At 35.5% G+C, this 72,089-nt stretch overlaps 4 protein-coding genes across 7 annotated transcripts in view; 2 read left to right on the forward strand and 2 right to left on the reverse strand.

Annotated features, from left to right (window-relative positions):
* The window catches only part of LOC129253570 (low affinity immunoglobulin epsilon Fc receptor-like), a 9,843-nt gene extending 1,428 nt beyond the window's left edge, over positions 1–8,415 (reverse strand). Inside the window, exons 1-4 of the mRNA XM_054892001.2 lie at positions 8,217–8,415; positions 6,438–6,689; positions 1,936–2,052; positions 1–1,401 (exon numbers count right to left, since the gene is read on the reverse strand). The exon at positions 1–1,401 is cut by the window's left edge and continues 1,428 nt beyond it. Coding sequence (XP_054747976.2) covers positions 1,010–1,401; positions 1,936–2,052; positions 6,438–6,689; positions 8,217–8,316 — 861 coding nt within the window. The 5' untranslated portion in view covers positions 8,317–8,415 and the 3' untranslated portion in view covers positions 1–1,009. The remainder of the gene's footprint in view (positions 1,402–1,935; positions 2,053–6,437; positions 6,690–8,216) is intronic.
* A 1,782-nt stretch (positions 8,416–10,197) lies between these two features.
* Positions 10,198–20,551, forward strand: LOC129275849 (N-lysine methyltransferase setd6-like). 4 transcript variants are annotated; one of them, XR_010295634.1, is made up of 10 exons: positions 10,202–10,382; positions 13,847–13,997; positions 14,484–14,631; positions 15,167–15,295; positions 15,643–15,877; positions 16,200–16,298; positions 16,797–16,973; positions 17,300–17,381; positions 18,062–19,265; positions 19,380–20,551. XR_010295634.1 is itself a non-coding variant. In XM_064109083.1 (10 exons), the coding sequence occupies exons 1-9, from the start codon at positions 10,236–10,238 to the stop codon at positions 18,286–18,288; spliced, it is 1,395 nt and encodes a 464-aa protein (XP_063965153.1). In that variant the 5' UTR covers positions 10,221–10,235; the 3' UTR covers positions 18,289–18,312; positions 19,086–19,174. The 4 variants fall into 4 exon arrangements, 2 of the variants coding, with proteins under 2 accessions (XP_054768302.2, XP_063965153.1); XR_010295631.1 differs by having other exon boundaries at positions 19,413–20,551; XM_064109083.1 differs by lacking the exon at positions 19,380–20,551 and having other exon boundaries at positions 10,221–10,382; positions 18,062–18,312; positions 19,086–19,174.
* Positions 20,251–36,597, reverse strand: LOC129254845 (DNA repair and recombination protein RAD54B-like). The gene is made up of 19 exons (XM_064109062.1): positions 36,418–36,597; positions 35,691–35,932; positions 35,252–35,299; positions 34,773–34,854; positions 34,489–34,569; positions 32,161–32,310; positions 31,574–31,630; positions 30,697–30,751; positions 29,048–29,154; positions 28,202–28,274; positions 27,708–27,964; positions 26,805–26,969; positions 25,868–25,994; positions 25,135–25,241; positions 24,433–24,498; positions 23,885–24,001; positions 23,200–23,367; positions 22,885–22,953; positions 20,251–21,403 (listed from the first exon to the last, which is right to left on the reverse strand). Exons 1-19 carry the CDS (start codon positions 36,595–36,597, stop codon positions 21,326–21,328), a joined length of 2,229 nt encoding a protein of 742 aa, XP_063965132.1. The 3' UTR covers positions 20,251–21,325.
* Positions 36,598–41,687: 5,090 nt separating this feature from the next.
* Positions 41,688–49,856, forward strand: LOC129275838 (G-protein coupled receptor moody-like). Its single transcript, XM_064109088.1, has 3 exons — positions 41,688–43,180; positions 46,007–46,191; positions 46,982–49,856. Exons 2-3 carry the CDS (start codon positions 46,128–46,130, stop codon positions 48,154–48,156), a joined length of 1,239 nt encoding a protein of 412 aa, XP_063965158.1. The 5' UTR covers positions 41,688–43,180; positions 46,007–46,127; the 3' UTR covers positions 48,157–49,856.
* The last annotated feature ends 22,233 nt before the right edge of the window (positions 49,857–72,089 follow it).

The raw sequence follows: 72,089 nt of genomic DNA on the forward strand, positions 1-72,089 counted from the left end.
TATCATCGGTACTAGTATAAAAATTATTATCATTGTTATTACCACTGTCAGCATGATTGTCAGTGATGGCAAACCAGGTCGACGAGGCTATCGATAAAAATTATTCGTAAGATTGGTAACACCCCCCCCCCCCTCTCTCTCATTTTTCAAAATTATTTTTATGTACAGAATCCCGTGTCTATTGGACGTATGCATCTGTTAACAGGATATTCTATGCAGATACTGATACGGAATTTAAACCCATAGAGAAAACGATTCCCATGCACGATATGGTGGATTTTCCATTTGCAATTTCCACTTACAACTGTAGATTGTATTTTGTGGCTGGTGAACGGCACCTGTATGCAGTCAATGATGATGGCGACGATATCGTACTTCTAGAAGGGGAATTAGTTGAAAAGGTATATGGGAGCGATTTGCCTCGATATTATGCGGGACCGTTTCTCATGGATATGGAAATTGTCAATTGAGGCCAACTCAGTCTGTGACACGTTGTGAAATAGATAACACCTCTTATATTACCGTAGGCTATTTATGTTTAAAATTATTTTATTAGCTCGATTCGTGCAGTTACCGTCCGTTATTTTAAACAAGAAATAAGGAGCTGAAAAAGATGTTTTTGAGGCAGGACTTCTCTGTAAAATATTGTATAGGTCCTACTTTCTCGTAGAATCTATTTTTTTTTTGGGGGGGGGGGGGTTGGCGTCAAAGTCCCTCCCTATAATAGCTACCAAAATAGCTGCTTCTTTTTGAATAACTCAAAAAATATAATGTATTTTTTTTTTTGCACAAAATGCTAATATTTTTTGTGGAAAGAAAAAAAAAAAATTCACAGTATGATAAACGTGTTGTATTATTAGTTGTATCTGTGTTATATACATGAGATCACTTTTTAAGAAAATTGCTGACTACAAAACGGCTTGCCTGATTTTAACACCTTGGTTAACAGATACCAGAAGAAAAATAACCAACTCAAACTCATGTTTTATGCTTTTGTTGATAAAGTAATTCATGACAAGAAATACTCAAAATATTCACAATTATCTACTCTTTTGAAGTCTGAGCTGGACACTGTTCTAGTTGAGTTGTTAAGTTGACACGTTCCTTCATGCGAGTTAACATTCATTGATGAACAAGTTGGTAACCTGATGCAGCTGTCTAAGCAACGGATCAAAGATGATGATTGGATGTCTTTGATCACGTGACCAACTAGGCAATATCCTGGACGGGTTGAATCTTTTTGCATGTAGGCACTAGCAATTATTTGCTCTTCGTCGATCCCAGCCTTCTCGGTGGAGATCGCGCCATTGGTAGTGATCGGGCCTTCGGTAGTGATCGGGCACTCTGTAGTGACTGGGACTGTGGACATTGACTGTTCCGTTGTTGGTACAGGTAGATCATCTATATATCAATGCAAAGAACGAAAATAATTATCGATATTTCAGCGAAAAGTGCAAGCTTAATTATATATTATAGTAAAATGTTTATGCTGACTAAAATAAAGGTCCTCTAAATGAGGAAGCTAGCTTTGTAAGAATTTAGTGCAATTGTGGAAATAAAACACACTTTTCTGTCCCTTGAAATGTTCTTCTCATTATCATTAGGTTTATGTGTTTCATTTGTTTTGAAAACTGTCAATGCGTGTTGCGCGTGCAAAGGCAGTCCAACACATTAACGTGTACATTCATATTTTTGCCTAAGTGTTTATTATGGGTACAGTAGCTACCTGGAAGTCTGGAACATCTATTGGAATCCATCTGCTGGGGAAGGGGGGAAGAAGCAGGCCAAAGGAACATTTTTTTAAAGATGATTGGATCACATGCCCATTTTGATTGGACTCCCATTTCTATTTTATTCAAATGAAAATTGCTTAAGCTTTAGGTTGTGTTAACCAACTTTACCCCATAATAATTACTGAAATTTGTATAAACTTACTGTCCTTCTCGCAGACGACCGATTTCGGGATTGCGCAATTGGCATCGCTCCAAGACCCAGCTAGAAAATACACGCAGTCAAAAGCAGGTATACCGGATGGCTTTAAAGGGCCCCAAGCTGAAGAGAATGATCAGAAGAAGGAGAATAAGAAGCAATAGTGGGTAGTGTTAGATACAAATATAATTATAAAAAGCAAAGAAGAAGATTGTAAGTAGGAGAAGGGGGAAGGGGGTTAAGAAGAGTTAGAGAAAGAAAATGATACGGCCTGTATTTAATCCGAATTCAGAACACTGTATCTTATCTCGGGGGTGGGTCATAGAAGAAAACGAAAGCCCTTTCAATGGGTTATGCATTGAGCCAGGTGTGTAATATATATTTTGTCAGAAGGCTGGAATCCCTGTTAGAATTGTCATAATAGACCATCACAGATGTGACAGAGAAGACATGACTGTACAGTGCGTATAAAAAAGGGGACAGTTTTGAAAAGTCTATCAAAATTTTGTGTAAAATTATGTCTATATTTTGATATTAATAGATGCTCTGATGACTTATCTTTCAAATGCCATTTTGAAAAATGAGTTTTGTTCATGCTTGAGCGAGCACAAAAGTTTTTGTCAGGGGTTCAAAAAAAGGCTTGCGCCAAATGTCATCAAATTAGAAAATATTGATCATCAGACTTTTTCCTAGTTTTCATTCAACTTATTCTCATTTCTTAATTTCTGCATCAATTATGTTCCTACTTAGTAAATATGATCCTTGAGTAAAATACCACGTGCGTCCATTAGGATGATGAGGTTGAAGGTCATCTTGGGGTCAAAAGGACATAATGATATGTGGTCATGTCCATCGATTTTGTTCAACTTGCTCTCATTTCTTTATTTCTGCATCGATTATGTTCATACTTGGTAAATATGATCATTGGGTAATACCACATGTGTATTCATGAAGATGATGGGGGTCAAAGGTCATCTAGGGGTCAAACGATTATATTGCATAATTTTATTATCGGGAAATCAGGCGAGACTCGTGGTTCACAATATTAAACCACCTTGTTCCATTTAAATATTTTATCTCCGAGCATTGAATATTAAGAAAAAAAAAATTAATTCATGACCTTTTATTATTTGCAACCAGTGGCGTAACTACGGGGGGGGGCATGGGGGGGCACGTGCCCCCCCCAATCGGCTGGCAAAAAAAAAAAAAAACGGGAGAAAAGGGAGAAAAAGAGGGAGAAGAAAGAAACGTAGTGGGAAAGAAGAATTTATTGTACATTATAATGTTATATTATATTATATGTTGTGTTATATTACATAATAATGTTTTTTTTCATAACTTTATGAAACATAATGTGCTCAGGGCCTATTTGTTCATTATTCCTGGTACTAGCATTGTCTGTTTAAAGGTCAAGTCCACCCCAGGAAAATGATGATGTGAATAAATAGAGAAAATCAAACTAACATAGTGCTGAAACTTTCATCAAAATCGGATGTAAAATAAGAAAGTTATGACATTTTAAAGTTTCACTTATTTTTCACAAAACAGTGATATGCACAACTCAGTGACATGCAAATCAGACAGTCGATGATGTTCATCACTCACTATTTCTTTTGTTTTTTATTGTTTGAATTATACAATATTTCATTTTTTTATTGATTTGACAATAAGGACCAACTTGACTGAACCATATAGTATTAAACAGTGCTAATTCCACTTGTTCAGGGAGGAATTAATCGTTAATCACTTGACAATGAGGAGAAAATTTAAATATTTCATATTTCATATAATAAAATACAAAAGAAATAGTGAGTGGATGACGTCATACTCTCCTCATTTGCATACCAGCCAGGATGTGCATAGAACTGTTTTGTGAAATTAAGCGAAACTTTAAAATGTCATAACTTTCTTATTTTACATCCGATTTTGATGAAATTTTCAGTGTTATGCTTGTTGGATTTTTCTCTTTTTATTCAAATCAACTTTTTGTTGGAGTGGACTTGTCCTTTAACGAGATATACATGTACAATCATGTTGTACCAAAACGTCCTGTTTTCAAGTCAATATGCACCAAATATATATCATCGCACTTCGAGTTATTATTGTTTTATGTAGTGACATATGCTTCTTTTCATGACTACTTAAAGTGATAGCCCCATTTTTAGGTCTGTATATAAAAAAAATCCTTGTTCGTGTTCGTGCTTACGTTCGAATTAGTGGATTGATGAGATTTGTCTGCTCTTCATGAATTCCTGAAATCGGTCCTTAAAATGTCTCTTCTTCTAATGTAAATATCAAAAATTTTCAGCTCGCGCTTCGCGCTCGCATCATTTGTTTAGTGAAATACGTATGGTCATAGTAGATTCCTACAAACAAGCATTAGAATGCCCCTCTTCAGATCTGAATTTTCTATATTTTAAGCTCGCACTTTGTGCTACTGAGATGCGTATGATAATCATAATTACTATGACTACAAAAAGCTCTTCATGTGTTTGAATGTGATTCTAACAAAATCAGCAATCGCTTGGCACTCGCATTGGATGACTTAATGGTGAGATATGTATACTCTTAATGGATTCAAAAAAAGAAATAGTCCTTAAAATGTCCCTGTTTGGGGTCAATATATACAAAATTTTCAGCTCGCGCTTCGCGCTCGCATCATTTTGTACGTGAAGTACGTATGGTCTTCGTAAATTCCTACAAACAAGCCTTAGAATGCTTCTCTTCAGGTCTGAATTTCCTAAATTTATAGCTCGCGCTTCGCGCTCGCAATATTTGATTAGTGAGATGCGTATTTTAATCATGATTACAATGACTACAAAAGGTGTTTCATGTTTTCTAACAAAATCAGCAAGCGCTTGGCACTCAAGTTAGATGAGTATTTTTGATTTCTAAAAAATAGTCCTTAACTGTCTCTGTTTGGGGTCAATAAATACAAATATTTCAGCTCGCGCTTCGCGCTCGCATTGTTCGTTTAGCGAGACAGATACGTATTTTTTATTTAATAGCTTATTTTGATCCATTTAGGTATGAATTTCAAAAATTTTCAGCTCGCGCTTCGCGCTCGTATCATTTGATCAATGAGATACATTACATATCCGTTTAATGGCACAGTCCTTAAAATGTCTCTATATAGGGTCAATAGGCCTATACCTGGTAATTGAGCGCGCTTACTGAGCGACTCAAAATTTTTGCTGGTGCCCCCCCAATGCCGTGACCCACGGTACGCCACTGTTTGCAACAAAGGTTACGGTGCCTTGAAAAGACATGAATCCTATGTCAAGGAGACATTGACTACTTGAACAAGTTGAATTGTGTGCTTGACAGGGCAATGTTAATACAGAAGGATTAATATCTTTCAAAGGCACCATAGCCTTTTCAGCACATTATAAAAATATTTGATTAAATAACAAGTTCTCCTATTAGGAATGCGAATCTCCTTACTTGGGTCGAGTTTTTTTTAGCTTTTACTTATTTAAAAAAATCACTACTGAAAGATACCATATAAAAAAAACCCAGAACAATTCAAGTAAATGAATAGAATTCGAAAATTTGGGTACAGATAATGAAATGATGAAAAGGAGGTTTGCTGATTAGATTCAGATTTATTTCCAACAGAACATAATAAACAATTAGCAAATAGTCTGATGGTTATGCCATTTGGCGCAAGCCTTTTTTGAACCCCTGACAAAAACGTTTCGTGTTCGCTCAAGAATGAACGAAACTCAATTTTTAAAATGGCATTTGAAAAATAAGACATTAGAGCATCTTGTAACATCAAAATATAGACATCATAATTTGAAACAAAATTTTGATAGACTTTTCAAAACTGTCCCGTTTTTTTGATACGCACTGTATATGAATGTGGGTGTGGAAGATCGTTTGTGTGTAAAGAGAGAGAGAGAGAGAGAGAGGAATCATGATAAATGGCAATGGTGACACGCATATCGAATCTAGGCATACATGTCGTAAAACAGAGGGGAGAGTTTTTTATGCAAGTAAGGAACAAAATAATAGTAGATAACTTTGATCTTAATTACTTTCACAGACAAAACTTAAAGAAACATCTTACAAAATCAACGAATACATGATAATTATAATCATAACCATGAGCCTTTTATAATAGTGACGGGGTATAGATAGTCTTGAAAATGATGACATGATGATTTTGGATAGGGCTGTACATAATAGAGAAAATGAAAATTGTATTATTTTTTAAGCGTCATGCAAAGGTTATTCTTCTCCCCTACATGCATAAAGAATAACTATTATAATTATATATATGATTATAATGGCCTTCTTCAAAAGTTATTATTCCATGAGCCACGCTAGACACAGCACACAAGATAGACACATCACACAGCACTATGTTCCAATGAAAGGAGCAAACACTTTGTTGATCATGGTGCCATTTGGTTATTCACTGAGGCTTGATGAGCGCAGGTCATGAAATCTTAACTATTTACATCTCTAGTCTTGTCGAGTGCATTTTTATTATTATTTCTTACCTGTGTAAGTGACTGGATGGTCATCTTCTCCACATAGGTATTCCCCCTCTGTAACATCATCTCTGCAATTAAGCCATATAGACTGTCCGTTCGAGATGCTATTGACGTACGTGTTCTCCTCAGTGGATGTTATCTCAACTATCAAAGCTTCTTGATTTTGACATGTTGTAAACGATGTGTCCCAGCTCATGCTACCGGCATGAAAGTAGTAGCAACTGGACGAAAATTCACCCCATCCTTCAGGGCAATCAGCTAAATTGATAGACAAGATGAATAAGGAATGCCTAACTTTTTTGTGACGGTGTAATATTTGAAAAAATGTGTTTTGTAACTTATAGAGTTGATTGCCCAATACGACAGAAAAAAAAGTACATCACTTGTAACCGAAGACTCGCATTCATGTCTACTTAGCTGTTGGTGCCCTTACTTTGGATCGAACGAAAGCTTTTTACCCCCCCCCCCGCCTCTGTCAAATTTTGTTTAAAAAAAATGTTTAATTCGTTAACATCACTTTCTGCAGACGACACTATGTTACGTATTGTCAATAAACCACTATAGTATTTGAAAATACACTGAAAGAAGAACTGTCTTTAAATTGTAATCGGCATAAATAGCTTCTTTTTAATATTATAACTAAGTAAGTGTACCTTCCTGCTATGTCCGTTCAAAATCATTCAGTGGTAATGAAAAAAAAAAAAAAAAAGAATAAATGAAAATCAATGTTTTGGGATTTCGATATATACAAATATGTACGGCCTTCGATCGGAAGTTTGGTGAAACTATGGTCCCCTCAGTGACGCGAATGCGACAATTTTCCTTCGGGGCTGCGTCCCTCAGGAAAATAGTCGCAATTCTGCGTCACTTTGGGAACCATAAATAATCAAACCAACTCCTTTGGCGGCCATTCATAGGATACATGTATACACACACATACACACCCACACACATTTCAGGTAATCCCCGGACATTGATTATTGTTAATATTATTATGTATATTGTTAAGTTTCATTTGAGAGTTTGTTTTCACGTTATTATGTTGTGTATTCCTGGAAAATAAACAACAAATAGTATATCCCTTTTCTCACTGGTCTCTCCTTTATATACCGATGTGAATATAGGGACTTGTAAAAAAGTAGGACACTCATGCGTTACTTGAAAAATCAGAAATCTGGGTACATCAGTCAAAAGATATTCTTCTACCCAACTCTCAATCAACTACACAACTCTATAAATAAGTTGAAAATGTCTTTCTTTCACACCTTTTGTGACATTAAAGTGTACCACATAGTTTTGGTAGATTATATGCTATGCTAATTGATAACTTAGCAAACTTCTAAAAACAAAATTGTTTGATGACAGACGGATAACAATGTAGTTGAAAACTTCACCATGTTCTACAGTTGGATGCATTGAGCTCTTCATGAAATTTTATTCACGAACTTTGTATTGCCATATATTTTCATGAACGGTGTTTTTGTTATTATCAATCTATTTTTGTGAGCATTTTACTGCAGCTACTTATGTAGTTGTCCCATTTTACACAGGGATGCCCAAATCTATGATGATCATGACCTTGCTTGATGCGTTAATTTATATTATGTAAAAAAAGTTACCCTAGGAATATTTTCTGAGCATGCAAAAATTTCCCATTTCACGTCGGTCTCCCCCTGTTGAATTTTGCGTCCTATATACTATAGCTATGGTCCCGCTATGGTAAACACGGTAAAGCAGCAATTTTTGTGGAGAGAAGCATAGTTTAGGAATTAAGGATTTACTCACACAATACTTGGCTGAAACACATCATGAATGTCAGAATCACATCAACAGTAGTAACTTTCGACGAAACGAGTCCCGAAAAATAACTGTTACAAAAAGCCATCGTCCTATATTAGGCCACTTCTGTGTCCTGATCTGAACAATAAAGTAATGGCATCACTTGGTTCAGACGTGATGATTGTCATCTGATTCTATTCGTAAGGGACTCCCTTCATGTTTTAATAAAGGCATTTATTAGCCTACTTCCTTGATACAGGACTTCTGTTTGCGTAACAGAGGCGATAATTACCGTTAAAGAATTCATACGCTGCCAATATGCTCGTCTAACGTAGTAGCTCATGAAACAATTAATTTCGCTACAATAAAGAAAATTTAATTGTGTGATCAACATATTATTGTTCATTAGTAACCCATTGTTGGATTGTGTAGATAACACAACTGCTATTTGTTTGCTTATTAAACTTTTGTTTTCGTAAACATCGCTGTGTATTTAATGGGGGAAGGTCGAAGGGGGATCAAGAAGAAGAAGAAGAAGGAGGATGAGGAGGAGAAGAAGGAGGAGGGAGGAGAAGGAGGAGGAGGAGGAGAAGAAGAAGAAAAAAAAATATTAGAAGAGAAGAAAAAGTAGAACTAATTAAGAGAAGGGGAAGAAGAAAAAAATAAGAAAAGGAGGAAGAGAATAAAAAGAATAAAAACAAAGATTACGAAAGTATTAGAAGAGAAGAGTAGAAACAAAAAAAGAAGGGGAGAAGAAAACAAATATGGAGTAGAAATAGAGGAGAAAGAGAAGAATAATAAAAAGAAGATGATGAAGAGGATGAAAATATTAAAAGAAGAGAAGAAGAATGGAAACAGAAAAACAGGGGGAGAGGAACACATAAATAGAGAAGAAGAAGAGGAAGAGCAGAAAGATGATAAAGAAGAATAAGAGGAAGAAAAACAAGAGAAGAAGAAGAAAAAAAAGTTTGAAGAAGCAAAGGGAAAATTTAATGATATTAAGAAATAAAAATTATGATGATAATAGTCAAGAATGATAATGATGATGATGACGATGATAATGATGATGATAATGAATGCATGAAGATAATGATAACGCCGACGACGACGTTGGTGCTGTTGATGATAAATGATGATGATGATGATGATGTTGACGGATAGCGTCGCCCGCCTCATGAATGGATGTGTTTTTTGTGGAAAACTGAGGCGATCGAGACCTTTAAAAGATGATGATGATTATGCTCAGTTAATGAGTACGTAGAGTAACTGGAACTTGGTTCCAGATATTTTTGTGGAAAATTGAGGGAAGACTTTAAACAATATAGGATTATCACGGTTTTGGCGTTTCTTGGCCAATTATGCCCATGGCTTCCTCCTTTTTAAAATCCTACCTCGCCCCTGCCCCCAATGTGTACCTTTGACAGAATGAAACCTATTCGATCTGAATTATCGGATGGTATAATACCACTTGGTCTACTTATCAGTAAGTAAACCGATCTGACGCCGAAAAGAAGAAAACAAACACAAAAACTATCCTTAAATTTATTGACGTATGAATGTGTGGAGCTGGCAAGCCCGCCCGAATACTGCTATAGGCCTACAGCTAGGGCCCTGGGAAAGATTTATTTAACAGGGGGTGCCAGTTTGAATTTAAAGTAATCATTTCAATTTATTCTGATAAAAAAAAACTCATTTTGGTTCTTGAAAATGGATGAACACCGGGACTGAACATTGGGCTTATAAAATACCATCCCAAAAGTTTCAAAGTTCAAAGTATCATATCCACAGGAACAATTATAAAACCTTAGAGATGTAAACCAAAGTTTAAAAATAACTGGGGGTTGCATGGTTTCAATGACTATGTGTATACAGCGAATCTATGCAACACAACAGGTAAGTAAATAGAGGGGGGGGGGGGGGGGGGTGCTTCGGCACTCCCAGGCTAGGCCAGCGCCAGCACCCCGAATTCCAGGGCCATAGCCCCCGAGCATAACGTAGATGGCGCAAACTTTATAAATCGACAAGATGGCAGCGCCCATGAAAAGAAAATGTGACGAATCTGGAACAAATGTTTCACCGCCTAAAGAAGAATTCCTTGTCAAAAAACAAAGTACGGACTGTCAGATATTTTTATCATGGTGTGATAAAGAAGGAATCTTTAAAAATCCTAAGGTTTGTTGCCATTTGATTTAGATATCTATGTATGTAGAATAGAGTCGACTATGTTTGCACTGACTTTGCACGGGGCGGGCTACCTCGAGCGAAGTTCGTGCAGGCTCCACTAGTCACTCCTCTTCACTACCCCAGGGCCCTACCCGGGTAGGTGGAGTGTAGTGTAGCGGTAGTGAAGTGGAGCCTGCACGAACTTCGCTCGAGGCAGGGGCGGGCATGAGTCATGACGCCGGGCATGCTGGGTTTGCTACTAAGAGTCAAGTAAGTACGGTACGGTAGCTAGCCCAGGCGGCTTCTTCATGTTCTTGAGAGTAAAAATCATTTACTAACGTAGGCTTACTCTAGTCTAAACGAAGCCAGGCAGTCCTCCCTATTCATCTGCGTGTACCGCTAAAAACCCTGAAACTTTTGCCTCTGAGATTTCTACTTTCCTTCTAAAAAATCTAGCTCTAAATCATGTACATGGGATAACTTCTTTTCCGACATTTCTACGCTCTCGTTGTTATTTTTAAAACAAGAATTCATCAAAAAAATGAAAAAATATTGTGAAAAGACGGAAGAGACTTGCCCGATGTTTACGCCGCCATCTTGTTTCTTATTGTACTTCCCCAACGTTACGGACACGAGCGTCGCGTAACGTACTTCCCCAACGTTACGGACGCGAGCGTCGCGTAACGTACTTCCCCAACGTTACGCGACGCTCGCGTCCGTAACGTTGGGGAAGTACGTTACGCGACGCTCGCGTCCGTAACGTTGGGGAAGTACAATAAGAAACAAGATGGCGGCGTAAACATCGGGCAAGTCTCTTCCGTTTTTTCACAATATTTTTTCATTTTTTTGATGAATTCTTGTTTTAAAAATAACGAGAGCATAGAAATGTCGGAAAAGAAGTTTTATCGCATGTACATGATTTAGAGCTAGATTTTTTAGAAGGAAAGTAGAAATCTCGGGGGCGAAAGTTTCAGGGTTTTTTGCGGTACACGCAGATGAATAGGGAGGACTGCCTGGCTTCGTTTAGAGTAAGCCTACGTTAGTAAATAATTTTTACTCTCAAGAAGCCGCCTGGCTACCCAGGGAGCTCCGGTCGTGAAGCGGGTCGGAGCCCAGGACTCGTCCGTGTAATATTAGGCAGAGGGTACTCTCCAAAATGGGGTAGAATGAGGTCGCAATAGCACCCCAAATATGATGGTCTATCTTGAATCAGAATCCCAACATCAGACAGCATCAATGATTCGAGGCACAAACTCAAACTGGGCCCTCAAAAAAGGAAAAGTTATGTCTCGTTCGTTCTCCAACATTTAAAATTGAAAACAAAATGGCCGATTGATACCGAGAGAACGAACGCGACATAGAGGTCTAACTTTCCCTTTTTTTGAGGGTCCAGTTTGTGCCTCGATATAAGGATTCTGTGTCACGATACTCGATAGACCTTCATCCATATAATCGAGGTAGATCTAAGTGCCTAATTTATTTTTTCCCCTTTTATTTTGAGTGCTTTTGAGACCCCATTTTAGAGAGTACCAATGTCTGCCTATATAGTAATTACACAGAAAAGTCCTTGGCTCCGGCCTGCTTTGCGGGCCGGAGCTCCCTGTGTTACTAAGACGCATAACGTTAGAGACACTATTGCCACTCTCTCTGTGAGGTTCACTGGCAGAGCCATAGAGCTCCGGCCCGCGAAGCTGGCCGGATCCCTGAAGGTAACCATGGCATAGGTTGCCACAGGTAACAAATACTATGGGTACCTTCAAGGCCGGGTGGGTGTTTCATAAAGCTGTTCGTAAGTTAAGAGCGACTTTAAGAACGACTGGTGATCCTTTCTTGTGGTAAATGGTACATTTATTGGCGATGATTTAGCCCATAAGAAAGGATCACCAGTCGTTCTTAAAGTCGCTCTTAACTTACGAACAGCTTTATGAAACGGCCCCCAGGTTGGGGTACCAAAAACACTATAAAAAAAATTAAAAAAAAAAAATCTTGCACCCACATCAATCATGTCAATTCTAACCAACGGCAGAATCTGATGATCGAAGCAGTCGCCAGACCCTCAAAAAGGGGGGAAAAAGGCTGCGTTCGATCTCTCGCTTTCAAAATTGCAAACCATACTGGCCAATCTATATAATGATGGCATATGCGTCCTGGGTACTGGGAAGCTTATTTCGATCAGCCAGTTTTTTCCCGAATTTCGTGATCGGGAACTGCTCCAACATGAATAGATCTATTTCTGCTTGATCGCGTGTCACGACATCAGTGACAGTGTCAAGTTCTCATTCAGATATCACTTCGCTTGGCCTTGCTGTAGTTTTGATATGGACCAGGTGGGTGTTTCATAAAGCAGTTCGTAGGTTAAGAGCGACTTTAAGAACGACTGGTGATCCTTGTGGAAAATGGTACATTCATTGGCGATGGTTTAGCGTGTAAGAAAGATTCACCAGTCATTCTTAAAGTCGCTCTTAAATTACGAACAGCTTTATGAAACGGCCCTGAAGTTAGCCACCGAAAGATCTGCCTTCGGCAGCTCACCCATTTGTTCGCCCAGTCGCATGTTTGCATTTTGGTCTCTAAGTAGCTTCAGTCCATATCAAAATTATGGAGAGACCAAACAAAGTCATGAAAATTCAAATGAAGACGTCAAGATCGAAGCTGAAACTTTTGAAAGATAGCAGTTTCCAATCGTGATATTTGAAAAAGTTGTGGGCATATTGACCTTGAATTGAAAGTAGAAATGTGATTGATAGACTTATGACATTTGCGACCAATATGGAGAAATTTGCTTAGTCAGCCGGTGGGAGACTGCATTAAGTAGCGCCTCAACAATCACTTGCCGGTTAACCTTATGCTTACCTCAGGCGATGGTTCGTGTAGGCTCCACTACACTTCACTACCGCTAAACCTACCCGTACCATCGGGCGATAAAAACTCGCTCTCAAACACCAGTGACAAACTGTCACTTTTTGGTAAAAAAGGCAACACATTGCAGAAAAAAAAGACATTAGATCTAAGTGTACTCTACAGTGACTAAACTTACCATCGGACACAGACTCTCACCTTGCCCTTTCTTGTAAATGTCTCAAAATCGGTGATATGAAGCCGGTTCGCAGTTTCCCACATGTATTCACTCCAAAATGGTGAACGCGAATTGCGCAGCGCCATTTTGCAGTGAATTAATACGTGTAGGGAAGTTCAAATCATAAACATTGCCAGAGGCTTGCCAAAATAAAGCACCCCGTGATATTATACAACTGGATTTGAAGTATGTACGTATTATTTATTTTTACTAACGGGTTATAAGGAATACTTCATTTTCATTTTCCCAGGAAAGAATCGCCCATAAAACTAAATCATTAACAGTTTATTCCTCGCCAAATGTATGATTGAGTCTGGGAACAGTTTCAATGGATGACAAGATTCTCGTCAGCCATTCTTATGGCCTATATAAAATCTTGATGTGTTTCTTGATATAGGTAACAGTAAGACGACAAGGATCCTGTGCTCAGTGTGGTATGATAGCCCTGGATGATATCAGTAAGGGAGAGATCCTCTTTACCATTCCTAGGTCAGTCCTACTTCATCCAGGGACGTGTAGTCCAATCCTAGCACAACGACTTGAGCAAGGTATGTTTGTAAACATCAGTGCACATCATGCAACATAACGTAATTGAATCTTATAATGAGTTCTTTGATATTGAAATCACAATTGAGGATCATGCCAGTTGAATGTTTCATGTATGATATTGACACTTTGTGCTGCTTTCTTCTCTAAGATGTTGATTACCTGCATTCATTAATTCTCATAAGATTTCTTCATGGACCATACAGTTCCATTAGGCAATTTTTTTTTAAATACACGGTAGTAGTAGTAATAAGAAGTTGGGAAGTCCATTTCTAAGTGTTGATCTTTTTTGTTTAATTTGTTGTTACCCACAAAAAGCAAATGAAAATGCACTCTTTAGTGAAACATTGTTTTGTTTGTATTAAAATAAAATCTTTTGAAATTAATTCAAAATCTAATCCAATGCTCTCAAATTAGCTACAGACATGCGCTTGCCCTGCTATCAGGAATTATCTGGTGTTATTCAGTTTTCTTCTTTCTGCCCATAGATGCAGATAGTTTGGAAACAGACAGTGGATGGGTGCCTCTTATCCTAGCAGTGATGTATGAATACACCAACCCCAGCACAAAATGGCGGCCATATCTTGATCTCTTCCCAGACTATACTGAACTTGATCAACCAATGTTCTGGGACAGGTACAGAGAAAATAATATCTGCAAAGAATAATGCTCCATGCAATTGTTTTTGCATGGTATGCATTTACTTTTCTAAATTTATGCAAATGACAACTGTAAAAAGTATATCTTAGTATTGTAGTTGTTCTTATGAGGGTGTGTATGTTTGTGTTTGTCAACCCCTGTCTGGAACTATGATATTGATTCTTATGAACTTTGTGAAAGAAATTTAAGCTTCTGTGTGAGAAATTATTATGCACTGTGGCTCAACTTGTACAACAGCAGGCATACTGTAATTTGTTAATGTGGGTGGGGCCTGTGGCCTGTTGCAGAAAGATTTGCATGTAAACACATGTAAAAAAAAAAAATTGAGCACAAGTCTGATTAGTTGAAAGTCAAGTTGCGTATGATTTTTGGAGTTGCATTGGATTGCAACTCGTTCAGCAATGAGCCCCTGTATTACTAAGAGAAGCCTAAGACTAATACTATTGAACAACATTAATGTAATAATCCCTATGTATCTATTTTACCTTTATTCTTTCGTCCTTACAAGCAGAAGTTACATGGAACAGGAATTGAGAGGGACTGGTATACCTGAAGCAGTGCAAAGAGATCTCGGGAACATTGATAGTGACTACCGTGATACTGCTCTACCATTCATCAAGAAAAATACAGATTTGTTCAGGTAATCAGCATGTAACATTGATCTAGGGAATATTTCACGATAAGTATTGTAAGTGATTTTATAATCTACAAAAAATCCTTGCATCTGATTTGGCAAGAGAAAATTAGGCAATGAATATCACTAATACAATGAAATGCCCCCTAGTTGGGAATGACGCAATGAAGTCCTTATTTTTGTATTCCTGTTTTAGATCTTCTGTTCATTTTAGTGGAGTTGTTTACTGCTGTTTATTTTCCTTTGTGAAAGAAAAGACAATTTCAGAGTGACCTTTCGAAGAAATCTAAATGAGGATTAAGAGCAATTGTTTTCCTTCACCTGCTACTATTACCTTTTTCATTTGAATACAGTGAGGAGAAACACAACCTTGATCTCTACAAACGAACGGTATCATTCATCATGGCCTATAGCTTTCATGAATCATCAGACTATGATGAGGATGATGATGACAGTGATGATGACGATGATTATCCACCCATGATGGTTCCCTTAGCTGATGCCCTGAATCACATCGCCAAGAACAATGCGCATCTCAAGTTTGGCAAAGAAAGTCTTAGGATGGTGGCTATCAAAGACATCAAAAAGGTATTAATTAATAACAGTAATTTAATTTTTCAATATTAAATAATTGCCTGTGGTATCTTGATCTGATGGTTATAGCAATTGTTTCAGTGACACATCTAAAATAATTCATTTTGATTTGGGTTTTAATCAAGTTAACCATATTCATTGTGGAGTTTCCTCGCAGACATAATAAAGGTGCAACTAACATAGGGTAAAGATTACTTCTTGAATTTTTAAAGAGGAAAGGGAGAAAAAGACCAAACCTGGTTATAGTTTGAATGCCAATTTTTGCTGTTCATTTCTTAACTCTACTTTTCCCTCAACTTTATTTTCTCTGTATTAGGGGAATGAAGTTTTCAACACCTATGGACAAACAGCCAATTGGCAGCTTCTTCACATGTATGGCTTTGCTGAGCAGTACCCAGAGAATGTCTATGATACGGTCAGTCTATCTGAAGTTTCTTATACTTCTTTCTAGTAACATTACAGCATGTGTGTATTAAAACTTTTATCATTTGTCTATCAGTATTGTAGTAATTTCAAAGTCATTAACTGTTTTTCTTTGAAGTTTGACCAAAGGATTTTTTCTTTTCTCGTATTTTTGTATTACTACAATAAAAGAGAAGGCTAAGTCACAAATTGCTTAATTTATTTTTCTGTAACAACACAAGACCTCCTTTAAGATGAACATCTAGATCTAGATAGCAACATTCTCCCTGATTTTAAGATCCGATGCAGTTGAAGTACTATGTTAAAATTACGTGACCAGAGTTTTAAACCAAGTTGAATGTGCCAGGGACTTTTCATACTTCACTAGGTCCCTTGAAGAGATTTAGAGTCATTACTCCTCTGGTTGGTAACTGGCACCTATGCTCTCCTTATAGCAGCCAGATGGAACCAACCAATGAGTCATTTCTATTGTGTTTCCCATACATCTTAGGTGGATATTCCGCACAGATATCTGCTAGAAGAAGCTCAATCACATGAAGCATTCAGTGCCACTCTGGACAAGAGATGGGAGTTCTTGAAAGGAGTGGAAGCGGTGTCTGACGATGGAGCATTTGTGGTTAGCGTGGATGGAGTTTTGACAGATGAAGAAATATTTCTGGCACTTACGGTAAGTCTCTACAACTTTCCTTTGTACCACATTGACTCTAAAATTCTGAAATCCATCTTGTATATACATGTATTAATTTTTGTCATGTTCTCATTGCGCTTGAGTTGCTTCTTCAAAGGCATAAAATTGTCTTACTTTATTCTATATATTACATAACAAACTTGTTTTGGACTCCAGTTAAAACAATACTGACAAGGACTAGGACTGAAATAAGTGAATTTTCTCTGAATACAAACAATCTTCTATCCTTCCCTTCTCTCTACCTTTCTCTCCATCTCCCCACCATTTTCCACTTCTTTATTCCTTATCTCTTATTTCTTGTGCAGATTCTAACCCTTGACCAGGATACTTTTGATAATCTTGGACCAGATGACTGTCCTAGTGCTGTCGATGATTCCTTTACAAATGGTAATAACAATTTCTCTTAGTTGTCTTTCATGTGAATGGATATGGATTTTTTTTAATATTTCTGACAAGTGCTTTACTATTTGTTATTTTGCATAATTTTGTGTAAATGAGGATGTTGGCAATTTGTTTTTCTCCAAAATAAGTTGATCTACATTAATTGTATTAACATTTTATTTCCTGCAGATTTCTAACTTTGTGGTGTTCCCTTTGTTTTTAATTCAAATTTAAGGATTTTTTTTGTGAGAATAATAAAGTTTGAACCACAGGGTAAGAATTATCACAATATTAAGAAGTAATTTAGATTTGGAGAGTGAATAAGCTGGTCATTTCACCCTTTTTCCAGTTTTTCTCTTCATGTTAGAATTTTCTATTAATCAAAATTTGCCCCTTGAATATGGCGTAAAATAACATATTCTAATCTGTTGAGTGAATGCTTCCTTTGCGATAGGCATAATACATAGATTATCCATGGGTGAGGCGATGGCCATTCAAATCCAAATAAAAATTAATTTTAATCAAATCAAAATCAATTTTTGTGTTAATTTTGATTGTTTATGAGCCTAAAATATGATTGTAATGGTTGATGAATCAGTCTTCTGGGTCAGCCATTGGGTTTTGAGAAATGGATGAATTTCCCACTGTATCCAGGTCATTACTTTATATTTGCGTTTCATTTGCAGCCGAGCTTTGTAATTTGCCAGAGACTTGGAGAAGACTACTAACAGGTGCTGCGAATCGAACCTTGAAAGCTTTCAATGATCATCATGCAAAGGATACTAGCTCAGAATTGCCAGAGCCAGAGGAGTTAGCCAAGCTGAGTACAAGAGCACGCTATTCTCTATTTGTTAGGATTGGACAGAGAAAGATCCTTGAAAGACTGGTAGATTTCTGTCGGATTACCTGGTGAAGGATAGGAGAGTCTGCTAAGGAGGTAAAGCAAAAAAACTGAAAAGCTTCATCCCAGAGGAATTCGCATAACCAAATCTAAGGGTATGCCATTTTCTATTAGGATTGTGAGGAAAAGACTGGTTTTGGTTTTTGGAGGATTGCCTAGTTAGAATGGGGATAGATAAAACAATATATGAAAGACTAAGCTAAGTCTTAAGTGCACAGTATTCTCTGTTTATTAATATAGAACAGAGAAAGAACCTTGAAAGATTGCTTCATTTCTGTTAGAGTACTCAGTGAATGAAAGGAGAGATAGAGAAGGAAAAACATGCAAGAATCAAGGACATTACAAGGTTTCTTTGTCAAGCACTGGTGCTACTCTCATTCTACCATTGTAGGCTTTTGGCACTGACAAATTGTGATTATCTTTCAGTTACCATAGCATTAGACCAACCCCAGTGCACTTTTATCAGATATGACATCTCGTCAAATTATAAATATATATTTCAGATTGAATGGTTTATTTGCTCCTCTGCACATTTGGTTTTCTCCCCTTTCATCCTGAGAACCATTTGATCTATTAGCAGATCATTTGATCTATTACATATAGACTAAAGCCCTCTTTACAATGGCATCTCTTAACCCCAGACTTTCCTTGGTACATTATTTCTAATGGAAATAATGACCTTTTTCATCTTATTCCATCTGCAAACAAGAAGAGTATGCACAATACAGTGTGCCTGACTATTTTCCCATCATCATTTCATTGGCTTGCTTGGTTCCACGACTGTGACGTAAGCTCTGCTTTTTTTGCAGGGCTTGTTGGTATGGGACTTTCTGTGGGATGAACAGGAAGCAGATCAAGGATGGTTATCTACATATGTTGGGGCTAAGGTCTCTCTTACCCTCTCTGGTGGTATAGGAATAAGTAACAATTCACTCTGTGAAAAATGTAACAATATGTAAAAATACCATGTGTACATATCAGACCAGGGGGCCGTTTCATAAAGCTGTTCGTAAGTTAAGAGCGACTTTGAGAACGACTGGTGATCCTTACGCGCTTAACCATCGCCAATGAATATATCATTTACCACAAGAAAGGATCACCAGTCGTTCTTAAAGTCGCTCTTAACTTACGAACAGCTTTATGAAACACCCACCTGGGCAAGTTATTAGACCAAATGATTACTATATGACGTTTCTAAAAAGCTTAACTCATTTGCAATGGCTGCCAATAAAAGAATAGATATGGTTCTGGGAAATTATATCTATGTATGGAAAGCTCAGACGCACCTTTTATTTTACCAAAATATTTTTATGTGATAAACCTTAAATACTTAGCGAACTGATTGCAAATGATCATGAATTTAACATATCCCCCTCAATTTTATAAGCTCCAAAGGACTCGCCTCTCACAAGCTCTGACAGATTGGGAGCCTAATTCCTCTGCAACCAAATTTTCAAACCCTTTACAAAGTGAGCTATGAATAATTTTATGGTATTTTGGTATGAAATGAAAGTTGAGCCTATGAGCATTCCATAAATAAAATATTTTTCCCATTCATAAATACTTTTTCTTTGACAGCCATTTCAAATGTGTCATTTTTTTGACAGGTAGAAAATAAGGCTCATGTAATTTACCATATGTGGTAAATGGGCCACCAAATGATTAAATAATTAGATCAGCTAATTGCCATTATTTTAAAGATCAAATTATATGATTACAAGTTAGTCTACTTGCCTTTTGGAATCCCATCTTAGACTACTTAGTCTATAATTGAAAATTCAGTGAAGCAAAATAAGTATTTTTATTCTTATTAATCCACTGTGTTAAGTATATTCATCTACCTCTTAAGACGGGATTTAAAGATGTAAATAACTCGAGCAGAATGAGAGAGAAGTATCACGCTGATCGACTGTGACATTTTGTCGAAAGTGACATTTTTTTCATTTACAATAAAAGAAAACATCTCACAAGAAATTAAGAATTCATATTTGTCTTTAATATCATTTCCATGAAAAATAAGAATGTGTATATCAATTATCATATAGGTAAATTCATCTTCGGCTCTTGGTAGCCCCGAACCGTAATTTTTTTTGTTGGTACAAAAGATATTAAAAAGACACCAAGTGTAAATTGACTAATGCATTTCCAAATAATGATTACTGTTTTTAAAGACTACAGTAAGAGTTCACAGTTGAATCCCCACAGTACTAATTGTATTGGTGAATTACTCAATGAATCTGAGAACCAGCAGAACGTACTGAGCATGATTAGTTCACATCTTCTTCAGATCCTTCTATTACATCATCTGTGTGTCTGCATGAATAAGGTTATAATAAAGTGTTTGAATGCTTATTTGCGAGTGCATTGTGTATGTGTATGTGAGTCCTCTGCCAAAAGGGATATCATTGCAAAGAGAAATGGGGCAAGATATTGGGAATCTGCCAAACTTTCTTGTGGATCTGCATTCTCAATGGAGAATAATCTTTGTGATATTCGAAAAAATAGGAGACAGTGGGAAGTTTGACAAAGAATATTCAGTCAATTCTCTGCTATATTTGGGGTGAGAAGAGAACTCAAACTCATTAAACTTTTACTAGCAATAAGTGACTGATGCAAAATATGATTGCTGCAGAGCTTAGAATGGTGTAAATTTTTGCTATCTTCCTGATACTCCACAGTACAATAACAAAGAAACTAAAATATTGGCATTATTTGCAAATTTGTCCTAGAAGTCAGCTTTAATGAAGAAGTTCCCGGTTGATTTAGCATTTGCCCAGCTGATACAGGTTTGAGGATTTCACTTCTTCAACATTAAAGAAACTCCTTTATACAAGGTCAGGTGACATTTTCTATAAATTACTCAAGGATGACAACTTGGAATCTTTTAAGAGCTTTACACCTGAAGTAAATAACATTACTTGATGATCATGTCTCTTTCTGGTCCAAGTCATGTTTGTCTGTTGGCCCTTTCTCAAGGCAGACAGAGTTCACTGTTCAGGCACTGAGCTCAATTTGCTAAGGATTGGTGAACAAGATCCAAGTCTAGACTTCATGTTACCGGAACCATGTTGGTCTCATTTTGGAAGACAAACGTGATCTTATCCTTGGCTTCCAACAGGTATTCATCCTAAACATGTAAAAAAATAATACGGGAATTCATAAATTATAGATCTCAATCACCTTGCCATGAAAGAAACAAGTTGTAATGATTATTAAATACATAAGGTAACATTGCAAAAGTCTTGTTTAAAAAATCCCAAAACTCTGTGTTGTAAATAAAAAGGAGACATTCAGGAAGAAAAACATCTCAACTTCATGAAGACACTTTCAAGATACCTGTGACTGAAAAATCATCATTCAACTTATCTCCTAGGAAGTCTAACTCATGTAATATATGGGGAAAAAAATGAGATGGCCATTCTGGCCACTATATTTTTCACCTGTTTAAAGCAAAAAAAAATCTCTGGGCCTCATTCTACATTATATTCCACATATGAATATTGCTGTGCAATTAAAAAAAATTTAGTCTTTCCCCAGCGTTGCTATAGAAAAATGAAATTTGAATTGCCTTGGGGAAAAGATAGATTTTCCCCATTACCTTTACCCAACAGTCATTAATTAATTAAACAAGTGGAATGCCTCTGGCCGTCTCACCTGCATCACGCGATTCAATATAGCAGCAGTGCTGATTTTGAAAACTACTATAACTCGCACAAGATGTTCAGTGATACTTGGTTACTCTTATTTCCACGTTTTATGAACTAGACCAATACACTTATAGAGATATGATGGCAATTCAACAAATACCCCCAACGTGTCCAAAGTTCTTTGACCTTACATGACCTTTGACCTTGATCATGTGACCTGAAACTCGCACAGGATGTTCAGTGATACTTGATTACTATTATGTCCAAGTTTTATGAACTTGACCAACACACTTTCAAATTTATGGCTGTAATTCAACAAATACCCCAATTTGGCCAAAGTTCATTGACCCTAAATGACCTTTGACCTTGATCATGTGACCTGAAACTTACACAGGATGTTCAGTAATACTTGATTACTATTATGTCCAAGTTTCATGAATCAGATCCATAAACTTTCAAAGTTATGATGGTAATTCAACAGATACCCCCAATTCGGCCAAAGTTCATTGACCCTAAATGACCTTTGACCTTGGTCATGTGATGTGAAACTCATGCAGGATGTTCAGTGATACTTGATTAACCTTATGTATAAGTTTCATGAACTAGGTCCATATATTTTCTAAGTTATGATGACATTTCAAAAACTTAACCTTAGGTTAAGATTTTGATGTTGATTCCCCCAACATGGTCAAAGTTCATTGACCCTAAATGACCTTTGACCTTGGTCATGTGACATGAAACTCAGGCAGGATGTTCAGTAATACTTGATTAACCTTATGGCCAAGTTTCATGAACTAGGTCCATATACTTTCTAAGTTATGCTGTCATTTCAAAAACTTAACCTCAGGTTAAGATTTGGTGTTGACGCCGCCGCCGCCGTCGGAAAAGCGGCGCCTATAGTCTCACTCTGCTATGCAGGTGAGACAAAAATGCAATGAATTCATTACAAAAAATATATCACCTGAAAATCTTGCGGGAGTGGCGCAGGAAAGTGTTGCCATTCATTCAAGTCACCCATTGACAAGTTTTTCTGCAAGATACAATCAAAGTTTGAAATACATGTTCAACTTCAAAATTTATGAATGCAAAGGAATATTATGATGGTAATGATAATGATGAGCAGATGATGATGATGATGATGTGAATAAAACAGATGATGATGATGAATATAGAGAATATCATTATGGCAATAATGAAGAAAATGAAGATAGTAGTAGATAATATTAAAGCAAATAAAGAATCACAATCTAAGAGTAGTGACTTTGCAATACTTTACCTTCGATGCTACTGGCTGTGGTCTTCCAAGCTGGCAGGGTCTTTGTCGCTCTTTCTGAACATCTCCAGCTACTTTCACACTTGAGGAAGGTTCATTAGGATTGGAACAGTCACAGCCCAACATGTCATGTGTAATGCATGAGCTACCTTCATGCAGTGTGAACAGGTCCTGTGATTCAACATAGCAATAATGAAAATAGCATATCAATGAGAAATTAAATAAAATGGGGTTACATAAAGCTGAGTACGTGAATTCAGGATAATAAAAAACAAATTGGGGTAGGTAAGTCATATTAGATTACTAACTAATTAACAAATGATTGGTTGGTTTACCCAAGAAGCTCACATAAGTTACAAGGAGTCCCCTGCAAGTTAAGGTGTAGGAGGAATAAACAAAAAAAAAAGGAAAAAAAAGTACCCAAAACAGACAATTTGAAAAAGAAGAAGGGGGGATCACATAGATTTTGGTCTGACTAAGTCTTAAAGTCTTGCTAAAGTGTCAATGCATATATGACATTTAATGTGCAATCTCATTACATGGGACGGAACATCCCTTTAAGCGTGATCTGACCATTGTTGTGATTCATTACATAACGTGGAATTTGTAATTTCAGTACGATTTCTACTCCTGCTTAAATCTTTGTGAAACATCCACCTGGGCCCCATCTTGCAAAGAGTTTACTTACTCTGAGGTCTTCAAGGGAGAACTTGACAGAGCCTCCTTGTCCTTTAGCATCTACCACAGCTCCACTAAGACTCTGCTTGCTAATCTGACGTTGATAGATCTTTTCTTCAATAGTACCCTACAAGAGTAAAATAGGTTTAAGTTAATGTCACTTTACTCCACCATATTATCCCTACATATGCAATCGTACTCTGACCACAAAACACTTTTCCTCCTAAACATAATGACATTCCAATGTTCTGGTATCCCTATGGGTCAACACCTTAATATCCTGAGCCCAAGGAATACAACACACCTTTACATCAAAACCCCGTAACATGACACTAAAGTTGGCATTTTGGAATGTTTATTTTCTGATACCACACAGTTTAAACTGAACTTCTTGACACCCTTAGGTTTCAACAACACTGGGATCTTGGTGTTCTTGTGTATGAATCTGACACACCCATTTTTCAGCACCCTATTGTCCTGCCATCCCCTAGCCTTTACAAAGGCAACCTGAAGATGCAATGTGGGAGCTACATGAGATAGAAATTCAAAGCCACTTACAGCTGTAATCAGTCGATAGATGTGAACAGTCTTCTTTTGCCCATCTCGCCAAACCCTAGCCATCGCCTGATAGTAAAAGATGTTGGAAAGATTTATTATAGTTTTTCATTAAGCAACCATATCAGTAACAGTAATACAAAAACTATAACAAAATTATGCTTGATTCAAGAATGCATTAATGTACATCCAACAGAGGTAAATCAACAATAGTTAACAAGTGAACTGTGCATACTATTATCAATCAATCAATTTACTTGCGCTCTATGTACCATAAAAGCTGGTGCTGATTCTGGACTTCGTAGACTTGGAGGGAAAAAGAATGAAGGAAGGAATGGTATTCTACACCATCAAATCAGAAAAAAAGAGGGGGAATGATACATCAGTCATGCTCCTTAATCTTGTTTTGACAGTGCCTTTTGAAAATATCTACATAGCATTACATCACATAAAGCTTTATCTAACTGACATGGCCTTCGAGAATATACACACAGCATTAAAGCTAGGGCAAAACCATTAAACCTGCAGACAAGATCAGACTTGTTAGATGGAGAAAGGGCCAGCTATATTAGCCTATCAGGTGTTCAGGTACAAGAATTGGGTTGTCCCGTACTGGTATAATGACAGAATTCAGTAGTCAACAGGATATCTATCTAGTGTTGTCTGAAGGTTTCACCATGCCCCACTGTCTACAATGTCATATACCTGAAGATCATTTGCAGGATTCCAGTCAATGTCATACAGAAGAAGCCTAGAAGCACCGACCAGGTTCAGACCAACTCCTCCAGCTTTAGAGCTTAGCAGGAAGATAGCTAAGATAAGAGCAATAATATGAAAGAATTCATCATTTAAGGTACCTTAGCAAATGTATGGATGAATTTTACAGTTACTGGAGCCCAAAGGCCCTAACCACACCACATTTAGAGCTTAGAAGAAATATACATACCTGGGATAAGAAGAGAAATATAAACATAATCATCATGTTAATGTACCTTAGAAAATGTATGGATGAATATTTTTGCTGCCACTTTTAGCAAAAATTACACTCTATATATTTTCTCTTCTTTTCCTCTACTCTGTACATAGACAAAACAACAAGGAAATATGTGCAATACTACAAAAAGTGCAGAAAATGGAACCAAATGTTTATAAAGTACCTAATAGCAGTACAATTAAAGGAAGGAGAGGCACCCATCTGGTTCAAATTAACCACTGATAATTTGGATAGCAAGAAATAAGATGCAATATCAGGATGAAACTCATTGCTCTAAAGCATAATCTGATTCATGACAATATATTGACAAATTATTTCTTAAAAAAAAAATAGATTCAATGCAGAGAAAGTGTTGTCATATCTATGCAGTGGGGAAAAAGTAATTATGATATCAAATAAAATGTATACTCAAATGAATTACAGTATGTCTCAAGTAAGACTTACTTTCTTTGGCATAGCTGCTGTTGAAGTGCTCTACTATTGATTGTCGTTTAGCAGTTGGTGTAGAACCATCCAACCTGCAGAACTGATAACCCTCAAGATTACACAATGCTTGGAGTATATCAAGTGTCTGAAAAACACAGAGAAGCACTTATGATCATAAGATCATTATAAAAAAGACATTTACAGGGTAGAAGTTTTAAAAGAACAACCCATTAAGACTCAAGAAACATTCTTCACAAGACATGATCACAATTTTTAGTATGTCATACCTGAAGCAACCATTGATTCCATCAACTTCTCATTCTATCCCAGAATGAGAAGGGTCTGGAACAACCTACCTTAAGAAGCAGACAATACTAAAGGATTGTCCAATGTAAACGAGACTTCTGTCCCTGCCATTAGGGTGATACAGCCAATTGTAGGTTCCCCTTGTGAATGGATTGGTTTTTACTTGCACTTTGCATTGCACATTTTGACTGGATATTAAACTAGCTCTAATCTCTACCCATAATGATTGTTGTACTTTAAGACACTCCTTTTAGTGGCTCACTCCATCAACTACATATATTAAGTATAACAAAGACTTTCTGCTCCTAAATCATTGTAAGTAAGACATGACTGCCATAACAAGTAGTATTCTAAGGAATTGATCCCTGCCTCGTACCATTCAATCTCATCTCAGATATAAATTCTGCAGATTATCAACTATTTACAGAGCAATGATTGAAGTACAGGTAAGTACTCAGATAAAATAGTACAGTTCCAAGAACTCATCTCCCTTGATTTTTCTAGAACATTTTGCGATTGTACGACATTATCAAACTCATTGACATTCAATGTAAGAAAAACATTTGTTGTTATGGGTAAAAACTTGCTCAGAGTACTATGGCCCATGATGAAAATGTAACAGACAAAGTTAGAAATAAGCCAGCTTTACCTGAGTGTAATTTGAAACAAGAACAAGTCTTTCCCTCCTGGTTGGATCAGCATGCATAGCTCTAAGCATATCAGATAGTACACTCAGCTTTCCACAATGGGCTAGCAATGGAGTGCCTTCTGAGTATTCGGCTGGGTAGATGGGCAGTAGACCCTTGTAAAGAGACTCCCAAAGAAAATAATACAGAAAGAGTTCTAAAGCATATCAGATTCAACACTGTCAGCAGACTAATTTAATGCTACTTCTAAATAAAAATAATATTCCAACAAATGAGGAAAGTTGCTTAGGATTTGGCATCAACCTGCTGAGCTCTAATCATCTTAGTGATCACAAACTGTTTAAAAAAAAAAAAAAATCTATTATGATAAATAATTTCCATAATGTTATGCTTTGGACAGTGAATGGTATTTAGATTAGTATGCTGGTCCAATGGGTACAAAATTGAATAAATATGAGAGGAATCCTTTATAATGAATCAAATATGATATAAACATGACAATATAGAAATCATACAATAACTCCTTTGACAGGTCTAAATTTAGCCACTGTAAAGACAGGTAATTTATTTTTTTTAACAACAACAGCAACAAAAGACACAATCGTGTCATTTTCTTTGGAAAAAAAGTTAATTCCTTATCAGTGGACAGAAGAAAACAATATAATCCATGTAATAACTTAATTTTCTAGGGACAAGTTAAAATTATTTCTGCCCCCCCCCCCCAAAAAAAAAAAAGATTTACAAGGAGAAGAATGTAAGTAAAGAGAAGGAAAATGGACAGGGACCATGACAGGTGACATACTGAACAATTGACATTGAAAGAGAAACATAAAATAGAGGCCAATATGATAGAGCTCTGAAAAAAAAAGAGCTAAATTCAAATTGACAACAAAAACCATTCTCACCTCCTCCTCATCATCATCTAGCAACCAGTTATCTCCTCTCATCTCCCCTCCATCATTTTCAGCCTTCTTACTGGCCTGGTAGAGCAGACTGGGATCATTGCAGAGTTTCTTGAGTGCTCCTATACAGACTAGATGAGGGGAGCCAGCTGATGCAGTGTACCCCCTAGATAGACAGGACCGGATGAGGGGTGAACGTAGAAGATGATGATAGAGTTGGAGCTGGAGGGAAGATGGCTGACAGAATACCACGGTCTCAACTGTGTATAGACAAGGATTCACAGTGAATAAAGGGTGTACAATATTCAAACAACTGAAGGAGGCAGTACAGATCATGAGCGACATAAAAATGGTCTTTAGTACAAAGAACAAATAATTTAGAGCAATGAATTTTTTGTAGATGCAAGTTAATTCACCTTAACACTAATAATCCCATCAAAATATTTGGGGTTTTTTCTCGCAAAATTACATTAAAAAAAAATGTTTATCTAATTTACCTTTTGGTGGGAGGTATTTGTTGTTAATCTCCTGTGTACGCCTTAGTACAAAAAGACTAGTCAACCTTGAAAGCTGAAAAGAAATATAAAAAAATCCCTGTTTGGTATTTCAAATGTGCCACTTTAGAAACTAAAGGCCTGTGTTAATGAGTGTATAGGGCATCAAGACTTCGCAGTCAGGAAGGTCCACTTGATACGCGCATACAGTTGAAGTGCTTGCACGGTATAGTAGGCATGTCAACAAAACCATGAATCGATACAATACAATCACAGAGTAATACCCAAATACAGACAAAATGACAAATACATCATAAGAATATATTCATCCAATGAAAAAGCAAAATATAAATCAGATTTATGTTTTCCACCACATTAATTATTGTTTGCATAAATGTTTCACTCCAATATATACTTAGAAAATGTTTAATCTTCAGTTAATTGGAGTCAATGTTGTCACTTAATTAACCATTCTGCTAATTCACATGGTTTTAGGCAAGCCAATAATGTGACCCCCAAATCTTCTCGGAGAACTTATATTGTAGATCAGAATGAAAAAATATCAACTCTTCAATCTCCCCAAAAAACATCTCTGAGAGGGAGGTAGTCACAAAATCTGAGCAAAGTGGGCCTTTCTAATAGCAAAATTGCAAAGTGTTAATGCCCTCTACGTTCGTTTACCTAGCTGTCATTGTACCTGTTTAATCTGATTGTGAATTTAAAGATAAGAAACACAGGTAATTAACGTCTAGGGGGCTGCTATTATAGATAGTTTCCATGCATCATATCAACTGTGTTTGAACGACTTAAGTGCATAAAGATTATCAACTAATGATTGGTAAAGTATACCTCAGTAGCTCTAGCAGCTCCTAGTTTCTTCTCATCTTTAGTGGCACTGGGTTGATTGGATCTCAAGATAGGTTCCTCATACACACGATGAAATGATCCACTTGTACCTTTACAACAAAAAATCAAGCAAATTAACAAAAATGAAAACACACTGATATATACATTTATATAAAATGGAATATTTGAAAATATACATGCAGCTGATTGGCTGACCACTGTGTGGTGCAATGGGCAATGAGTGAAATAAGCATAATGGAGGGAGTGGGCGGTGGGTGGCAATATGTAGCCTTTAAAGGTCAAGTCCACCCCAGGAAAAATGCTGACTTGAATAAATAGAGAAAAATCAAACTAGCATAGTGCTGAAAATTTTATCAAAATCGGATGTAAAATAAGAAAGTTATGACATTTTAAAGTTTCGCTTATTTTTTACAAAACAGTGATATGCACAACTAGGTGACTCAGTCGATGATGTCCATCTCTCACTATTTCTTTTGTTTTTTATTGTTTGAATTATACAATATTTCATTTTTTATAGATTTGACATAAAGGACCAACTTGACTGAGCCATATAGTATTAAACAATGCTAATTCCACATGTTCAGGGAGGAATTAGTCGTTGTATCACGTGACAATGAGGAGAACATTTGAATATTTCACATTTCATATAGTAAAATACAAAAGAAATAGTGAGTGGATGACGTCATGGTCTCCTCATTTGCATACCAGCCAGGATGTGCATATAACTGTTTTGTGAAATTAAGCGAAACTTTAAAATGTCAACTTTCTTATTTTACATCCGATTTTGATGAAATTTTCAGTGTTATGCTTGTTGGATTTTTCTCTTTTTATTCAAATAAACTTTTTGTTGGGGTGGACTTGTCCTTTAATCGTTCAATGTTACATTATTGAAATATCTATGATGTGCATATTAAGACTAGCCCTATTCCCCAAAAGCTTATTTCAAGCAGATCATTAACATTCCCAAGGGTATAACAAGGGTATATGAGCAGACTCTATGTCCATGTAACAAGCAGCTGAATACGATTCAATCAAGAGAGGCATGAGGTCAATACTTGAGTGATCCTTCACAGCTTTGCCATCAGGTATGCATCCAGGTGCTGTATTGACTTTCTAAGTTTTATTTTGTTCATCTCTGGGTCTACAGGTATATTATACTTGCCAGACATACCAATGATGTGTAAATATGTATTTTAAAAAAAGAGAAGAATTTAGGCTATCACTTTTACACCAGGTTGATGCATTAACTTTCTAAGGTTTATCTTGATTATGTCTGGGATTAAATGTACTTGCAGAACATAAGTAATTTAAAAAGCATGTGTTCATCAAAATGATTTGTTATGCAGTCATGCATTTAATAAAAAAAACAAAACAACAACATTACCCTACCTCCTAATTGTCATCACCACCACCATCATTATTAACCTCATCATCATCATCATCATCATCATCATCACCATCAATTTCATCATCATCATCATCATCTTCATCATCATCATCTTCATCATCATCATCATTATAACCATCAATTTCATCACCATCATCATCATCATCATCAGTATTAATCAATTCAATTAAATGAACACCACTTCCAATTACCATACTTTCATTTGAAATGTATTTCAACTTACCCAAGACTCCTGGATTGCAAAATTCTACAATGGAATAGAACTCTTGTAAATCATTCTAAAATACAAGAAGAATAAAAAATGAGAACACAAAAAGTTATGATAAGAAAAACAAAGATAATGTTATGATAAGAAAAACAAAGATAATGTTATAAGAAAAACAAAGATAATGTTCATAGTCCTTTTAGCATAGGATATACTTCCTTTACCTTATACCCCGTGAGAAATGTGCTTTTTTAATTCCATTATATGTGTTTTAGATGGAAATGTAAGAAAAAAAATGAGTGAACACAAAAAAATACCAAGGGAAACTAAAAAATATCACTAGGCCTAAAGGTGATTGATATTCCTGTCATATCAGAACAGCCTTATGCGAGGAACATTATATGCAGTTACCATGGTAACAAAGCACTTGACACCTTCAGAAAATGTGTCTAGCACATCACTCCAAGACCTATGTGCGTGCCAAGTGTCATGAGCGTTTGGCAGAAAAAAGGGGGAAGTCGATTGGGCAGTATGATATTCAATAGATTGCCCTGTGATACAATTTTTTTTAATGGGAGGCATAAAACAATTAGAAGAAAAGGTACAAGGTACCTCAGCAAATTCTCAGCTACTATTTATTGTGTCTTTTAGTGGGAAATCCACTCAGCAATTTTTTTGCTTACAATAATCCAATTTCTACTAAAACAAAATAACGGGAATGGGTAAACCCACTGTGGAATCCTGGATACATCAACAATAACATTTCTATACATGTAGCCCCTTTGAAAGACCCATCAACACTGATTTACACAACTTTTGCCAAAACACTTAATACGAATATGAATTTTCATATCATAAAGCCTTAACAATTTGCTTTAAAGTGAAAGGATCTCACCTGTATAGGAGTGCCTGTTAATAAGATTCTTCTCCTGACTGCAAGACTGGATAGGAGCTGTGGATGTATAGGAAAATGAATTACGCTCAAACAATCCATTTAAATTTTTGTTGATACCATTGCTTCCACAAATTTTTTAACATAAAGAGAATGATACCAAGATTCTAATTCATTAGATTCAGATCAATTTACCTTTCTAAAGAGGCAATTTGTTTTGATGGCAGCACTACATGAAAAGTACATACATGGTAGAAAATAAATACCAATATTCTATAATTTGGTGAAGTGATATCAATTTTGCATTTTCTTTTTTTTTGTGGGGGGGGGGGGTGAGGTCAACAGAAGAGAAATGAATTGTGTTGGGAATGGCCTTTACACAGTTATACCCTTTTTAGGGGGAGCCTATTAATGAATAACAACATGAAACAATAAAAATGTTAAGAAGCATATGTGGTAGTTTCTCCAAATATCATACAAGTCAACCATCATGGATTATTTCTGGTTGCGAACACATGCACAATTTGAAAAAATACAGATTTCAAACGCGCCATGCACTTTACAAAAATTCCCCCAAAATGAGTTCTTACTGATGCAGTCTTGATAGTACTGTTTTTCAGCCTGTGCCCTTCATCACACACGACCAGGTCAAAGGTTATACCTCTGATGTCATCAGCGTAACGTACCATCATCTCATAGCTGATCACCATCACTGGGAACAAAGGACTCTTCTTGAACTCCTAAGTAAGGTCAAAGGTCAATACTTAAATTTATTTCAACACATTCGCCTTATCTATTTTTTCAATAGATAATAATGATATGGATGTAGGAAGAGGATGAAGGTGAAAGGGGTTACTACTTCTATATCATCATTGTTATAATTTTCATGTTTCCCTGCTTTGGATTTGTGGTGTAACAAGTGAATAATTTCATCATTATCATATAGATTATGATCCTATTTACCCATTGGTGCCAATGTAAAAATTACACTAGTGGGTGAAAAAGAAGTGTATTCAACAACGCTCATATAAAATACCATTTCTCTCCCTTGAAATCCAATAAAAGAGGGAGCTTCTCATGACAAGGGACAAGTGTCAAGCAAAGTCAACCACGCTTAGTCCTTTGAATCTAGTTATACCTCAAAAAGTATGCTTAAATCAAGTTAATAGCTTCTGCACTTGATTGCCACCAATAAACTTGAGGCAATAAACAAGTGCAAGGCCATTAAACCATGTGGGCATCTTTAAGCATTAATTGAACTTTGGAGAAATCTTGGCTTTGACTGATACAGCTTTGATCAACAGAGCAATAAAGTAAAAAAGTCATTAAGAAACACAAATTACCCCCTAACCTCAAAGAGGGTTTCAAGCATATGAAGTGCTTTTAGCAATCTACATGTAAATTTAAAAATATTGCACCTGCTTACCTAATAAAAGCAAATGCCAGAATAATGAGGGGGAAAATGAAGTGTATTTCATTTCCAGCTTCATTAGTGCTTATAATATGAATTCACAGAAACAGAGTATATTGGTAAATGACTCATTTTATAATGAGTCAATTTAATTTTATAATCATTTATACTGCACAGTGCACATAGAAGGCATCTTATCTGAAACATTTTGGAAAACTAAAATGGTTAAAAAGGGATATTTGTTTGTTACATAATGGATGGCTGACCTTCAAATCCTTTAAATTTTTAAAGGTTGACAAAGTTCAATCACCATATGATATCACATAGTCATTGCTGATTCTTACTTCTCATGTCACTATATACAGTATTAAAAGATTGGTTGGTGTTGTTGGTGATTTTTTTTAACCTGATTGCTAAGAAAGAATGAATGTTTGTAAGCAAGCAACCAGAGGACAGACGGCTTAAGGTCCTCTCTGAGGGACACATACTCTTATTTATAACTTAAAATGTGGAAGTAAGGAGATCCAATTATCTATCAAGAATTAATTTGATATACTACAATGATTCTACTCTTATACTTGCTTTCGTTGAAGGGATGGTCCATGCTGGAGGTATTTATATCTCAATAAATTTAGTAAAATTCACAGGGCAAAATGCTGAAAATCTGATCAAAATCGGATAACAAATAACAAAGTTATTGAATTTTAATGATTTGCATTATTCCAGTGAAACAGTGCTAGGCATGTCTTTATGAATATTCATTAGGTGGGCTGATGATGTCATATCCCCATTTGTTCTTTGTATTTTATTATATGAAATTAGGTTTATTCAAAATTTTTCTACTGAGAACTGAAACAAGTGGATTGACAACTGATTAAGTGCATTAGTTAATTATTGCTGCAACTTATTTCATCATAATGGAGACACCCCATTTACACAAGAAAAGAAAAAAAAAATGTTGATTTCATGCGATAACATAAGTAAAAGGAAAGTGGGGATGTGACATCATCAGCTCACCTAATGAATATTCATGATAATGTGCATATAACTGTTTTCACAAAAAATGATAAACTTTGAAATTCAATAACTTTGTTATTTGTTTTTGATGAAATTTCAGCATTTCGTTCTGTGAATTTTACTCAATTAATTTAGATATAAATATTTTCAGCCGAGACCATCCCTTTAAGAGATTACTAATAGTTTTCTTGTTGAATGCATTAATTTTCAGTAGTCTGTTACTATTAATTTTCATCTACGATTATGTTGTAATTTTTGTAAACATGTTCATTTTGGGACTTGGACCTTTGTATCATGTATCTATGTTTTAAACCAAATAAAGAAAATAAAGAAAAACTTCCAATGCTCATTATACTCCTCCTGGAAACAGGCATTATGAGCTTAATTGAAAGATGTTGTGTACTTGAGGTTGCAAGCCATCCATGAGGACAATCATATCCTAGGGGAAGGGAATAAATTGTGATGAACAGAAACAAGAAGAAGAAATTACCTCCACTTTCTTCTCACTACTAACAGGGAAAACTGATATTCTCTCTGAGCCAAGCCACTTCCTGAACTCCCGGCACCAGTTCTGAAAAAAATTATACATATATAAAATAAAGGGATTTTTCATTGTAGGTTAGTGCTTACCAAACGTTTAGGGATATCCATCTCAAAGCACAGAATCCAGTCTCCTTAATTCAATGTTTGTTATTATGTGTAATGAATATTTTCAAATTTGAATCGATCGACAACCACAAAACCCCAACGACACAAATAATTGAAAATGCATACCTTGACGAGACTTCCTGGTGTAACTATCAAAACCCTCTTAATAATTGGTTTCCCTCCATATGGACCTTGCTTGAATAAAGTCCTGAAAATAAAGTTAACAACAACATTAAACTATAATAATACTTATTTCAGCTAAGGAAGGTAATTGTAAATAAATGTTCATGGAAATATACGTCTTAATTTTTTTTTAATAGTGCATGATGACTGACACTGTCATGTTGGTACTTCATCTCACTCTATGTTCTAATCAGGAGTTAAATTACTTTTTCATAAGGTAAAAGGTATCATCATTCTCTCAAACAAATTACAATGTCTTATACTTTGTAAAGAATATTGATGTATTCTGAATGCTAATATCTGTATTCTTTCCAGAATACTTTTTTAGTCAAACATGCAAAAAAAAAGATTAGTCTACATTAGTATTTTGAAGATCTCACAGACACTCATATTCTATGTAGTAGTTTTTCCCAACAACTCACCATATAAGAGTAATGCATTGCAGTGTCTTCCCAAGACCCATTTCGTCACTAAAAGAAAAGGATTAACATATATGATTTTTTTTAGTATATAAAAGAGACATAGGGACATCTTCAGCAAAGAGATTGTATTTTTCATCTCATGTTACATTCAAACAAGCTTTAACACTCAATGACATTGATATATTTGTCAATTCTTGTCTCTACTCACCATGATATATCTCAAAAGGGAGAACAGGAATGACAGTGTGATATATATCAAACTTTGAGACAAGTACCAAAAGAATTGGTGTAATATATTTTAAAAGAATATCTTCATACAAAAATAAACATGAATATTTTTTTCAGTCAAATTACAAATGAGCATCTATGGTAATTACTTCAAATCTTATAGTAGAAAATTGAAATTTCCAATGCAAAAACTTATATGAAGTATGCTTACGCCAGAATAGCCCCATTGCCCTGATACTGCCTTAATCCCATAATGCACTCATACAGGAAGAGGACCCCTTGTCGTTGATGAGGTCTGAGTTTTGAAGCAAGATGAGGATCGACCACCACATCAATGACAGACTCGTTTCGCTGGTTGTTTTGCCATTGATGTGATGAAGGTGGGCGGGGCATAACCAATGCATCAGGGTGAGTGGGATCATAGAGGGGCTTTGATACTCTTGGTTGAGCAATCTAATTATAGGAGGTGAATATATATAATTTAGACTAGGATTAAAACATATAATTCATTGCAGATTGATAATGCAAATATTTTTATTAAAGTGCAAATTAAACTTTGCAATCAACAAAAAAAAATTATCCATCCCTGACTACAAGAAGAATTATCAGTTCACATAGGAGAAACATAAGCATTCGATTACTAAGTCATATTTCATCATTATGCCATGCCATAATCATGGGCCTACATACTACCTCACATCTCTTCAGTTACCCCCACCTCTTCCCAAAACTAGCCATAAAAGGAAATGATTGAACACATTACTTTGTAATCATTGAATCTTAGCCATGAAATACTCCCAATAGTCCATTGTTATAATTATATATTGGTTGTGTTTATTATCAAGCAATCACCATGAGTGCCTTATTTTAGGCTTTTGAGGGCATGTTAATACTTGAATTTAACATCCTCTTGTGTTTATTCTACTAACTAGTCTTACTTTTATTTGCAGAGCAGCAGAACTGCCATTCCCTGTCTTCTGTGGGTTGGCAAAAGGTTTGGAAGGTTTCGGAACCTTGGAAGGATGAACTGTTACAGATGCAGAGACATTGGAAATGGTGGATGAACCTGAATGGAAACACTTCCCTGTGGTCCAGTCTTCTTCTGATATACTTCCCATTATCTACAACAATCAAGAATTTCAAAGAAAAAATAGCTACTTAAAAAAACACACCAACATGTCCAGAAGATTTGGTCTGTGTTCTATGATAGCCCTGAAGTATCACAGGAAATATCATATGGGATATCATGACTACTGATTGTCAATTTGATGGACTTACTAAAAAGTTTATGGTTTGGGTTTAAAACAGTAAATTCATCAAATTTGGAGTCAGTAGTCACAATCTTTGATATAACTAGTACCATATGGAATACTAAACACTAGTTGGTAAATCAGTCTCTTCAGTGTTCATGGAGTATCATTAGAATTTAACAAAAAAAATGTTCTTTTGGTTTGTATTGAGCAAAATGAGACTGATAAACACCACCCCGGCAGTGTACATACCTGCCAAACCTGAAACCAGGTCAAGAAAGAGGGGCAAATGAGAAGACATGGTCTGAAAAAGGGACGTTGCAGAGTTTCCTATACAAAAGAACAGAGAGACTTTTCATAACAATAGGGACACTGCAGTTGAAATGGCTCTCTATTTCACCAAGTATCAGGAAGATTTCGTTGGCGGATATGCCGCACACTCTCAATTGGATAACCACCAGCAAACTCCCTGGGATAACCTTATACCTAATTGATAATGAGCTTCGTCTCCAAAGCTTAGTCAAATCTCTAAGTGGTTCTATATCCCATAATTCTTTGTTCCAATCCCATAATTCTTTGGGGTTTTAATAAAATGAGATGAGAGTCACAAGACCATAATGCTACCTTCCATCTCACCTGTCCCTTTCAATTTCCCATCTCTAAACCACATCAACAGATATCAAATATTGAATGAGTGTGAATAGTCAGTAATTTATTTCCCTTTTCACCTGTACTTGGAGTTCACTCAAATAACTATCTACACACACCTTCTCTACCTTAATATATTCCTTTTTTTAATATATTCCTACCTTAATATATATATTTTTTTTTTCAACTAATATAATCCTACAATCTTTCTTTTTTCTTTCATTATCTTTTCTTTTCTTCTTTCTTCCTTCATTTTTTCGTCCACTCCTTTCTTACATTCCTTCTTTATTTCATCCTTCATTCTTTCCTCCACTCCTGTCTTACATTTCTTTTTTTTATCGCACTCTTTCTTCTTTTTCTCATTTCTCTGTCTCCCTCCCTCTGCCTGTCCCCCTCCCTTCTCTTTCTCTCCCTCTCTCGCCTCCCCTCTACCTCTCTCACTCACTTACTCATCCATCTCTCATTGGATGAATGTATCCCTGTCTTCTATACACCCTCAGAAAATAAACTCAAATCCAGAGATCCATATACATCCATGTGATTTGATAAAAGCTATCTATACCAATTATTCAGCATCATGACAGCGCTGTTTACATCCAGAATTTTTGAAGAGGCATCCATCAGGATGAATGGATGCAAGGAAGGAAAGATCAATGAGGTGAAAGAAAGATTAAGAGAGGAATTATATGATAGAAAAATAATAAGTGGATGAGGAAAACATAATGAAGAGGGCAGGGGGGGGGGTGAGGATGATAGAACATGGGATGATTAACAAAGGAATGAATGGAGACCAATTGGAATAAATATGTATAGGCAACATCTATTAAAATATGATTATAAGACTATGTTAATGATTGAGGAGCAAAGAGGAAGAGATATGAATGGGAGGGGGTAGGGGAGTGAGAATGGGGGTATTAAGGAGGGTGGGGTGAGGAAGAAAGGGAGGGGCATAACAGAAGATCCAAAGTTTCCAGACACATGGTGAAAAGGATCTTTAACATCTTTTTACTACTTTGTAGGATGCTAACATACTATACAGGGGTTTCTTTTTTGCCTCCTTTTCAAGGTATAAAAATTAGAACATCATCGTTGTTTATATTACTTGTTGGAATACCACTGAACATTCTATATCTCATTTCTTGTCATATTACACCATGCCAACTACTAAGAGTCATATTTCATATAATAGTCAGTATCATGTTGATTTATTAAAGGGGAAAAGCAGAATACTATGGCCTCCTTTCAAGTACTTGTATCCCATTCACATTCACTGCTGAAAGGGTAAATACTGTGGATAAAATGAGCACCTAAATCCATGTTAGCATTCAAATTCAAAGCATCAAGACCATATAGTATAATTATGCTGTGATGTTTCCATGGTTTCAATAGCATTTTGAACTAGTCCAACACGTTGTTATCAAATAGAGTTGGGAGATGTGGAGAGGAATGAAATTAGCTGAAAGAGCTGGACTGAATGCAGATTAAACCTGAACGTACTCCAGTCTTCCACCAAATATAAAAGGGATATGAATGATACATGACATTGTTTAGACTGGACTTCACTAACCCTAAGTGCCCTGTCTATCTCTTACATGGTGCCAAACGTCCATCTTTAGTCATAAGTCATGCCATTCACAATATGCTATGACGGCCAGCTTACAGCATAATTAGATGTCTCACACAGCACAATTACAAATCATACCATGTAAGAATGTTTCGAATCACAAATTACAATCACAGATTTTTACACTATTTACAACATGCATTGAAAGGCAAAAAAAACTAACAATACATGTATTTACATGGTGAATGAATTAATAATTGTGCAAACTACTGATACTACTTCAAAACTCATGTTTGAATGGATTACCCTTCATATACAATAGTATAGATACACATGCAATAGTATTTCTATTACTTTATAATCATGTTGTTAATCTCTATAATTATCCCAACCACTGTCACATTTATCAGTGACTTGTTCTTTCATTTGTTTTTCTACATGAGCTTATGATATTCATGTGCATTTCCAAAAGGGTCACTCTTTTTACTATTAGTTAATCTGTCTTGCTTCCTTATTAACTCACTTTCTCTCTCATTATTACAACTTCACCCCCACCTATCCCATAGTCAATATCATCATTTTAATATCTGTTTTCTATAAATCAAGACCTTAGTATGAATATCAGCTATGCACACACAGTTTTAGAGTAAGTGATATACTTTTTCCCCTTTATCCACTTTCTAATTAAGTGCAAATAGAATATACCATCTAAAGGAGTGTGTTCTCCCCTGACCCCGCCCTTTCTGCCTAAAAATATCTTATCTTCCGCTTTGTCTTTCTATTAGATATTAGCCTCTATGGTTATCTATACTGGGGAATGTTTTTGTACTCTGGAATGGCAGTAACCTAAAAGCCCACTTCAAATTTGTTTCTACCTCCATGGTCTAACCTACTTTCTACCTACCTCTCCTGGTCCATTAAGGTATTATACCCCTGCCCTTGCTCTTATCCTCTCTGTATCTCTTTCTTTCTATCTCTCTCTCACTCTCTCTCTCTCTCTCTCTCTCCCTCTTTGTACTTGTCTCTTTTTATGTGATATATCTCTTTCCAGAGATGCTATTCTTCACGTCTGAATTTGTCTTGGCATATTTTCTTAAATGCTTTCTACCCCATGATTCTTTCTCATTAAACTATATCTTTTGAAGCCTTCCCTTCTAAACTTCTATTATTGTTTATATTTCTGCCTGTTCTGTCCGTTTCTCCTTCCCCTCCTCCTACCCTTTGAATGGTAGAAGTACAGAGAGTAGATATATGTCATGATCTAGGTCTATTAATATGTTCAAACCCAATATTCTAAAAATCTACTAAAAAGGTAATCAGTTCTATCCTGCAGCAGTTCCTTCCCCATTCTGGCTTCAAGCAATATTGGTTGAAATAGAAATCATTCATAATCATTAAAATAGGCCTTCATTGAAATATCATGCACCAATATGAACGGGAATAAAATTTGCAGTGGATAACATTCATAAAACTGTGATAATATTAGTCTCAATTAGAGCTTAAAGGATGTAAGTTCAATGTTAGATCAGCCCGATGGCTCTAAGCAATACATGTTTCTTCTGCTTAAATATCATTCAGTGTTTTGCTCCATGTACATTGGTTTTAAAAAATGGCTTGTGACAGAAAAAAAGCTGCTACTCCATATAGCTGCCTGTTTAGCGAAATGTCAAATTTTTGTGCTGTGAGCCACCCTTCTGGTTCCGAGTAAAATCATTTAAGACCACTATTTAGAACAGGTAGCAATTATCATTAAATTGGTGAGCTGTTGATAAATGGGGAGAATGGGTATAGCCATGAATATAGTGCGTCCCAGAACAAACAAAACCGAGAAGTACCGATGATTTGTCATTACTTAATTACAAATATAGTAGACAAATGGCCTATCATTATTAAGCTGGGTCTCTTCTTTCATCAGGTATAACTTAGATGTTTATTTGAAGAAAGGATATCAAAAAGCCACTTGGCAGGCGGTATCTGAATTTCAAAAAGAAAATCACATGTCTATAAAAGTTCAATATCTGCTCTTTGATTTGATATCCCAATCACAGAAAATAAACAAGGAATTAAAAACATTATGTTTCTATAAATATTGCTTGCATGGCATTTCCATAATGTCATTAAACAAATGGGTTTTTACTGAATGCCTAAAAAGTAAAATTGCTATCTCATGGTTAACAAAATACTTTACAGCTGACCTGTAAAACATCTTCCTTTTTATTGAAATTCAATCACCATTTTAAAGAAAGAGTTTCAAAAGAAACAGAGTTTCACTATCCCTTATCATTATCTTTGATTGGGGTATCATATTAAACAGCAGATATTGAACTTTCGAGACATGTAATTGTCCTTTTGAAGTTCAGATACCATCCATCAAATGCTTTTTTTAATTTTTACTATCCTAAATTCAGATTGTTTTTTAATCAATCATGCATACATAAGTAATAATCTTCTAAGTTATACCAGATAAAAGAGGAGACCCTAAGCTTTAAAATAGTAGGTTGTTTGCCGAATATATTTTTATAATGTCATGATAAATCATCAATAATATTTTTTTTTCTTGGATGCACTGTATGATGGGTAGAAGTCATAAACCTCTAATCTACAGTTGTCTTAATTAGAGTCAATAAATGGTATCTATGCATGCTGTTTACAAGGCTTTTAAATGGGGGTATCCTGTTGTGATGAACTTTGGACAGAGTAAGCTCAGACAAATTAGAACACCCAAGGAATTCTTTCATCAAATCCTGATTTATAGTGTGACATTATACCAGAGAGGGTGACAATGTAAGATGAGTTAACTAGATAGGTGGTAGAATTTCATGGAAGAGAATAATTGAGGTAGGAGAAACTTCACTGAAATACAATAATAAAAAAAAAATTGAATTAAAAGTAATAATGCGTGGAAAATGGTGAAGTAAAAGATAGAGAAGAAAAATATGAACAATTCTGAAGAGGAATAGACTCGCTAAGAAAGAGAAAGTAATTTCGAGAAAGATACAAAATGAATAATACAAAGTAGATATGCATACAGAGTAGGCTAGAGAAAAAAATATTTAAAAAAATAATGATAGAAAGAACAGAGAGATGATATACAAATATAGTCTGAATTCCTGGCTCCAAGGATCAAATACACCATAATCATAATTGAAACCATGCAGACAAGGAACAGTTTGCATTTAGCAAACCAAATCACACTTTAATCACTTCAGCTCTCTGAAGAGGGGTTGCACTGATCCCGCTACCCCTCTTCAAGATAGAGATCTCAAACTCATCAATCGTATCTATCTCACAGCACATGCAGCAGCCGCCAGGAAGGCAAGCAGAGCAGCAAGGCTTGAACTGTTTAATGTCAACATCAACATGCTACACTGAAGTTGACACTATTATTTCCAAAGTGTGCAAAGGAGGAGATATAAGTTGGCTTTCCAGTGGACTCGACTTGCTCATCTTCAGTAGAACAACATTTATGGAACATTATGTTCTTCTTTCACACTTGAAAAACTTGTGGAGTCAAGTGCCTGCATATCACTGATTAATTTTCTTTTAGCTTCAAATTGAAGAAAAATGGAAAACTGTTTCTAGCCAGGTAGCATACCTGACCTATGGACAACCTGTATTCTTTTGTTAAAATAATTACCATTCGCCATAAAACATTTGCAGCCACAAAGAAGCATTGAGTTGTTCCATTCTATTTGAACTTTCAAAATTGTGAATACAAGTCAACAAGAGAAAAAGGATAGAGTCAATTTATCACTTGATTTCTCAATTGCATGACATGTATTCCAACTACAAAGAAATGTTCATCTCGAGCATTGGATGAACTGAATTGAAAGGATCAGTAAATACCATGGATTCATTCAGACAGGTAGAGAATATTAAGGATTGATTCAATGACCATTCAGTAGTCAATGGATGAACACCTCTATTGCTTTCTATGTGAACATAATAGGTCCATGGTGTGAACAATCCCATTGGATGCATGCTAGCATCACTATGGGACCCAGATGCAGGAAAGCATCTAATGAGAAATGATGGATGCATGGGGGAACCATTAAGTACTGTTACGTGACATGTTTGTCACTCTGCTATCACTACAGCGATGTGTTAATGAGATAATAGACACATGTGTGATATCATATTTTATTGTCTGTCAAAATGGGAAACAATATTTTGAGCATGATGATGTTTTCCTGTGGATAATTACATGAAAAGTGAAGAGGATTACCATGATTGTGATAGGTATGTATTTTTATTTATATTCATTTCACTTACTTATTCATATGACTAGCTGTATGTCAATGGAAAATGATCTGACACAGTGTCATGTGATATAAAATGAGTTTAAATGGGTCTTATTAAAAACAATAGGCCTACTGAACTTTTGACTCATGTTGCATGTGATATTGTTCATCAAATTTATTCAGAAACTTTCAAATATAGGTGACTGAAAAACACATAATTTACTAAATCTCCCGACGAGATTAATAAAACTAATGTTTAAGTGTTTGGGATGAAATTAAGATTAAGTTGTCTATATTTTGCTTTTTTGAAGTACTAAATAATGATTTGAGGGCACTTTTTTTTTGTCTGGGCTTCAGTTTTATAAAAAAGGTGACATGTGGGACTTTGCACGCCATATTCTGTAAAGTCAAACCAATTTTAGCTTATGTTTCATCTTTAAAACTGGAATCAATGCCTAGTAATGCATTAATTAAAATCAAGTTTCAGTAAAATTCAATATTATTAAGAAATGCATTAATATTCAAAGCCATTAAAATAATTCCAAGTTTTGTATTTTGGCTAATTTTACTTTATAATTGAATATTAGCTGTCAATACACTATGTGGCATAATTCAAACATAACTATATTTATTGAAATACACTATCAATACTAAAATTTGATTTAGTATCAACAAACCAACAGATTGAATGTCAGAATGTGTTTGATTATTCAAGGCTTTGCGTATTAGGATTCATACCAAAATCACACAGCTTCACTGTTCTCATTCTTTCCTATTCAAATGCTATTTAATAAGGGTGCACTTCCGCTTTAATGGAAGGATATCTCACTAAATTTCAGTGACAAATCAAACCATAGTTTTGATCCTAAATAGTTGAATCTACATGTTTCTTCCTGTTCATGAACATAAAATAGTAAAAGAGTACCATTTCATTTATTAAACTAGGTGATGATAGCTTAAAAAAATAGAAGGAAATATAATGTAACATGAGGGTAGTGAAACCTTTGGTATTATATCCAGCATTTCAATTACAAGCAATGTGTAAGATTATACTTTCCTATCAAAAAACAGAAATTAAAGGACAAGTCCACCCCAACAAAAAGTTGATTTGAATGAAAAAAGAGAAAAATCCAAAAAGCATAACGCTGAAAATTTCATCAAAATCGGAGGTAAAATGAGAAAGTTATGACATTTTAAAGTTTCACTTAATTTTTCAAAACAGTTATATGCACATACTAGTCGGTATGCAAATGAGGAAACTGATGACGTCATCCAGTCACTATTTCTTTTGTATTTTATTATATGAAATATTCTAATTTTCCACTCATTGTCCTGTGAAACAACAATTAATTCCTCCCTGAACATGTGGAATTAGCATTGTTTAATACTATATGGTTCAGTCAAGTTGGTCCCTATTGTCAAATCTGTAAAAAATGAAATATTGTATAATTCAAACAATAAAAAACAAAAGAAATAGTGAGTGATGGATATCATCGACCGACTCATCTGCATGTCACTGAGTTGTGCATATAACTATTTTGTGAAAAATAAGCGAAACTCTGAAATGTCATCACTTTCTTATTCTGCATCTTATTTTGATGTAATTTTCAGCGTTCTGCTAGTTTGATTTTTCTCTATTTATTCAAATCAACATTTTTCTGGAGTGGACTTGACCATTAATAGTTCTGCATGAAAATTTGAATCAGTATACACATGTAAGTTCTTATTTTCATAGAAGGAAGCTAGAAAAGTAACTGAACTTTGAAAAAAAAGAAGACACAGAATATCTTTCAATGACCTGATAAAAAGCAATTGATAGCTGGTGGATATTTTATGGCCTTTTAAGAAGAAGGCATTCCAAAGGGCTCAGTCACTGAGTTTTGTTATTTGCACAAGGACATAAATGCTAGAAGTGAGATCAGTGCATCCATGGTCAGATGTGATATATAATACCCCTTTCATAAACCCAATAAAACCCAATTATGCGGCTAATAGCAGCATAATTTGGTCGTAAAATCAGAGGAGGACAAGAGTTATCCGCATTATTCTGATGCTGCTATTATCCGCATAATAGCGGCATTGGGACAAGATTTTGAGTTTATGAACGTATTTCCAAATAATGCGGATAATTGCCATGGTGCGGTCACAAGGTCACCCTTTTCCAACACAGCCACATCGGAGGGGGCGTGTCCAGTTGTCATGACGATTATTCGCCTTTTTCAGGACGGGCGCTCGTAAAAATAATGCGGATAATTTTCGGAGTTTGTGAACGCAATTTTTATTGAATTATCCGCATTACTCTTAGGCGGCTAATAGGAGGATAGGTTTTGTTGGGTTTATGAAAGGGGTATAAGACATCTTCGCACTTTTTGGTGCAAAGTTTGAACAAATCATCATTCTCAGATTCAATACTTTTTGAAAATTTGTGATTTTGAAAAGAAATGAATCATGCATTTATGGATGAAGACATCAATTTACAGATAATGACCTATTAGAATGAGGACATATGTGGAACACTGCTATCTTATTCTAAAAATGATGTGCAGATCAACAAATCTTGCATAGCTTTAATAAAAAAATAAGGAATTATGCCTTGATTTGTGAGAGGATGTTTGACGTCACTTGGAATACAGAACCTGTCTCTTTTATGAACACAATGAATGATGATTTAACCGGTGCTTAATATCAATGGAGTATGTAAGATGGTGATTCAGACAAAACCTTTTTGAGGTTGGTTGTTTATCACCTCACGCAACAAGTATAAATTCTTGCTCGATGAATTAAAGTACTGTTTTATGACAATTACTTATTCACTATTGCACAGGCGACTAACTCAAGCCTTTCAGTGGAGGATATTCAGTTTGAAAACTTCAACAGAGGGTGAAAGCGCGGAGACAGAGGTATTTTCTTAGCTGGTGGAATTAATCTTCAAAAGTCAAGAATACATGCAGCAAGATCTTTCTAAACAACACCATTTGGATATTATCACCCTGCAGACACAAAATGCAAGTATGATGTCAAATGATTTAATTTCTAAACACCTTCTTTTTAAGCAATGAAGAATATTGAAATGATGTGATGCATTTAATCTTTTAATGAAGTTAGATTCGTGAACCTCATTTTACATAATCTGCATTGAAATGATTCTTTATAAAAGCAGTAGATAATTTTGACTGTTTTGACTGATCGCGCACATCCCCGTCAGTCAAAAGTCGTATCCCTTTTTCCCTATGGCGTTTTTGTAAAGGAAAAATCTAAGCCACTCAAACCAAAATTATAAGCATGTAGCTCTTTTGCGATATTTTCTCGAATCCTTAGTTTTGTGTAAAAATAAAGATACCAATGTCAAGCAATTTTCGTGGTCTTTCCAACCATGTATTTTTCTAGCAATGAATATGTTGTACGGCTGAAAATTATAGTAAACTTTGAAGTCGACTTTCTCTGAAATGGGTTTGCACCGTAGTATGTGCGATACACGGTTTGGATGACCGCCAACGAAATATGCTAATGACATGTCATTACCATTTATATGTATAGAGTGTCTCATTTATCTACTTTTGATGAAGAAATTAATGCTTCAAGGTTTCATCCAAATATAACATTTTAACCATCACAAGCCATTTCAATGGTACACAGTATTGAGGCATACAGAGGACTCTTTGCTGTTACATACAAAGAAATATTAATGCACGAATAACATATGTTATCCCCAAAATACATGCCATTTCTTTGATATGAACACTTGTGTCATGAATCCATTTGAAATTACACTGTATCTATTTTTCCTTCTCTGTCTTAGCCTACCCATCTGTGGAAGGAAACTTCATTATGCACGAGGTAACGAGCATGACGAACATCACTCCAAGAATGTCAACAGTAGGAGGAGACAGTCTGGTAACCAATACTCCAACTCATCCATCAGCTTATCCTAACCAAACACACACTATCATCATAGCAACTCTCTTCATCCTTGTTGGCACCATTGGTATGATTGGCAACTGCCTGGTTCTCATTGCTGTGCTGCTCTCAAAGAAGCTACAAACGGCCACCAACGCTTTTGTTGTTAACCTCAGCATCTCTGACTTTCTAACCTGCTTTGTACTGCCGTTTCATGCTTCAGGGCTTTTCAGTGACAGTGGATGGCTACTCTCCGATGGGATGTGTAACTTTGTTGCCGTACTGACCATCACCACACCAACGGTCAGTGTATTAACACTTGGAATGATTGCAGTGAATCGTTATACCTTGATAACAAAAACAAAGAAAACGTACCAACAGATCTACCGACTGCCTGTCATAGCAGCTCTTGTCTCAACCACATGGTTACTTCCAATATTAACGATAGTTATTCCTCAGTTGACAAACCTTGGAAACTTGGGATTTGACTACTTTTATAAAATCTGTAAATGGGATGTAGATCTATCCAAGATACCTATCTTTCAGACAATATCGTCGGTCACATTCCTGGCATCGACAGGAGTTATCATTTTCTGTTACATGTCAATATATCTCTACGTTCGCAAGCACATCACTGAAATGAAAGCGAAACGAAAGAGCCAGGTGATATCACTGCAGAGTATAAGCATAGAAGAAAACAATGCAGCACCACAAAATAGACGGCAAAGATCTCCAACTAAAAGCAATATCAACGGGACACCTTCTCTGAGACAGGTCAAAATCACCAAGAACTTATGTTATGTTGTGATCATATTCTTTGTTTGTGTGGTCCCGTACTCTGTGCTGCTCCTCTTTCGTGTTCGCCACCTAGCAGTAGCATATTTTGCTGTAGTATTTACTCTGTCAAGTAACATCAATCCGATTCTGTACTCTGCCAAGCATCCTGATTTCAGGTCGGTCTTCGTCGCAATGCTGCATTGCAAATACCTTGATGTTGTTAGCCCATCTGGGTGTCTCAGAACGCTAATTGAAAGGACAGAGGCAACACCAAACAATAAAAGCTCGTCAGAATCATAGTCAGCACAGATTATAGGATCTTTACCCCATCTGAATAATAATTATTCAAAGATCTAGAATGGTTCTCCTATCCACAAAGAGTAATGTATTTTGGATGTACTGTATGTTTATATTTAACAGTGAAAATAACTCATCTTCTGATTTTTATAACAACTTTGAATTGTATCCAAAATACATAATGTAAATACAAGATTTGCCACCAGCCTACAACTTGTCCCAAAATGCAATACCGATTATTATAAATGCTCATTCATTATCTCCTCAATATAAATGTTTAATTCCTTACCCCTTCTTTAAAAAAAAAACCTAACCCCTCTCTAGTTTCAAATAAGAGCTCAAATCATACACTATATTTGCCTAATGTTAAATTGTCAGTTGTACTTGTGTTTAAACTTCTTTCATGACTTAAGTATTTGTATGCTTTTGTATTTAAAATGTATATGTATTCATTTTGGTATATCTTATCATGTGTATATACTTGTTTTGTTTTTATGCATAGGGCCCCTATTGATACCAGCACATTGCTTAAAGGGAACCCTAATAAAATATTGTTAAAATAATGCTACTTGTCAAACCACTATGAAATAACCACCACTTTGGAAAGATATATCCCAATGAAATATTCATTATTAAGAACAACCTCGGTAAAATTGCACTTTTCATTAACATTAAAGGATATGAAAACAATGTACATTTCTAGAGATGTTGGTGAGAGTAACACACTGTTTTGTACAGTACGTTTTCTTCTCGAGGGGAAGGGAGGATAGATCTTGCATCTACCTCAATACAACACCATGTATAAAAAATGCATAAAAATAAAAATATGGAGAAGAATATCAAGTGTTTCAGTTAAGTGATTTCCTAAACTCTGAATACAAAATGACTATTTGACTTATTACAGAGAACCTTCCTGTCAAGCTATTGTTGAGTTTGAGGTAGATTTTCACATACTTAATGGAAATGATTAATCGAATATCCGTTTTCTTATTGTTCTTTTTTATCAATCACTGTCATCAGGTGGACGAATATATAATTATACACAAATACAATGAACGATATATATATATATGTATGATTCTTAGCTAGAGAATTTAATTTTCTTTGAAAATAATATGTCATTCTATCATGAATGATATTTACAATTTTAGAAGGATGGGGGGTGGTGGTAGGGGGTTATAAGTTGGATACATATTTGCCCATTATAACTATCTGTCATCAACCACCTAAATGGTGATACACATAATGAATGTATAAAATGAGAATATTCATATGTAATAACTCTGGATTAAAACATGCATGTTCCCATATGATATACATGTACTACAGTGTTATTAGGCCATACGAGTATGGGCAATCAAATATTTACCCACAAATCATGAACCATTCAAATTCAAGAGGGAGTGCAAACACTGAGGAATCAATGCATAAACAAAAGATGAAATATTCGATTGTGAGATAAGAGGGATACAATGATGTCTCACACTTTTTAGAGCATATCACAATTAAATATTGCACATCTATTTTCTATGTGTCATATTTTCTTCACGAGGTCAAAGTCAAATTTAATGATATCTGCATAGTTTTTACTGAAATCAAGACTTAACTTTGATAAGAATATCCTCTTATCAGGTACTGTCTTTAGTCTTGTCTGAAGTTGAATTATGTATACCATAAATTGAAATAAAATGGCTTTCTCAGAATACAAAGATTATGAAGCAATTATTCATTTACGGTATTCAAGAGTGGAAACAAAGGTGATAGAAGAGGGGTATGAAAAAGAAGTGAAAGTAAACTGAGATGAGGAGATGGAGAGGGAGAGAGATAAAGTTGTTATGGATGGGTGGGGCAGAGAGGGGTTAGGAAACTTCTAAATTGATAGACATAAATCATTAAATAAAGATAAAAAGAAATCCAAAGAAAATGACTTTCATATGACTATGAAAGGAGGAAGGGGAGCAAAATACAAGATAAAGGATGAAAGCCATTTTGTCTAACCATACTTTGGCTAATGTCAATTTGGTGTAATCCCCTTTTCCTACTAATATTACAAGAATATCACCAAATAGGTTAACCCAAGTGGTGTTTTCAATATCTCTGATTAGACCAACTGGTATTAGACCAAATGGTTAAACAAACCTCATGTAAAATGATCCACAGACCTATCAAACAGAAGCCAAGCATCATCATAATTCACTGAAGCATTGCCACCATGAATCAACGCACTATTGAAACAAGATGTCATTTATTGGTGTATCAGATTGAAATGTTTGTGTGGTCATGATCAAATATTAGTATCATAAAACTTCTGTCAGATGTTAAGCTGTCATCTCCAGACCATTAGAGTATTGCTTCCCTATGCAATCACCATCTGCCTTCATGCACTTGGCTGCACACCAGTGCCGGCCGCACAGAAACATTGTTAGCCTACCAGAGCGCTAACAGTAAGCCCAGTCACATCTTTCGGATTGTGAAGTCAAAATATTTATTTCAATGTGCAAGTAATGTATTGTTGTAACATTTACCATCCCTGCCACAAAACCTGTTGAAACAGGGCTTCTGTTAGCGCATTGTTAGCGCTAACAACGTTTCTGTGCAGTCAGTACAGGAATAGTACAGACCCTAGAGAAATTAACACTGGTAAAACAAATTATTGACACAAAATTTCAACTGCAAACAAGCAGGGATATACAGAAGTATGGTTTTGGGGGAAACACTTTCAGGAAAAAATATTGAAAGGTAGTCAGTTTGGTAAAACTTCATTAAAACAGTAATCCAGGGGTAGTGATGCAAAACTGTGACTTAAATATATTGGATGGCATGTTAAGTTTGGGAATAAGTAAAATAGGCAGACAAATGTATTGTTTCAAATAGAGAAATTATATATCATAACAAATCAAGTGAGGTATCTCAAACTCACTATCCTGTCTAAATTGTAATCAAAATAATCTCAAAAACATTCAAGATATGATTGGTCATATCTATGTAAAGAAACAGAAATGGTATACCATTCAATTGACTCCAACAATAATATAATGCAAAAAAATCATAGATTTGATTTCTTGGAATTTCAGCACTCAGCTTTATCAGTGAATGGAAGTATAGTAAACAAAGTGTTCCTCAACATTTGAAAGGAAACACCACTGATGATGGAATAGTGCTATTTTCATCTACACACACAGAGGCAAACCAAAAGTGCAATTACCATGATTTGAGATCAATATTTGATGGGAAATTGGATGAGGGGCTATGAGTGACTGTATTGATTTTACAATACAACATGCTCTCAGATTTCTCCTTATGGAGTAGCAAACTTGGTCAAGGGGTATTGCTCAAGTTATTCAACAAAGTTAAGAGGAATTCCCATTGTTCACCACAAAGTGCTCAATGCGCTTACAAAAATATGGAAAGATTCAAGTTGAGGAGTGTAAAAAGATCTTTCCCAGTATCCACTTTGAGCTTTTGACTCATATTTAAAAAAAAAACCACATTCATTGCATTTCCCTGTAAAGCAAAAGATAGGAGGTAAAGAATCCACAATTCATAGTACACTCTAAATTCCAAGGATTTAAAATAAATCCAGATCTGCTGTGAATAGTGACCAGCCGAATTTCAAATCTTAAGGATTAACTTTTACATCTCAAAAGATTTAAAGTAAAATCTTTTAGAATTATATTCAAATCAACAAGGTTTAAATCTAAATCTAATATTTGGCTGGTCACTAGTCACTATTCACAGTCGATCTGGATTTATTTTATATCCTTGGAATTTAGAGTGTAATTTTGGTGACATTAAAAAGTTAAATGAATTAATAGTCACTGATATTAATAGACTTAAAACATAAAATTATCACTTTGTATATAAGTACTTTAGATCCGATTTAACTAAGATCTGAAAAAGTCCTTGCAAATTGGAGCAGGGGGTTGAAATTGATAATGTGGGGACACACCTTCATCCAATTTGTTTACCAAGTTTTTATTTTATTCCCTGCACCAAAAAAAAAATAATTATCTTAAATCTAAAATACACACTAGAATGCTGCAAATGCAAAGGATCTTGTTCTTACATCCATTCCTAACATTTCAGGATCCCTGAAATCCAAGTTCATTAATTGACCTATACTTCTATTTTCGAGCCCAATGTCAAGAGCATTACCACTGAGGATCTGGCTAAACAACACTTTGTGATTGATTGCAGGATAGACTTTACAATTACATTGCACTCTATGCACAATCAACGGTACTAATCAACTATCCAATCAAAGCTAGGCATTGTTTTATGAGACCCAGAACACCTTCTGACAATATTTAAGCTTAGAAAGTAAAAAAGAGGGTCATTTTGCCTCCGACGAAGATTCTGCTAGGATCGAAAGCTTAGGCCCCTTTTTGACTTTTTAATTTACTCCATTGGCTCTCTTTTATTAGATAAGCAGTTTTCAGCAGCTTCTTTTTGCCAATATTTAAGCTTGTCTAATATTACTAAGAATTGTGACTGATCTGATCAATCCTGACTATGAAAAACTGATGAAAACATCATGAAAGCATGCGATATGTCATTTCAAAGTGTTTTCTAAATAAGTATTGTTATGCATGCATCATTGCTCTGACATATCAGTGTGTTTCTCTTTTAACAGGATGTTGTGTAAATTCATTTACACTATGAAGAATATGGCATTGATGGATTTAAATAAATATGATCAATCAGATCAATTGCAACCCTCTGTAAGACAGGATCCTAGAGTCTCTCAATCATCAGCTGGTCATCATTTGGAGTCAACAAGAAAATTGGATTCGGATGACCATGGTGCCATCAGGAGTATACAATACAAAAGGTCAGCTTATAATGGACAACCGAAATTCGAGGTAGGAAGGGTTAATAATTGCCCTAATGGTAGATGATTACGTTTCTATTAATACTTGGAGCAGCAATGATTGATCAATGATTGCATGGATTAGTGCAATTAGCAATTTGTTTGATTAATTTACATCGGGGGATGCATGTACGGCAGGGTTACAGTGAATTGTGAGCGATGAACGACTGGTAGCTCGAATGATAGTAAAATCAGGTGAAGGTGAAAAAATGGCTTTGGAAATAAGTAAAAGTTATGCTACCAGGCTAATAGCTATATTAAGAATACATACCAGTCTACAATCTACATACCCTAGTTGAAATTATCATTTACAGGCATCTAAATATTTTGTTTTCAGACATGACTGTGTTCTGGTCAAATGTGACTAAAGAAAAATGCTAGTTGCACCCAGCAGACATTTTCATCAGGTGATTTATAACTAGTTTGTTTAAATGTTGATGGCAGACAGGAAAAGAGTGAAACTAATGCTATGATCCAGAGATAGAGAAAGAAAATATAAAAAAAAAACAGAAACAAAAAACAAGGGAGAAAGACGGATGATCAAAAAAGAATATTTAAAAACTGTGAAATATTATATGACCTATGAGGGGGTAGTTCCAAAGATATATCAGTTATCATTTAGTCCGATTACATAGTTCAATGAGAAATGTTTTTTTAAAGGGGGGGGGGGGATAAGGATGACTGAGTGAGAGAGTGAGTGGGGGAGTGGTGAGTGAGAGGGAGAGAGGGGGGGAGAGAGGAGGGGATAGAAAGAGAGGGGATAGAAAGAGAGGGGATAGAAAGAGAGGGGTACGGGAGACAGAATGCGTAGTTTTCTGTAATGAAACAAATATGAGACAAGATAGGTGGATGGCTAAAATAATAATAGTAATAGAAAGAAAACTGTGAAATATAAGACCAATGAGGGGGTGCTTCAAAAGACAAATCTGTCATTATTTAGTTACCGGCATGCATTTGAATGAACTTTTTTTCCATTCGTAGATTACGTGTATACAATTACAGCCTCAGCTAAGAAGTTTTAGTCAGTATATTCAGTGATTCTGTATGCAGATCTAGTCATTCTTTTCAATTTATCTTTCATGATAATGCTGGTATATATCATAATATTTCCCTACAATATGTTAATATCATTTTACTGTCTCTTTTCGCTTTATATTCTAATTTGATAGTAAAAGGAAATCATGGATTCCTCATGAAAAATATCCCAAATAATTAAGCATGTATTTGATGAATGTTCATAAGGCAATGTCTGGAGTTCCAAAAACTTACAATCAATAGGCCTAGTTTTTGAGCATATACTCAGCATTACATAAATGTAATTCGTCCATGTACTTTTCACTAACTTACAAGGAAACAAACCAACAATCAATCTCCTGCCTAGTTGCTCCATCCTACAACACGACAGATATGATGGTAATATCACTTTACAGTAATCCTTTTGTGTAATCTAAGACTCCCAATTTAATGCATGTTATGACAGCAAATGAGAGACATGGGCCCTGAGAATATGACACAAATATTTCACTGAATTAACTAATTGACTGCTGAAACCTGTACTACTCATAGGCAGTGAACAGGGACCACATGGGTCCAGTGGACAACAGGTTAAATGTTCTTTCTTTATTAATTTGTGATGATTCTAATTGATTGCCACAAAGACTTTATTAATCCCTATCCATTGAAATATGCAAAATGAGCAAATAATAACTTTACTTTTTGTTGTATCATTATACTTCTGAAATAATGCCTTCATGAATAAAAATATTTGAGTTGACAACTGGATAAAAGATGAAGCAAGCAAGATCGGGGATGGGGTGAAAGAGACAGTAGCACCAGCAACCAATAATAACCTAAGATAATTATGAGTTCAATTTCTGTTCCATTAATAAACATAAAAACTGAAGGTTTTCAAATTGAGATAATCTTTCAATATACAGTGCGTATCAAAAAAAACGGGACAGATTTGAAAAGTCTATAAAATTTTAGTTTCAAATTATTATGTCTATATTTTGGTGTTAATCGGTGCTCTAAGGTCTTGTCTTTCAAATGCTATTAAAAAAAATTTAGTTTTGTTCATGCTTGAGCAAACACGGGACGTTTTTGTTGGGGGTTTAAAAAGAGGCTTGCGCCAGAATTGCAGAATATGAGTAATATGATGATCGGACTTCTTGCTAATTAGCAGACTTCCTCTTAACCTTTTCATTATCTTTGCCATAATTTTCAAATCATGCGGTCAAAATTCATTTTCAGATCTATTTATTTGATTGAATTATTCTGTTATTTCTTTTTAATATGCTCTCTGTTAGCTTTGAATATTCCTTCTTCAAGCTTAAATTATTTTTTTCAACCGAATTATTGGAGAGCATGGATTTTTTATTCAAATCCTTTCATTATGTGCTACAAAGGTTATGGTGCCTTTTGAACAAAGCCACACAGATGGGCGGGCGCTCGGGGGTTGCTCCCCCCCCCCCCCTCAATTAAAAAAAATCATGACCAAGAAAAAAAGTGGACAGAAAATAAAAGGAAAGATAGAAAGTAAAATATGATATTATTTGCTGAATATTATGTCAAAATCTATCACAAAATTTGATATTGTAATTAAAAAAAGTGGGAATATTTGCGTGCTCACTTCGCTCGCTCACAACTTTTTAATACATTTTACCCGATCTGCCATATCTAGCTCCTTCAAAATTGACTCAATACACCATTGTCATTGAAAGACATGAATCCCTTCCTGTGTTTCCTGTCAAGCAATTAAACTTGGTCAACGAATTAATGACCCATTGAAAAATAGATTCATGTCTTTTAAAGGTACATAACATAATTTGTTTCACATAATAAAACGATTTGAATAATCACAAGTTTTCCCAATTAATAATTCAAATCTTCTTGCTTGGGTTAACAAAAAAAATCTTCTTTTCTCAGTTACTTATGAAGGAAAATTAAAAGGTAAGAGAAGTTTAAATGAAAAAAACAAAATAATTCAATTAAATAAATAACTTTGTAAATGAAATTTGACAACATAATTCGAAAATTGTGGCACAGATAATGAAAAGGTCAAGAGGAAGTCTCCTGATTAGCAAGAAATCTGATCATTGTATTACATGCACATATTCTGCAATTCTGGCGCAAGCCTCTTTTTGAACCCCCAACAAAAACGTCCCGTGTTCGGTCAAGCATGAATAAAATTTATTTTTTCAAATTGCATTTCAAAGATAAGACCTTAGAGCATCTATTGACACCAAAATATAGACATCATTATTTGAAACTAAAATTTTATAGACTTTTCAAATCTGTCCCGTTTTTTTTTATACGCACTGTATATCCAATTGCTTTGTAATTGTTATTACTTGATAAAATAACAATGTATTCATAGCTATAAATGGAGCACAAGGACAAGATCATTTCCTGTTTTCAGTTAAATCCCTAAAGAGCTATAATTTTTCTCATAATATCAATATTTGCAATATTTATTAATCTACCTACACAGAAAAAATTAGTGTTTCAAATAGCTTAAGTTCATAAAAGGAAAGTCTAGTTAATTTTTTGTTTATATTTCTATTGGAGGAGAGGTTGATAAAACTGTGTACTAATGGATTATTTCATTATTCTATGATTATTTTTCCAGGAGTACCTGCCAATTTCACTCACTGGGCCTGTAAAGACAAAAGGCCCAGATGTTTAAAACTTGAATGAGAGGTTGCCAGGACCTAAAATAAGCATGGCGACTGGTATCTTTATCATTCTTAATACAGATTGGCAGTGTTTTGTCTCAGAAAGGGCAAAAAACCCATCAGCAACAAAAACTTGGAAGGAATGTAATACTTATATAGTACTTTCCCTTACATCAGATATGATAAGGGGCATGATTTCAATGCCCCCCCCCCCCCCGTCTGATGTAGGAGGAGCGTAATTTTAGCGGTTACCCCCAGCATTAGATGTAGGATGGGCATGAAATTAGAGCTTTTCAGTGCTCCATAACACAAAGATCAGAAATTGAACAGAGAACAAATTTTAAAATTGATTGCTTTAACCACAATGGACAAACAATCATGTAAAGCAATAGTACTATCAGTTGCTAACCTTTGTGAAATGGGATCCTAGATATGCCATTGCTTCTACTGTGACGTCATAACAGTGCAATAACAGGATACTGTTATATTCATGAGAAGTCGCAATTGTGATTCTCAACGTGTTTGACTCGCGAGCCGTGCTCAACACAGCAATTTTACGCTGTGTAAACGAGATCAGTGTGATCCGCAAGCCATGTCGAACACGGCTCTTTTGATCTGCAAAAATCGTAGGTTTCAACCCGCAAGCCTAGTCAGACTCGCCTATTTTTTTGTGTGTAGTAAAACAGAAAGCCATGTCGAACCCACATGACCTAGGTCAACCATGGCATATATTTGTGACATCTATTCTACTTCAGTTTGTGATCCCGCGGGCCGTGTCGAACCTCGTTTTTTTGTTTCAGTATAAACGCGTTCACAGTTGCCCTCTTCGCAGCGTTCGACCCTGCTTGAGGATTCAACACCCAAGCCAAGTCGTGTGTAAACAACGGTAATAATCTGCTAACCTAAAGGTACATTTCCTTTGACAAACACCCACTATTAGTCAGAGGACAAATGCATACAAACTGTGTGTTATACTTTGAGTGGTGTAAACATGTTGAGGGTTATTACAAAATAATCATCCTAACTTCATAATAAATTTGTAGACTATAGGCACAGAAAGTGGGGCAAACTTCATCTGACAGACCCTTCAACAAAATGATATCATCAGTAACAATACATCAATAAATGCACAATAGCAATCAGCCCTGTTATAGAAAAGTTTTTATCATAGTAACTATTCCATCAAATGGTAACTTCCCTGAAATCCTTGATTCTGATTGGCTGGCGAGCATTGTAACCACTGGATGGCAAAATTACTATGATAGTAACTTTTATGCAACAGGCCCTATTACATATGTCTCTTGAAAAAAAAAATCTCTTATTCATTTCAAAAGAACATATGGAACTTTAAAACAAATTGGGGTATAATATACTTTATACACGCTTGAATATTTATTTACGGAAATGCATCTACACTGATCTAGTTCTAAAATAAATCTGTGAGCCAAATACCCTGTTCTCCATACAGGGTTTCTCTATCTAGTTTCCAGGATAATCTTCCTGTCTGGAAAAAAAAACAGCTAGAAAGCAGGAAATAATGACAACACAAAATCCTTGACTTATTCTTTGAAAACAAAGAATCGGATCCTACATTCTTTTTAGGCTTTGTGGAACCAAACATTGATTTATTGCTGTAAAATATCTGGAAAGACCGACTTTCCTTTTAAATATCATATATCATCAAATAATTATTGAGTAAAAAATAGCATCCCTGTCCTGTACTTTAAAGACTTGGTTAAACAGAAGTATTAACAATATCTTACTGCATAATTTTTGATGAGTTATTGGTTAAAAGTAAAACGAGTGATAAAACTTAAATTATCCTAAATAGAGTAAATTTACTAACTCTAACCAAGTTGATAACCTGGAGAGGATTTGGGATGAAAGAATGATGAACAAGTGGAACACCTCTGGCAATCTCGCCTGCATTACGCGATTCAATATAGCAACAGTGCTGACTTTGAAAACAGTTATTGAATACTTATCTACAAAATAAAACACTCATATGATGATAAAATACTATGTCTATTGACCCAACATGACCTCTGACCATAATCATGTGACCTTAGATGTGTGCAAAACATACTTGATAACCCTTAGGTCAATATTTCATGAACTACATGTGTATCCATAAACTTTCTAAGTTATGATGCCAATTCAACAAATACCCCCAACACAGCCAAAGTTCATTGACCCTTAAATTACCTTTGATCTGGGTCATGTGACCTGAAACGCTCACAAGATATTCAGGGATACATGGTTACTTCATGTCCAAGTCTCATGAACTAGATCCATAAATTTTTAAAGTTATGATGACAATTCCACAAATACCCCCAACATTATCAAAGTTCGTTGACCCTAAATGACCTTTGACCTTGGTTATGTGAATTGAAACTCACAAAGGATGTTCAGGGATACTTAATTGCTCTTTTACGTGTAAGTTTCATGAACTAGATCCATAAAATTTCAAAGTTATGATGACAATTCCACAAATACCCCCAACATGATCCTAAGTGACCTTTGACCTTGGCCATGTGACCTGAAACTTAAGCAGAATCCTCAGTGATACAGTATTACCCCTATGTCTAAGTTTCATAAACTAGGTTGATGTACTTTTTATATGATGACATTTTTAAAGACTTAACCTTAGGTTAAGATTTTGATGTTGATTCCCCAACATGATCTAAGTTCATTAACCCTAAATGACATTTGACCTTGATCATGTGACCTGAAACTCGGGCAGGATGTTCAGTTATACTTGAGTAAGCTTATGGCCAAGTTTCATGAACTAGGTCCATATACTTTCTAAGTTATGCTGTCATTTCAAAAACTTAACCTTTTATTAAGATTTGGTGTTGACGCCGCCGCCGCCGTCGGAAAAGCGGCGCTGATAGTCTCACTCTGCTATGCAGGTGAAACAAAAAAACACAGCAAGAGAGAGAGAGGAGAGAGAGAGAGAGAGAGGGGAGATAGAGAGGTGAGCAAACACAATTACAACACAATGTTCTGATTGGATGGTGATGACAATCCACATGGCATCAGAAAGCATCGAAGGAGAACAATACCACGTTACACAACATATACAAGAGTTCATAATATGGACTGAAAATCCACCCAAGAAATGTCTTAAAGATTTCAAAGTTGGAGGATCTACTAAATGGTGAGCAGTCTATTCACAAAGCGCTTAATATTCAGCAGTTAAAATAAATCGTGATAGGCTGAGTGCAATGGTGAGTTTGAGCATTTTTGTGTTTGTTTTGTTTGAACATATATGGGTGTAGAAATACATAGTAAAAGTATAAATTAAATTTGAGATTCACTCATATGTATACACTCATGCCCCGGGGGGGGGGGGGGGGGCCCACTTCCATAGACGAGTGGATACCATGCGCGATCATGGGGTCTCGAAAAGCACCCTAAACACGTATTTTCCATATTCTGAAAAGGCACCCCTTAACAAGTATTGGCGTGTGAAAGCCTACCCTTAACAAGTATTGGAAACAAAACGATGCTCTTGGCAAGTATTCCCTGAAATGAACCCCTAAACAAGTGCAGCGATATTTTATTGTTATGTCACGGGTCCGTCGGTCGTCGCTTTTACCTTTACACATCATTTGGTTAAGTGCGGCCCCACCTTCCACAGCTCGCGCAAATCGGACTCTAAACACGTAGTGTTGGGGCAAAAAGGACATCCTTTATAAAACATTTTAATTTTGTTTTATCATCCCTGCAAATTTGACCCTAAACACGTAAGCTTTCCTAGCGAAATAGATACCCTTTTTTCATTATTTTTGTGTTTTTGACACCCTTATCACGTTACGTACGTAACGTGCCCTATCTTGAGAAAGACATCCTTTTTACGTGTTTTTTTTGGTCGCGCATGGTATCCACTCGTCAATGTAAGTGGCCTCCCCCCCCCCCCCCCCCCGGGACTCATGCACATTGCATGTTGTCACATGAAAGATATTCAGGCAGCTGAATCACTTGAATACATTAGGCCATATGGATACTTATTTGCATGGTGCTCTAGTTTCTATTATATTCCTTACTGAAAATTGGTTGTTATTTGATTGGTCGAGAGCCCTTCACGTGAAAAATGAAATTCATCGGTGATCAAAATAGTTTTTTTTTACTACTTTGCGTCCGACTGAAAACCATGCACAGGGCAATAAACATAGGTAAAAATGCAATTTTACCTGAATTCCAAACTCTCCGATTAGTAAAATGAAAATAAAATTAATGATGACCATCATTCGATTATCGAATGATTCAGGCTGCTTGATTTTAGTTCAGCAGAATTAGTTCACAACCGGTAAGTGGAATTATTAGAAGATCAATCTCAGTACTGCCACCGCGCAACACCAAACCACCCTGAGTGATGCTTGTATGGGAGCTGGCGGTAACCGCGCGCAGTCTAGTCAAGTACCGGCTTTCAAACTTTAATATGGAACGGATATAAAACAACTATACCGGACGTTTCTTTTGAAAGTGTAGTGGAAATATTTTATCCTCGGTTGGTCCGGCAATGTTACTATTTTAAATAGTAGCATTGTAAAAAGTAACACAATAGTAATTGCCGAACCAACCTCGGATAAAAATATTTCCACTATACTTTCTCAAACCCAGTATATTTGTATAATATATATTTACAGAAAAAGCAACATATGCACACTGTTGCTTCAATATTGTATATTGCTCTATTTCATCACCAAGTATGCTTATATACACCCCTCACCTACGAATGATAGGCCTAACTGCATGATAGGAGTAACAATACATCAAATTCAAACAATTGTAAACAGTGTCCGTTTATCATTATAAAAACTATTAAAATCAATTAATTGATAAATTGATTTATGGATTAAATGACAGCTACTAGCTATCTCCCAGTATGAATGATGATTTACTATTTTCTATTGTAAAACCATGGATCCTACTAAGAGCAACAATTTTACAACAGGGCATTGTAGTAATACAATCATAAATTATTATCAATCAATCGAGCATTACTGTAATTCTTTGACAAACCATTTACAAAAAGTTACAATCTATTTTCAGATCAAGAAAGTGTTTGCATAATGGACTCTCCTTCAAACGCTATGTCTTGCATTTTTAAGGGTATATGTGAATGAGGAAATACATGTAATCCTTTTTTTATCATTATTGCATGGCTGCAGTAAGGTTAGAACACACTCATTAAAGACCATGCAAGATAACGGTTAAATACCTCTGTTGTGTAGATATTCATGAATGCTATTTATCATAGATAACGGGTCCGTGGATAAACTACTCAATAAAAGTAGAGACAAAACAGTGACAATATTTGCCAGCTTTTTTTTAAAGTAAAACAGAAGAGGTATGTCTCTGTGAATTTAGCAATGAAATTCATATTAATTTATAATGGATAAATTCAAAAGCAGTTCATGAGCTCCTTCTTAAAGCAAAAGAAAGATGATGAAGAGATATCAAGATGATTACAGTACTTTTGATTTTTCAATCATTTAGGACAAATAAAATACTTATTTCATAGAAGCATTGATAAAATGAACTGTATGACCATCTAGCTCACAGGTTCAGTTTTCAAAAGATGACATTTTAAGCAATTTGTGTCTCATAGCAAAGTTCACTTGTGATGTAAAAAAAGATTCAAATTGGAAATGCCATAATTCTGTTGAGTTTCGCCAAACATTCATCAATATATTTCTCTTTATAGTTTCTGCTTTTATTGAAAGCAACCTAAAGTCAGGGTGCTTTTCCCCTTTAAATTTCATTTGTCCAATCAAATGCCTGACATTGTTTAAAGGAGAATGAAACTCTTGGAGCAAGTAAGCTTTTGTGAAAGCAGAAAAATCAAAGAATGAGATCAACAAAAGTTTGAGTAAAATAGGACTAGCAATAGAAGAGTTATGAGCATTTGAATGTCGAGATCACTAATGCTATGGAGATCCTCCCATTGGCAATGCGACCAAGATCTATGATGTCACAGATGAACAACTCTCCCCTTTTGGACACTGAAAATATACCCCAAAACATCTCTTTTTGCTCATTCTAATCATATGACAAACGATTCATCAATGATATAATGTTGTGAAACCTCTGTACTTGTCCTCTCATAAAGAGAACACCTCACCTTGTGATAGACTCTATAAAAGTGAGAATATAAGTGAAATAAGTACTAAAGTAATGAGGGAGTTGTACGTGTGTGACATCACAGATCTTGGTCGCATTGCCAATGGGAGGAACTACATGGCATTAGTGATCTCAATATTCAAATGCTCATAACTTTTTTATTATTCATTTAATCTTCCTCAAACTTTCAACAATATGTTTCTTTGATTTTTCTCTTTGATATGGATTCAGCTGGTTTCAAGGATTTCATTCTCCTTTAACAACAAGATCTGTCTCATATACGAATTGGGATCACAGACAAATGGAGCAAAAATACTTTGTAAATGGGAATAACCAAGGTCACAATTGGATGCATGCTTTTTAGAATTTAACCCTTGTTATGTGTTGAATTATTCATAGAAAATCAATCAATAAAAGCTGACATTGTGCCTCAATTCAGTGTCCTCTATCTTCCAATCCATCCATCCATCCACATCTACATCATGTCTCATTCTCTCCCTCTTTCTTTCTTTCTTTCTTTCCTTCATTTATTTGCCTTTCTTGCTCTCTTTCTTTCTCTCTTCCTTCCTTTCTTGATTTTTCTCTCCCAATTTGACTCCCTTTCTCTCGCGTTCTCTCTCTCCCTCTCACACACACACACACACCTCTATCACATAAACTCCCCCCCCTGTGCCCCCCTCTCTCTCTCTCTCTGATTATCAAAATCAGAATCCTGCAATGGAGGAAAAAAATAATGGTAGAAGGAGAGCTACAAGGATATTGAATCGTAAAAGACATAACAAAAGGATGCTCAGTTTGAACACCCATGCTCTGAAATTTATCTCATTAAAGAGGCTTCAAGCTTCACTAATGAGCCTTACACAGGGTCATTAAAAACAAAATTGAGTAATGGTTGTCAACGAACAACACAAATAAGTTCTTACTGAGAATATTACATTACAACATGATTTGATCCATTGCAAAAGTATGAGTTTTAACATGAGCAAAATGAGCTGTAAAACAAGAAAGCTCATAACTTTAAACGATAAATCAGTATGCCACAGTCACACATGCAAATTCAACTCCACACTGCTAATCAAATTTATTCCCTATAATTTCCAATGACATACAAAAGGTGGATATGTGTGCAATATAAATACCCTATATGATTATTATTATTATACCATCAGTTGGGAGATTATTTTTTTGGGTGTGACTGTAGCATAAATTGCTTGAGTGTGGTAAATACCCCTTAACTGACCTTGTCAGATCATGCTCAATAGATGCATACTGCTACTGCACAGTCATTTATGTGATAGCAAAAAGCATGAGAAATTTTAATTTTCTCATGCTTATATAAGTCTTAATTTGCAATTCCTTCCAGGAGCCAGTTTCACACACCATTCTCCTCAGGGAATGCCAAATGTATATGATGACAAGGGTAGTCATATGATAAAATGTATATTGAACCCCATATAAAAGGCATTTTGATACATATAACAAATAGTTATCATTACTCTAAAAGAGGCAAGTCAACAAACTATGCCTTCACTAAATTTGTATGGATATGACCCTTCTTGCTCTAATATTACATCTTACTACCTTCTGTTTGAGGTGGGTAGAGTTTTACTTACAAAAGTGCTGGTAGAGGAAGAGATGACAAATAACAACAGAAAAGGGAAGAGACTAATGACAGACTATGCAATTAAGACGTCAATTAAACATCAGGCAGCACATCCCCTGTTGCGGTATAAAGCCTTGCTCCTTTATAATAGCGACCTATCCAAATGTAACCTTGATGTAGTACTAACGTAAAGTAAAAGATAACACAGGACCAATAAAGATGTTGAATTGCCAGTCAAATAATTGACACCAGTGAAATTTCACATAAAACTTGGTGACATGGTAGGTTTTATATTTTTCTTGCTTGAGATCACAAGTTTTCAATGAAAGTGTGCATGTTTAACAGTCAATTACATACAGCTTAACACTTCCATTGTTGAATAATGTTTCTGAAGTGTTATGAATAAATGAATGAATTTATTATCCAATGCAATGATAATAACAATTTACAAGTTTACAGCCTATCAGTTATGAATATATGGAAAACCAAGGATAATAGGAACCAGAAAATAGCACGAATGCTAATCAAATCTGGCCCCTTGTAGTTCAGTTAGTTAAGAATGAACAATCGTGAGTCTACTAAATATACTCTGTAATATATAAACAATGCCTACATAACAATTTAAATGAATGCCATACCAAAATTATAAATCTATAATTAAAGATCAATAGCTCATACTTTTAAGAAATTATAATCCTGAGTGTTTTACAAAGTTATTTCTAAATAGCATCCTCTTGCATGACTGGAGACCTGTTTTGAGATGCAACACTTTGTCATTCCTGTGCTGGCATTAATTAGTCAAAGTGATAGATAAATCAAGTGAAATGAGGAAGATTTACAATTTGATAAAAGTTGATAAGGTTATATGAAACTAACTATATGATAGAACAGGTAAAATTTGGGTATCTTGTTTAGCAAATGAATGTGTTACCATGAAGTCATGCATCAAGTCACATAAACAACAAATGACTTCATGATATTCTAGGTTAGTGTGAATAGCTACCACAAAACCTCAAGTAAACTGGGCCAATTTGTGAACTTTTAAGGATATTCAAAATCTGATATTTATTTACAATTGAAAAATGATGGTGGGTGATAGCAATGAATATGGTTCTACTATTGTTATGTTAACTATAGCCACTGAATATCCTTGTCATATTCGCAGAAATTGTGCTTGATTATATTTTTATATCAATAATTTTATATCCTCAAAATTATCAAAATATACACGCATGAAAACAGATTCTGTCTTCCAAAACTACTCCTATAGGGGGGGGGGGGAATTGTTTCATGAACCCATTTTCATGTGGATCTCAATTAAGATGATATATTAAATTTCAATTGATTTCAAATTTATTTCACCAAAGCATTAAAATACATTGAAATGATACACATACATATAATACAGTATACAAACAAGAAACTCCTCTTCATGGTATATGCATTGGTATATTATAGGAAATGGTACTTTGAAGGTAGATACCTAAGAAAGGAAAAAGTCCCTTAAAAATGGTCAACCTTACAATATGTCATAATAATGTTAACATATGTACATAATTGAACTGAGAATAAAACACAAAATACATAAACAAAAACAAGCTGGGGTTAGTCAAGTGTTCAATAAAGCAAATTAAAGAGAAATAAACTCATAACATGTGATAGTAATAAATCATATAACCATGGAATTTTGAGCAAACACAATTTAGGGGATGTGTGTGGGCAAGAAATGAGGCATGGTCAATAATATTAACTGCAAGTTTTTGTAATTTAAGGATCTATCTATGGAGGAAACATGTGTTATCCCATATAATGACATATTATAAAAATGAAATATGATTGGGTGATACATCATCTTTTAAATAGTTTTAGGCAGGTTTTTAAAGGGGAATCCAACCCATATAAAAACTTGTTTTTATAAGAAAGAGAGAAATCAGAAAAGTTGATATGTGAAAGTTTGAACAATATTGGACAAACAACAAGAAAGTTATGAATTTTTAAAAGTTGTAAATATTGGTAATCACTATACTCATGGAGACTTCAAATTGGCCGCATATGGGATGTCATAGTGATGTAAGGCAAGGACTACTCTGCCATGTACTCCACTACATATTATGGCTAAAATGTCATTTTTCCGAAAAGTTTTATTTCAAATTACATTTTTCTTTCATGAGGACATTAAACAATATACTACCTGGGTTATATAATTTAGATTACTGCCCCAGGGGAATGGGTACTTAGGAGAAAACCCACAAAACCCTGATAATAAAGTACATCGCCTACAGGAAAGTTGTCCTTGCCCCTTGTCATAATTTACTTACCCAGTTGCCACTTTGAAATCTACATACTATTAGTGATCCCAATTTTAAAGCAGCTATAACTTTCTTATTGCTTGTCCGATTTCTTTCAAATTTTCACCATTCTGTTTAATTTATTTTTCTCCTTCCCAACACAACATTTTATGGCCAAGGCTGGATTCCCGGGGGGGGCACTCAGTATATAATGCATAGTGGGTATGTGCCGCGGAGGGGACCCCCATTTTTACACTCAAATTTCCGTTCCGAGGCATAGCATTTTTGTCTTATTGAGAAAAAGAACAAAGAAAGCCGCTCCAGAGCATAGCATTTTCTTCTTCTCGAGAAAAAAAAAGAAAAAAATCCGCTCCAGGGCTTCGCGAATTTTTCGTTACGCCGTTCCGATCGCAATTTTGGTGAAAAGCGGCCGCAGCTCGCTGTCCGACCATCGCCTCTGCGCTAGCGCGCCCGTCAGTCGTGCCGCCGGGCTAGCTGCATGTACGTTCCATAGGGATGCATACGCACTCGCACGCAGGCGACCCGTTCCAAGGACCCCCGTTTTCACAAACATTTGTAGTTCCGAAGCCCGTTCCGAGGACCCTCCTTTTTACAATGAGCCCGCTCCAAGGCCCCCGTTTTTTGTCTCGCCCGCGGCACACCCCTACCACTTTTTTGGTCGAGTGCCCCCCCCCGGGGCTGGATTCCCCTTTAAGTTAATATATTGTCAGAAAAACACTTGGATGCCAACAGAATGATTACAGAGTTGAATGAAATATTAGGTTTATTATCAGACTGCTCATCAAGAATTGGGTAAACCTATATTCACATAACAGAAGAAAGTACATGCACATTAAAAATTTCCAAGGTCCTTCTTACAATGTATGCCCTTCTTTATAGTTCTACTATTCGTCCACTTGAGAGAGAGATCATGATTCTGCCATCCGTCCACCATCATGATACAACTACTATTGTCCTTTTTCATTGATACCTGTTTTCTGATCTTTAAACTTTTTTCTGTTAAGAAGAAAGAATTGATCTTGTTTGTGCCAGGTCAGTGTTACAATGATTGCAGGTGGGTTTTGCTTGGCACCAATGGAAAGGGAATACGGACTCCGTTGATGGACATGATGAGTTCGGTCGATATCTACACATTCCTGGTATAACCAAAGTTTCTCAATTGGGAAATAAAGGGAGATTATTGACCAAGCGACCAATCATACTGTGGTACACAAGATTGCAAGGATGACCCAAGCCCCTTATATATGATCAGAAATTCCCTTACGCACTGCATGATTGCTGATTGCATGAAGCCGAAGGTGTCCTTATTTGTGGTGCAAATGGGAAAAAAAGTGGAATGCCCCTGGCAGTTGCATCATGCAATTCAATACAGCAGGAACTTGACTTTGTGGCATTGAACATTTCCTGTCTTTCACTACCCCCATTGCTTGGCCTTAATGTCTCTCTTATTGTCCTTGGACATTTTTTGGCGCCATTTTTTCAAAGAAAAAAGCCCCTATATCAAATGGCAATGCCCTCAAAAGATTGAAATTTGATCTAATATGCATATCACGACTGTAAACATATACTTGACTGACATTTCATTTTCTTTTCCAAGCATCAAGGAATAAGGAAATAAATGGATATATGATAATTTGCTTATAAATTATGACAATATATATATTTTCATCTTTATAATTCTTATAATATCAAAACAAATTTAGGTAATTTGTCATGATGAGAGAAATGTTATACTTTGAGAGATGATCAGTGACCATAAATTTAAAAATAAATGAAATCACAAAAGCTCTTTTCATTCTACTTAATGCCTTTACGACTTAGGATCCTGGCAAATGTTACTTACTCAATGTACTGATTTTATAAAAGGTTGCCAATATCTTGATGTCAAGAATGTTTCTGAGTGTTACAGTGCAATGCCACTAAACTAGACAAAGATTTGTATAGATAACGAAACATCCACCATTGTTGTTCTTTATAATAATCAAGGCCATATGCAGGGTAAACAACTTAGCAGTATATGGAAAAACTGTCTGGTAATCTAATCCGCCTTTTAGAGCGCTATTGTACAAGCTGCAGGCATCTACGTTATGCTTGTCTTTTGACCCATCTGCATAGATTATATTAATGTTCAATTTCACGAAATTTATAGTCACTTGTTAAGAATGGAGCTTTAACAGTATTACCATGGACCCTACATGGCATAACCAAGTACATGTGTTTGTAATTGAGCTTCTTTTGGTACCTATTAAGCCAGAAGGTTTGATATCTGACAGTTTACTAGTATTAAAAAAATACCGGGTGTCAAGTTATCATAATAAGACCGGTTCTGTGAGTTATATTGCAGAAAATAGAGATAACTTTGCATAGTTTAAAAGCAATTGCAGTTCATGTAGCCACCACATAAATTCTCTGCATTGGAGAGGTACAACCAGCCACCCCAAAACCAACAATAAGTTGCCAGAGAAGGTTCTCTGGAAATACCCAGAATAGTAAATTTGGTCTACAATCAAACAAACAAAACAAAAAAACTTAACTGAAAGAGGATTGTATTCTTCATTCTGTCAAAAGTTGTAACGTTGAATATAAAAAAGATACAAGTTTTTTGTGGATTGGAAGTTCACTGAGATTGCATAGTAGGCACATCTGAAACTTCAAACTTTGTTTTCTTCCTTATTTTCAGCAGGGAGTTGTGGGGCTCTCTGGGTAGTTTCTTCTGCATCCAATAAAGCACTATGTGGGCTATTGTTGACCAATTTTGAAGTTATACATATCATTTCAAATCTTAGGATGTGGGTTTACAAGCTCAATAAAAATTCAAAATTCATTATTGGCTTTTGAGTGGGCCACAAATGCTCCAAGGCAAAATCAAAGTTCTTGATTCTGGATCAGTTTCAACTTTTCAAGGTAACACTTTCTTGCAGAACGATAAACTGCACAACCTCAATCCAGTTTAGATGTAACGAAAGATCTATAATCTACTATCTACAATGTGATCAGCAACTTCCAGAAGAGCTAAGGTTTATGACACAAATGCATTGCAAAAGCAAATAAAAGCATTAAAATTTAGCTGACTACACCAAGATATTTTAATAGTCTATTGAACATCAGGAATAGTATTATTTAGATTAACATGAAGTTCAGGATGTACCATTTGTTGAGCAAACATGTGGAATGCCTCTGGCAGTCTCGCCTGCATTACACGATTCAATATAGCAACAGAACTGACTTTGAAAACAGCTATTGAATAATTGACAAAAGAAAACTTATGATAAAAAAATATTTTCCCAGATTCCTTACAGGAGTTGGGCGCTCAACGACGCACCAATCATTTTTCCACATTTGACTGAATTTCAACGCGCTGGCCGTGCTATGGGCTATATGTGACCGGGCCTTTCGTAACCTTTAACCTTGGTCATGTGACCTGAAACTCAAGCAGGATCTTCAGTGATACACCATTACCCTTATGTCTAAGTTTCATGAACTAGGTACATATACTTTCTAAGTTATGACATTTCAAAAACTTAACATTGGTTAAGATTTCGATATTGATTCCCCCAACATGGTCTAAGTTCATTGACCCTAAATGACCTTCAACCTTAGTCATGTGACCTGAAACTCAGGCAGGATGTTCAATAATACTTGATTACCCTTATGTCCAAGTTTCATGAACTAGGTCCATATACATAGGTACATATACCATATAAGTTATGATGACATTTCAAAAACTTAACCTTGGTTAAAATTTCAATGTTGATGATGCGGTTGCCGCCGTTGGAAAAGCGGTGCCTATAGTCTCGCTCTGCTATGCAAGCGAGACAAAAAATGAATGTCGTTTGACCTTGATTGTGTGACCTAAATCTCACGCTAGGTGATACCTGATTACTCTCATGTCCAAGTTTGATAAACTAGGTCCATATACTTTCTAAGTTATGACATTTAAAATCTAAACCTTAAGATAAGATTTTGATGTTAACAATGCCACCACCATTTTCACTGTCGCCACCTGAAAGCTGCGCCAATGTCTTGCTACTGTTATGCAGGCAAGAGAAAACTGTTGAAAAGAAAAACTCTCAACCATGTCAAATGACATAGAGGAGTTAGCTAGCCATCAAGGACGAGTAGAGAAAGTTTCCATATTCTTTGCATAATGAAAATGAATGGCTGAATAACTGGTACAAATTAATTTAAAACATAAAAAGGGACATTGATAATTCATCACATTTCAGTTGGAATGGCAACCTTGAAATAATGTTAATTCACTCTAGTAATGGAGGACAAAATTAATTGTATATGATCATCACATACACAGAAAACAATGTGTACTTGTAGACCTTGCCATAATATAGCTCAATTTGATGTCATTTGAGGAAATTGCCATCTCTCATTACAATGCACTGGGGATTCGGAATCTTCAAATTTACATGGTTACCTGACATAATAAGAAACAAATAAGTGGGAAAGAGTGAAATGCAATGGTGTAAAAGTGGCTACACAATGTTTGAAACATTTTTTGTTTTGCCTTTAAAATGACTAATTTTATACAGCTCGATAACCTTTTGGTACATGGCTATAATATGGTCTTGTAAGATAAGGAGTTTACTTGATAGTAAACTGCACAGAACAGTTTCTTCTGAGAATACAAATTGATGGATGGTTATTTTATTTTTAATTTCATAAGACTTTTTGCTCATTATAAGAGTTGATTATGTGTGTTTGTTTCAGCTAATCTCAAAGTGCTGCATTGAAGTGTGCTAACCCTACCCTTCCACATCAGTCATCTATAATGAAAATAAAATAACAAAAAACTCAACATGGAATTCAGTTTCCCTGTCTTTGAGAATATCTGTACCATCAAGTTTGATTCTTTCATTTTAAAAGACTGATCTCTAATACATCTTTCCTTACAGTCAATATGAATGACATTACTTCATAATATACATGGAGTCATATATTCTATTTCTGTAACACAAATCTACATTAGATGTGAACATACTAGAAGTGAAACAATAAGAATGATTGAACACAGTTATCCTTGTAAAGAGATAAATGGGATCAATCCTCAAGCATTGCACTGACCCATATTACTCAACCAATTTCACTTTATACAAAACCCATACTACGGAACCAATTTCACCCAATATTATAAAGGACCCATACTATTACAAAACCAATTTTACTCTTATATAATATAAGACCAATACTTCCAAACCAATTTCAACCTATGTCATAAGACCCATGCTACCGAACCAATTTCATCCTATATTACAAGACCCATACTATCGAACCGATTTCACTCTATATTACATAAGACTCATTAAAAAATTTCCTAAATTAATATTGTTAATATTGCA

Source organism: Lytechinus pictus, chromosome 2 (genome assembly GCF_037042905.1).
Source record: "Lytechinus pictus isolate F3 Inbred chromosome 2, Lp3.0, whole genome shotgun sequence".
NCBI lineage: Eukaryota > Metazoa > Echinodermata > Echinoidea > Temnopleuroida > Toxopneustidae > Lytechinus > Lytechinus pictus.

Bases quoted from the DNA above. Each gene is read 5' to 3' on its own strand.
- LOC129275849 (XM_054912327.2), top strand. From the start codon at position 10,236: ATGGCAGCGCCCATGAAAAGAAAATGTGACGAATCTGGAACAAATGTT. The intron at 15,878-16,199 runs GTATTAATTAAT...TCTCTGTATTAG, and splicing joins CTATCAAAGACATCAAAAAG to GGGAATGAAGTTTTCAACAC. The intron at 16,299-16,796 runs GTCAGTCTATCT...CATACATCTTAG, and splicing joins CAGAGAATGTCTATGATACG to GTGGATATTCCGCACAGATA.
- LOC129275838 (XM_064109088.1), top strand. From the start codon at position 46,128: ATGCAGCAAGATCTTTCTAAACAACACCATTTGGATATTATCACCCTG. The intron at 46,192-46,981 runs GTATGATGTCAA...TCTCTGTCTTAG, and splicing joins CCTGCAGACACAAAATGCAA to CCTACCCATCTGTGGAAGGA.
- LOC129254845 (XM_064109062.1), bottom strand. From the start codon at position 36,597: ATGGGAAGTATATCAGAAGAAGACTGGACCACAGGGAAGTGTTTCCAT. The intron at 28,275-29,047 runs GTATACTTTACC...ATTTCTTTTCAG, and splicing joins GAGCTGCTAGAGCTACTGAG to CTTTCAAGGTTGACTAGTCT. The intron at 22,954-23,199 runs GTAAAGTATTGC...TGTATCTTGCAG, and splicing joins CACAGCCAGTAGCATCGAAG to AAAAACTTGTCAATGGGTGA.